The sequence below is a fragment of the Populus trichocarpa genome, chromosome 16, assembly GCF_000002775.5.
Source record: "Populus trichocarpa isolate Nisqually-1 chromosome 16, P.trichocarpa_v4.1, whole genome shotgun sequence".
Lineage (NCBI taxonomy): Eukaryota > Viridiplantae > Streptophyta > Magnoliopsida > Malpighiales > Salicaceae > Populus > Populus trichocarpa.
This window is the reverse complement of record NC_037300.2, coordinates 5076928-5129552: the sequence shown is the minus strand read 5'-3', so window position 1 is coordinate 5129552 and position 52625 is coordinate 5076928. Positions and strand designations below refer to the sequence as shown.

General features: G+C 31.6%; 3 protein-coding genes across 3 annotated transcripts; 1 reads left to right on the top strand and 2 right to left on the bottom strand.

The window, feature by feature from the left end:
* The first annotated feature begins 4463 nt into the window (after positions 1-4463).
* LOC7488093 (digalactosyldiacylglycerol synthase 1, chloroplastic) lies at positions 4464-10772 on the top strand. Its single transcript, XM_002323350.4, has 7 exons — positions 4464-5237; positions 6226-6258; positions 7217-7304; positions 8252-8733; positions 8823-9089; positions 9249-9598; positions 9972-10772. The coding sequence occupies exons 1-7, from the start codon at positions 4608-4610 to the stop codon at positions 10501-10503; spliced, it is 2382 nt and encodes a 793-aa protein (XP_002323386.4). The 5' UTR covers positions 4464-4607; the 3' UTR covers positions 10504-10772.
* A 4856-nt stretch (positions 10773-15628) lies between these two features.
* LOC7488092 (aluminum-activated malate transporter 8) lies at positions 15629-19756 on the bottom strand. The gene is made up of 6 exons (XM_002322750.4): positions 19220-19756; positions 18957-19097; positions 17140-17409; positions 16937-17061; positions 16672-16815; positions 15629-16278 (listed from the first exon to the last, which is right to left on the bottom strand). The coding sequence occupies exons 1-6, from the start codon at positions 19485-19487 to the stop codon at positions 15784-15786; spliced, it is 1443 nt and encodes a 480-aa protein (XP_002322786.4). The 5' UTR covers positions 19488-19756; the 3' UTR covers positions 15629-15783.
* Positions 19757-45120: 25364 nt separating this feature from the next.
* Positions 45121-47605, bottom strand: LOC7488091 (aluminum-activated malate transporter 8). Its single transcript, XM_002322749.4, has 6 exons — positions 47317-47605; positions 47081-47221; positions 46552-46824; positions 46340-46446; positions 46023-46166; positions 45121-45640 (listed from the first exon to the last, which is right to left on the bottom strand). Exons 1-6 carry the CDS (start codon positions 47603-47605, stop codon positions 45170-45172), a joined length of 1425 nt encoding a protein of 474 aa, XP_002322785.3. The 3' UTR covers positions 45121-45169.
* Positions 47606-52625: the final 5020 nt, after the last annotated feature.

Below are 52625 nucleotides of genomic sequence, written 5' to 3'. Positions count from 1 at the left end.
AGTTTTAAAACTTTTACTTTATGTTATGTTATATAATAATATAAAATTATTTTTAAAATATTACCTAATAACTTAAATTTTTAGGTTAACTGATTTTTTTTCTTTCATATAAACTCATCATTAAGTTTTTAGCTGCCACCATTGTAGTCCGGGCTTGTTTCCTAATCCTTTTGGTTATAAGTATATCCTAAAAAAACATAAAGTTTGTTGTCAAATGAGAGCTTATGAGCAATATATGATCTAATTAGAGGAGAATAAACACATTAAAAAATCTTAAGAATTATGTAATAAGATGAATGTTTAAATAATTTAATAAAATGAAACTTATTATTCAGAACTGGAGAAGACATTCTATTTATGAGATTAACTAAGGTAAGATAAACATCAACATAATATTTAGAAGAAAAGTGTAATTGAACCAACAATGTGAGAGTTGTTTCAATTATATATCAATGATTTCTTTATGAAATTCCATTTTGTTATGAAGTATATGGATATGTAAGTTTGGGTGTGTTTGGCTGAGCAATTCTACCTGCTTTTCATTAAATTTTGAAAATTATTTTTTTTAATGTTTTCGGATTGTTTTGATGTGCTAGTGTAAAAAATAATTTTTTAAAATAATTTTTTTATATATTGATTCATTTCCGAGCAAAAAGCACTTTGAAAAACAACTGCTACCACACTTTCAAACACTCATATAAAATACCTTATTTTTCAAAAAGTTTTTGAAAATTGAAAAAATATATTCTCTTTCATTATCACTTTGAAACTTTTGTATTTTACCAGAGAAAAGGTTTTCAATTAAGCATCTACATTTTATGAAAACAAAGAGAACTTCATATCTATGACAAAGATGATATAGCCAAGTAAATATAGAAAAATTATCTATAAAAATAACATAATTTACAACTACCAATGACTCAAAAAGAGATATCAAGCAAATGGAGAACTTGACATTATACTTGAGTTAGAGAAAGGAAGTTTCCTACTTTTAAAAACTTGACATGACTTATAAAGACCATGGACATTTAAGAAACCTAACACTTGAAGTAAACAATAAAATCATAAAAGCTTCTGAAGTTTAGATGTGGAAGGATGACCTAGATATGCATGCCAACACAGGGATAAGGGTTCAGACTCCAACAAGAATTGTGAATTGAGATATGAGGGCAATGATTTTTAGTTTTATTTTTTACTTGTTAAGCTGGAGTTGTTGGAGAAAAAAATGATGAAGTGCAAATAAGCTAGGTCCTTACTGTAAAAGGTTTAGTAGTAGAAGAATTATTATGAGCAACATTATGTTGTGGAGTGTGAGAAGCATATTGAGGCTTATATAGATGTTCATGTGGTGGAAATTTATTTTTCTTAAAGTGAGCCTTTGATTTGTTGGTAAGGAATACAAAATAGAGCATCTTTGATTAAGTCATTTATTGTGCTTGGAGAGGATGTTTAAAATTCAGCAACTCGGTTTGAGAGCCTTTAAACATGATGGATTAATTTGTAGTAGAAAAACTTAGTGTAGTGATAAAAGAATTATTACACTTCCAAGGTGTATGAAATGAGGAGCAAACCTGTCGGCAAGGTGAGCTCTACAGTGTTTAAGCCATAAATACTAGATAGAACATTATCGGATAGAGTAATATTTAATCATATTAGTACAAATTGATCATTTTTCTGTCATTCTAGCTAGAAATGCAGGATTTATTACTGATGTTAAATTATCATCATAAGAAAATAGATATTGGGGAGGACATTCTAAGTTCCATTAACTATTCCTAAAAGATCACGACTCTTCAATATTAGGGTGAATTATGTAATCCAATTTTAATATTTGATGGAGTAAATGCAGAAATATTATTTAAAGGAAAAAAAATTGGCCATGGATTATCATTGTGTATACCGTGTAGCTCTAATACTAAGTTAAAACTAAGAAATGGATGAGTTGGTTCGAGTAAAACTTAATAATATTGTATTGATACATCCATACATATATACATATCCCATAATCCTTGTTAAATTCAAACTCCATAGTATGTATATAACAATTACATGGAGTTTGAATTTAACATTATCTTTATGATCTTTAGGATTGTGGGATATTCTAGCATGATCTTCAATATTATGATTGTGAGATATTCTAGTATGATTTGTTTGATTTTTAGGATTACAAAATATCATAACATGATATTCATGATTAACTTGCCTAATAAATTTGTTTTTTTATATGATATTAGAGTATTGATGATAAAACGATAATGGATTTGAATCTCTCTACTCTTATTCTAATTAAATAAATCAATAAAATTAAACACTAAAATAATCGCAGGCTTCTGAAGTTTTAAGTGTAAAAGCTTTCACTTGAAACGCTACGTTAAATAGTAATATAAAACTATTTTTAAAATATTACTTATAACTTAAACTTTAAAGTTAAATGATTTTTTTCTTTCATATAAACTCATCATTAAGAGAATGACTTAGAAAAAATCACTAAGAAAAAATACTAAGTACTAGTAGCACTAAAACAACAGAGAAATAACTATGCATGGATGGAGGGCCAGTAAACAACACCTTTTTGGGTAGAATTCCATTGGCTCGATCGCTACTCGGCTAGGAGGTGACCTCTCTTTGAACAAAATCAAAATGTCTGTAGTGATCTTGATCTAACAGTAGAATCCTGAAGCATCCAGGATCTTGATTCTTGACATGGGCGGCGAAGAACAGAAGGAACAAAAGAATGATGGGATCGAGTTTTAATTTAGCCCACAAACACAAATGGGATATTGCAAGCCACTCATGTCTGTGTCAACTCGAACAAACTTGATTAAGGGCTCGCCAGTCTTCAATTTTGTCTTTATCGTAGCCTCTACACTTTCAAGATGTGATTGGAACCCTAGAAAAACCTCTTTGGAAATGCATTTGGCTGGCCGACAATCGAACATCTTTTGCCTTCGAAGACTCTAAGCTAAGCATCCAGGAACATTGTTTTTTTTTTTTTTTTTAATATGTTAGTGATTAATTCTAAAATTAAACACAAATACTAAAATCACCCTATAACCAAAGTTATTAAGATTTAGTTTTTTTTTTTTAAAAAGCTGACCCAATAGGATCCAATAAAAAATATAGATTGAATTTTTTTTAAAAAATTAATATTATCTTATTTTTTTAATTTTATTTTAAATTAGCTTGAATATACTTGCTTAATCCTTAGGACCTGTTTATTTTTGTGTTTTAAAAGCGATTTAAAAAAATAATTTTTTTTGTTTTAAATTAATAATTTTTAATATTTTTAGTTTATGTTGATGTAATAATATCAAAAATAAAATTAAAAAAATAAAAAATATTATTTTAAATAAAAAACATTTTAAAAATTTCAAACACCTTCTTAATCCCAGCGTGGAACTGAGTCGAGCTCCCACTCAGGTTTAACTATTAAAGCAACCGTATATAATGCAAACTATATATAATGGAAATGAAGCTAATTTGAACGGTGGAAATCCATCAACCTTCCATGCACCCTCACCATGCACACTCCTTGGCAGCATATCCTTTAAGCCAGAATATTCGTATGAGCTAACAGATAATTCGCGAAAGAATCTACCCTGCCCAATCTCTTCCTGCCACCTCACTATCCCATGTGACGAGCCCACGTCATCACCCGCCGAAATCTCCCCTCCCTCTGAGATCCTACATGTCCAACCACGTGTTTCACTTCCAGAACCTTATAGAAAATAAAAAAGGACAATTACAAATCAGTATCCCAGCTGTGTCTAATGTTTTCGTTTGAGTATCCGTCTTCCAAAATCGAACAATTTTTACCCTTTCATTAGGAAATATATATATATATATATATATAATTTACCCTCCTTTTGTTCTCCTCACATTTATACATACTCGTCAAAGCCAATTAACAAAAATAATTAATTATATGTTTCTTTCTACACATGCCAACATTAGTTCCAAAATTACATTAAATCAAATCCTTATTATAAGTGGCAAAAATAAAATATATACACCAAAAAAATATTGATTTATTTTGTTTGATGATAAAAAAACATTAAATAGGTATAATTCCATTTGTTTGCAAATTGCATTTTTCTCTCAATGTATTAGTAAGATTTTTTAAAATAATAAAATATGTTTGAACAACATTTTACACTCCAAGACATTGTTGTTTTTCTTTTTATTAAATATTATGTTAATTATCGAGATTTTTAAAGAAATAAGATGAGGTGAGGAGAATAATATATGAAATAAAATAAATTGAATTTCATCTCTTCTAAATATATAAATTCAACTTATTTATTAATTAAATTCAAATTATACACTATAATTACATTCAATTACAGTAAAGAATTGGTTTAAATAACCTGAGTTTAATTGAAATAATATATTTAATTGTGAGACTGAAATGTATTCTTACCAAATTAAAAACATCCCCAACTCTTAGCCGTTGAGAACCTTTAAAAAAACAGAAAGAAAGCCTCTCCTTCCTCGTTTCTCTGCAGATTTACGTCTCTTCAGTGTTTCCCTTCCTCGAAAAACTCTCTGAAAAAAAACAAAATCCAAAATTTAAGAAATTAGGAAACCCTAATTGTACAAACTGAACAATGGAAGCAACTTCAACATCAACAAGAACCAATAGCAACAACACGGCTTTCTCTTTAATCTCACGAGGATGGAAAGAGGTCCGTGACTCGGCTGACGCGGATCTCCAACTAATGAGAGCACGAGCCAACTCATTCAAGAACTTAGCCAACTCATTCGATCGCGAAATCGAAAACTTCTTCAATTCAGCTTCAATTGCATCGTTCTCTGTACCTTCACCGCTCAAACCCTCTACTTCGCCCACAGAAATCGATTTTGTGAAGAAGTTGCAGCCAAAAATTTCCGAAATTCGGAGAGTTTATTCCGCGCCGGAGATAAGTAAGAAAGTTTTAGAGAAGTGGGGACCTACAGCGAAGTTAGGGATTGATTTGTCGGCGATAAAGAATGCAATTGTGGCGGAGGGGGAGGATGATTTTAGGGGTGGGATTGTGGGATTTGATAGGAGGAGGAAATTGGGGTTTAGGGAGTTCTGGGGGGAGGGGAAGGAGGAAGGGGGAGGGCAATTCGGGGAATGGGAACCAATACGTGTTCTGAAAAGGAGGTTTAGGGAATTGGAGAAGAAAAGTGAGTTTGGTGAGATATTTGGCGGGTTTAAGAATAGTGAGTTTGTGGAGAAACTGAAGTCTAGCTTGGTATGTTTTCTGTTATTACTGCTATTTTTTTTAAATTGTGGTTTGGTTTATTCAACTGTTTGGATGAGAAATTCAGGAATTTTGAGTTTTAAAACTTTCGTGAGACTTTGGAAATTAGGGATTTAGTTTGGAGTGTCTGATAGAGTTTTTATTTTGGATGAAGGGTTTTATTGGTCTCTTTATTGGTTTTTGTTAGATCGATAAATCTAAACGACTATATATGATACCACTCAAAAGTTTATTGGATGTTTATTTTGATCACTCTATGGTTAAACAACAAATTTGAAGGTCTTTTAATGAAACATTAGCTCAAGTAGAAATTTTTGCTACAACATTTGAAGCAGGCGAGGGGGGCTGTAAAGGCCTTGTGTAAAAGCAGAAACTTTCTTGGAATGACTGATCTTTAATTAATGTTAAAAGGCCTGATGATGTTGCGTTCTTAATATCTTTGTTTATTAGGAAGGTTAACCATTAACCATAGGATCCTAATTTCATCATGTAAACTTTTAAGTTCATGTTCAGTGCTGCTGTCAGTTCTATGAAATGCTATGTTAACATGCGTGCTGCTATCTAGTTTGTTGTACCTGGTCAAGTTCAGAGTTCGTCTTCAGGAGATTTTCTCTTAGTGTGGAGTGTGCAGTTCCCAGTTAGGAGGAATTCATGTAAACATGTCTGACATTAATAAGGTAGTCAAGGTCTGGGTGACATGGATGCAGGGTTTGCTTTCAAATCTCAAGGAAATGTGTTAATCCCTCATGGAGACATTCCTTCCACTGAATGCAATTAGATTGACATTTGAGTGCAAATAAACACCAAAACATTCTCCCTTGGCTTGACGTTTGATACTTAAGCTTGGTAAAATCTTGCAGTTACTGTATAATATCATGGTTTGGAATCATCATTGCATATTTTGCTTTCTTTGATATTCATTTGATGATCATAAGCTGTTTTCATTCTCTTAACCAGCTATCCATCTCTGTTTTTTCAGAAAGCAATTCGCAAGGAGCCTCAGGAGTCAAAGGTTAGATGCCTACCTGTATAGTCTATCACATTAAATCTAATTGCTGACATGTTTTCCAGAAAGTGAGACGTTCAAGTTTTGCATTCATTAGACTAAAGCTCAAGTCGTGATGAATTGGGCAAGTCCAATCGCATCTTAAAATCAGTTTCCTACCTGAAGTTTGTGTCCTTGGGCTTGGAAGCAATTGATGACACTGGATGCTGAGACCACTTAAACCCATCGTAAAATGACTCGGACAGCTTAGAATCAAATTATCCATTTAAGAAAATAAACAGAGTAAAAGACAGTTTTAGTGGTAGCTCTAATGTCACTCCAACCAGGAGGAATGAACTTAGTATCTATGCTGCTAAGACATTCTTGTGGAAAATTATCTATAATATGCTTACACCTTTTGAAATTCATTTTTTTTAATCTGTCATTTAATATTTGTAAATATAAAAAATATTGCAGGTTGATATGCTCTTGCCTTAGTAAATGATTTTGAAGTTTCTGTGCTATTAGCTGGAGGGTGCTGCACTTAGTCTTCCTTTTCTCTTTTCTGATAAATAAAAGCAAATATATACAAAGGCACCAAAGGATTGCTGCTCATGGTGATCTCTTGATTTGAAATTGTAAGAGCATACTAAGTCTCTTGATCAGGCTTATCCATTTTGTTTTGTAGACCATAGACTCCCCAGGCTCCACTTTGAGCCTGTTTGGAAAGCTAGAACCTTGCTAAGCTTGGCTACTTCTTAACTTAGGACTGATAAGACGTTTTCGAGTCAAGAAACACCCCAATCTTGAACCATCATACAAAGCAGACTCCATTATTTACAGTGTACACAAGCTGTTTGGCCTCTGAATGTTCACGTGGGAAAAATTAAATATAATTACTTACTGTTATTATTACTATCTTTTGAGATGTTTTCTTGAATAATAAGTAATATGCCAAATGTTTGCTTGTGTATGCCTGATGCAGGAAGTACCACCACTGGATGTACCTGAGCTTTTGGCATATTTGGTCAGGCAATCTGAGCCATTCTTGGATCAGCTTGGTGTTAGAAAAGGTAAGCAACTTGAGGGTTTATTTATTTATTTATTTTTTATTTTAGTCTGAACTTCCACTTTGGGTGCAAAGGCATTATTGCATGCATGCTTACTCTCTTGTGAATGTAATATTTTTGCCAATACTGCTTCATTAGCTGGACTATTCTTGAATGTCGTTCTATTGTGTACCTGAAGAGATCTTTATATTCTGGTAGTAGGAATGACCTTAATTCATTTCATGCTCTTATGTTCATGCTCTTATGTGTGGAAAATTTATGAGTAGTTCCAATTTTCTAATGGCAATGAAAATTAAAAGAATGCTGTTAATTGGATAATCATCATCAGATCAATTAATCCTCATTTGATTAAGATTTTTCATACCAATGTTACTGATTCGATTGCATTGTGGATGCTAAATTATAATTCTTAATGCTTAAAAAAGTTAAGAATGTTGTCTTGCGAGAAAAAAATGGAGTAATACGTTTTGGGTCTATCTTTTTGTAGGAGGGTAGAATTTCTGGGAGGAGGGTAGTGAATATATGAGGTGGATTGTGTTCCCTCTGAAGTTTTTCTTAAAAATACACCAGGCCAGGTTGTGATTTTCGTACTTATGTTGGAGTTTTCACAACTATGGGAAAATTGAACCCCTGCCTCATGCCCTCTCATAATTTTTTCTATGATGTTGGTATTCACTACTGGGAGCACCAGATATGGAAGATTACATCATCCATTTGCATCTCTTGAAGAAAAAATGCATCTAAATCCATTTGTAAATGGTCACTGCTGAAAACAACTACTTTTATAATTGTTGATATTCTCTTCCTTTGGGAAACTGATATAGTATCATATCTTTCAAATAATTGTTTATGTGATACTGATACCTTTCATCTTTCTGGAAAACATGCTTATTGTATATTAGTTGAGCTGTATACAGTTTGAGTTTTGTAGTGTTCTCATTGTGATTCAGATGTTTGCGACAAGATAGTGGAGGGCTTGTGCAGAAAACGCAAGAACCAATTTTTGTTGCCCTCACTGTCTTCAGGAAAATCGACCCTCCTTGATGAGAATGCAAATGATGAACTGGATTTAAGAATAGCGAGTGTTCTTCAAAGCACAGGGCATTGTTATGATGGAGGCTTTTGGACTGACTCATCAAAGCATCACCCATCTGACGGGAAGAGACATGTTGCCATTGTCACAACTGCTAGCCTTCCATGGATGACTGGAACAGCTGTTAATCCACTTTTTCGAGCAGCATATTTAGCAAAGTCTGAAAAGCAAAATGTTACTCTGCTGGTTCCATGGCTTTGTAAGTCAGATCAAGAACTAGTTTATCCCAATAATCTCACTTTTACTTCACCAGAAGAGCAGGAGAATTATATACGTAACTGGCTTGAGGAAAGGGTTGGCTTTAAAGCAGATTTTAAGATCTCCTTTTATCCAGGAAAGGTAGCTGATTGATAATCAAAATACGCACCATCTTGTTCATAGTATCGAAGTAGAAAACAAGTGACATTTTTGTTCTCGTTGTTCTGTAGTTCTCAAAAGAAAGGAGAAGCATAATATCTGCCGGGGATACTTCCAAGTTTGTTCCGTCAAAGGATGCTGACATTGCCATCCTGGAAGAACCAGAACACCTGAATTGGTATCACCATGGAAAGCGCTGGACTGATAAGTTCAATCATGTTGTTGGAGTTGTCCACACAAATTATCTAGAATACATCAAGAGGGAGAAGAATGGGGCTCTCCAAGCTTTCCTTGTCAAACACATAAACAACTTGGTCACACGAGCATACTGCCACAAGGTAAATTGACTACTTTCTTGGATTTTCTGATCATTGGATATTGAAGGTGGCTTCACAATTTTTTGTTGTTGCTATTGGAGTGTTAACCATACAATGAGCAGATTTTTGGAATGTTCATCCTATTACTTGGATTAAATTGTTTCATGTTCACATTTTCAGGTTCTTCGCCTCTCTGCTGCCACCCAGGATTTACCGAAGTCTGTCATTTGCAATGTTCATGGTGTGAATCCAAAATTTTTGAAAATTGGGGAAAAAGTTGCAGCTGAAAGGGAACTTGGGCAGCAAGCCTTCTCAAAAGGAGCATATTTCTTAGGCAAGATGGTATGGGCCAAGGGATACAAGGAGTTGATTGATTTGCTGGCAAAACACAAGAATGAGCTGGATGGCTTCAAATTAGATGTATTCGGAAATGGAGAGGATGCAAATGAAGTTCAGAGTACAGCGAAAAGATTGGATTTGAATCTCAACTTTCTTAAAGGAAGAGACCATGCTGATGATTCTCTTCATGGGTAAGGATTTGATAGAAGCTTTCTTCTGTTTTTTATCATATAATGCAAACCGTGAATTGGAACTAAGGAGAGCATCTAGATGATCTCTTCAATTTTAATGAATAACTCAAGAAATATAACTCCAAAAAAAAAAAAAAAACCTTGTGTGATGATCCGGTAGAGCTTCTTTTTTGAGCTAGCCTGCTGAAAACTTTCTTGCTGTGCGATCAGTAATGACTCCATCAGAGAATGAAGCATGTCTTTGTCCCTACTTAAACTATTTGTGTTTTTTGTGGAACATTCCTCTTTTCTTGAAGAGACTAAGTTTTCATAAATCTTTGTGGCTGTGTTTTCACCATCTGTAGTCTTTTAACATTTCCTTCTCTGCTTGAAGGTACAAAGTTTTCATAAATCCCAGTATCAGTGATGTGCTCTGCACAGCCACTGCTGAGGCTCTTGCAATGGGAAAATTTGTTGTATGTGCCGACCACCCATCCAATGAATACTTCAGGTCATTTCCCAATTGTCTGACTTACAAGACATCTGAGGACTTTGTTGCAAGAGTTAAGGAAGCATTAGCAAATGAACCTCAGCCTCTTACACCCGAGCAAAGATACAACCTCTCATGGGAGGCTGCCACCCAGAGATTTATGCAGTATTCGGAGCTTGATAGAGTCTTGGATTCTGAAAAAGATGTAAAATTGAGCAAAACTAATGGAAAGAGCATCACAAAAGCAGTTTCAATGCCTAATCTGTCTGAGATGATTGATGGAGGGTTGGCGTTTGCCCACTACTGCCTCACGGGGAATGAGTTTCTTAGGCTGTGTACTGGAGCGATACCTGGGACACGGGACTATGACAAGCAGCATTGTAAAGACCTCCATCTCTTGCCTCCGCAAGTAGAGAATCCCATCTATGGATGGTAAGTAGATAATACTGTTGGTATCACAAATCTCCTGTATAATAATCACACAATGTATGTAGGAGCCGTTAAACTTGCTAGTAGAAAGGAATTTTTCTTTCATTATTGATGTATTTATATCCGAAGCATAAGTTCCACAGCCATCTCCAAATTTTGTATTTAGTTGTCAATAGATACAAGCAGATGCTAAAAACTATTGTAATTCACAGTGCAAGTAAACTGCGCTTTTATGTAAGAAGGTATCAATGACAAATCTCACTCAAGTTGGAAGTACATTCGTGGGCTATTCTGCTGTTTGATTTCTGACGTTCTCTTTTGGTTTTGCTTATTTTGACAATCCTCTTTTTAATTCATGTCCCTATTATAGGAATGAGCTACTTTTCCTATTGGATATTTTTTTAAAGATCAGCTAGCAAAACTATTTTGTAACCATTATCTAGGCACTGTTTGTTTGGTTTGAATGTTGCGGCAGAAACTTTTTAGCTGTTGCGAGGTTTGTTGATGTTTATTGCTCATCTCAGAAGTAAGGTTGCATCATGGGTAGCTAGGGCGATCTTAAACTTTCCATGAGATCTGACATTGATGATGTGGTTTTCTGAAAATGGTTGAATGGTTGAGAAAATATGCTGATGAAAATTCACTTTATTCATTAAGCTGAAGGGAGAGTTAGCTAATGATTAATTGAACTTTTCAGGATATTTTTGCTGAAAAAGAAAACAGAAGTTACCTTCATAGTCACGAATTAAACTTTCAATTGGTCATTTTCGCCTTTTGAATCGAGCCAAAGTGTTAACTACCTCCGCGTCATCAAAAGCATTAACACCTTTTCCTATTATCATCCACTACTTCATCAACTTTCAAATAAAACTCATATAAGCTCATAAAAGTATCTTTTATCTTCTTTGTTAGCAATTATGCTTTGTTATAATCATACAAGTCACCAAAATAAAATTTATATATTTCAACTTAAAATGTGGATTTAAGACATTAGCTACATACAACAAAAAATTCTAATTTCCATCATAACCTTAATACTTCTCAAACTTTAACATCATTTTCATCATCATTCCATTTAAGAGATTATCTCTACTTTTATACAATTGCAACAAGTTTATGTGCATGTAAATTAATTCATTGAAGAAAGAATTTGATGTGATATTTAATGAGCCAAAAAATCTTAATGTAACCATGTAAAAAATCTTTAAGAACTTCACCAAAGTTCTATCATTTTTCCAATCCTCCAAACTAGGTGACCCTATATTTTTTTTATTCTTCTTTTAATCAACCTCTAAAAAGTAACTCATATACCTAGGTTGACTTTCACCTAACCTTACAAATACCTTTTCAAATTTTTCAGCAGCTTTTAACATAAGATAAGTTGAATTCTATCGAGTGACAACATCCAAACATAACGATTTCTTACACTCTATATGCAAATTTTCCACACACTTCTTAAATACAAATTGCCTAGAAGGTGAAGATCTCACAAACCTAATTACATTTTGAATCTTAACAATTGTAATATTAATCTATTTCAAGCCATCACACACAATGAGGTTAATAATGTATGTATAACATCTAACATATAAATGCTCATTTGACAATATATTAGTTGGCCAATCTTTCATCACATTCTTTAAATATGAAATAGTCACATTGTTAGAACTTGTATTTTCTGCTGTAATAGTCAAAAGTTTATCAATCCCCCACCCTAACAAACAATTCGCAATACCTTAACAAATTGTCTCACTCATATGATTAGAAACTTAACAAAATTAAGAATTTGTTTATGCAAATTACACTCGTTATCAATCCAATGAGTTGTTAAGAACATATAGTTAATATTTTAGATTGATGTCCATGTATATGTTGTTAAGCACATTCGTTGACCCATAAGAGCTGTCCTTAATATTTCATTCTCTTCAATATAAGGTTTTAAACAATCTCTCATAACAGTGAAACAAGAAGGAATGTCAAATCTAGGTTGTATGGTCCTAGAAAATAATTTAAATTCCTGACCCTCCATAAAATTAAAAGGCACTCATCAATTATAACAATCAATACTAGTGTTTGTTTGCATTCATCATAATTATGACGTATTGCCTTGAGAGTTCCCACATTTTGATCTATTTGCATTCATTATAATTATGACGTATTGCCTTGAGAGTTCCCACATTTTGATCTCCTAATTCACATTTCTCTTTCTCAGGTTCTAATACCAAAACTTTTTGCTTCCTATCAACCACAAAGGGAACTTTTTACATACTTTTAAATGACTTAATATATTACTTGTGCAATTAATAATAGTATGATATGCATAATCATTTCCATAATAATTACATTAAGCTCTAAGGGCTTTAGGATCACCATCAAGTTTTGTAAAATGATCCTAAATTTGTGATTTTTTTTCTATCATCAATATTTTTTTTCTTTGATGTAAGGACTTCAGGCTGTTTACCTTTATTATCCGTAACAGATCCTGCAGTGATTGATGCTAGTGTAGTGTTTGAAGTTAGGGCAATGATTGTTTTTAGGGTAGTGCCAGTTGATGAAGCACTTTGAATTTGAAGGTTTTCTATTTGTAATTACAAAATGAAAACATGTTAACAACATCTGTTTGATAACATAACATAAAGTCATTAACTTAATTTCATCTTGCAACCCAATCAATTCAATTCACAATTCTTATGATAATCTCTCATCGAGAAATACAATTTGATAACCCAGGTAGAGCAAGGAATGTAAATTGATAAGACATCCTATTAACATCATGAATTAGAAACTAAAAGAAAAAAGCCAGCACAATATCAAATTGACTACTAGGCATAAAGAAAAATTGACCATACAATTACCTACAATTCAATTCAACATTGAAATACCCATCATATTACAAGATTGACAAGAATCAAATTTTCCAGAATTTTCTTATTAAAACATTTTGAAAACGATAGAAAGGCTTTTTTCCTTCTAAAATTTTAAAAAGTTTTATTCTATGTATCAAAATACAAAAAAATAAAAATAAAAATACAATGATAAACCAACCTTTGATGTGGGTGTTATTGTCTACTAAGACAAGATAGTTGGAGCAACTTCCTGCTAGTATTCTGTCAATGTCTATTGTTGACCAGAGAAGTGGAGATTGGAGAGGAAGATAGTGTGAGGAAGAGAGCAAAAGAGTGAGTGGTGACGGATGGAGTAGTTGGTGAAACCTAAATTTTCAACATATAATTTGGTACAAATTGTATTTTTTTTTTTCAAATTCTAAGGTTTTTTTATGTAGATTGGATAGAGTTTCAGGTTGGGAAATGCAATATTCATACCCTACCTAAACTTGACCTTTTGACTTCGGGTATCACCCGAACCTGACCCGAACCTAAACGAGCAAAAACAATTTCTACCTATTCAGGTCGATTTAGGTGAAATTATCATCCTTAAGCATGTATATGAGTTTAAGTCTAAAGCCTACTTTGCCTAGAACCTCTCCCATCTAAAAACTTAGGCGCACTTTGGGTATAATTTTAACTTTTCAACTACCAATTTTATAAACACCAAGAATTTTTTTTTTCTTTCCTACATTAGATAAAGTTTTTTGTTAAAGGGTTTTGAGTTTCACCAAAATAGGTAAACCAAAGATTTTTTGAGATTAAGTTTTTATTCACTTATAATTTATTTAAAACATGTTAATATTTCATGTTAAAGAACTTATGTTAGAGATTAAGTACCAGCAAAGTTTTAACCTAAAAAGTGAGTGGACTCCACTTTTAATTTGGCTTCAAATATGTCCATTAATCATATTTTAAAAAAATTCAACAAGTCCATCGGGAATTATGATGTCGATGGATGTCAAATATAAACACCAACGAAATATTTAGTTGGCATTTTGCAATTTTCTAGTATTGTTTTCTTTTTTATTTTATTTTAATACATAAATTATAAGATATTTTGATGTAATTCTTTTCTATTAATTAGTTCCGGCTGGTATTAGTTAGCGACGAGTTTATCACCAAATAAAATGTTGATGTAAGTTTATTATGACAAATTAGAAACTGAATGATCACCAGATTAGAATATTTTAAGATTTGAAAAATTTAAATTGAAAAACTAAAAATCAAAATCAAAATTTTAATTTTATTTCTCATTTGAGTTTAAAAATAAGTTTTTATATTAAAAAGTTGTTTAATTGATTGAATTGAGTACTTTAGTATTTTAACATAAGGACATTATCATTCAAACACACCATAGCTCATACATTTAAGAAGACATGGTCGCTAATCTTGAGAGATGTAGCTCAACTGATTAGACTCTAGGTTTGCTCTTTAGAGGTCACTAGTTCGAGTCCCACAAACTTCAGGGTCACATGAGCCCAGTTGGACCAGGCCGTCCAAGCCCACTTTGGAAATCATGAGAAGGGCGAACGAAGCCCTTAATAAAATGTGGATAATTCATGAGATTTTGTATAGTAAAGCCTATAGAAAACTGGTAGTGCTCTTAGCCCAGCAAAGCAAGGGGTGATTAACGAAGGAAGAAATATCTATTAAGTTTGACTCAGGCTCTTGTTATCCAAAAAAAAAACAAACAATTTATTTTTATATTTTAAAAATATTTTTTAAAATTTTTAGATTTTAAAATGCTGGCGTTAAAAATAAACTTTAAAAAATAAATTTTTTTAATATATTTCAAAATTAAAAGTACTTTAAAAAATATCTACTACCTCAGCTCTAAACTAAAGGGGTTTTATGAACCAAAACATGTCCCAACTTTGTGCTTATGTGCAGCATTAGCATGATTTATTTAAACATCTGTATGTAGAAGATAATTTGTTATGACTGGATCGATGGATTTGGATGTAGATGGTCTATTTACTACTCAATGTCAACGGGTAGTTTCAATATTTGAAAAATTTAGGCTGTAAGAAACTCTTCTTGTTAAAAAAAAGCAGAAGAAGAAAGTACTCTAAATAGAACTGAGAATAGCCGAGTATAAAGAATAAGTTAAATTATATAATTTTATCCTAAGCTTTGAGTCAGACTAAAACAAGTCTCTAAACATTTTTTTAATTTAATTATTATTAACACTTGTTTTTGATAAAAAAACAATCCTATTTATTCAAAGCTCAGGATAGAATTGGATAATTTCGCGAAAAAGTATACTGTTTTATTAATTTCCACAATTTCGATTTCATTTTCAGACGTTTTACAAAGGAGGAGTTAATATAATAGGAGAATTTTGTTAAATAATATTGACTTCCGTCGCAATAGATTGCATGTTTGTCAGTGTAAAATATTTACACCTCCAGACGCTGACCAGGCATTGGACCTTGAGTATTCTCACTTTCTGGTGAATCCGCAGACTTCCCGTCTATTGCAATAATAACACGGTCAGCATCACCTTCTAAAACAGGTTTTATGCTTCCCCGGTGAAGAAACTGCGGTTTCTCTAGGGACACAGTCGGTTCCACACTCTTGAAGTGTGCTAGATTAGAGAGCTCGTGCACTGATTCAGATAAATTTTCCACGCATTTAACAATCTCAATTATTATTGAAGCAACTGTTGCAGCTGGTACAATTGCTAGAAGGTCTTGATCCTGGTCCAATGAGACAGTTTCAATAGCAATTTTGAGATCCTTGATGGCATTTTTCGAGTTCTCCACATGGACATTTGCTGAAGATGGAAGAGTCATTGTTTTGATAGCTGAGGCCAATGATTCCAGCGCCATGCTGCATTCTATACTCATCCTTGTACACGGTCCTCGGATTTTGCATCGGAATTTCAGTGGTGCCTGAAAAGAGTAGCATAATATGTTTCAGCTTTTGACATTAACCATTTGTCAGATAGAAAAAATGTCTTAAAAGCAGCTTTGTCGGGTGATTTAATCAAAACACTTTGGATGGTGTGCATACTCATAAATTCAACTATTAATACAATTGGAATATTAATATTGAAAAGAGGAAAGCATATTTGGTGGACTTAGCGTGATGGAATCATGACATGTTGATATCTAATTTAAAATTGTTCTTCTAGTTAAAAAATGGCTCAATCTAAATGTGGTAGGAAAAAGCTTCAAAAAGAATTGGCAGAAAGTATGGAATGTTTCAGGTGAGAATTGTACTTTTATTTCCTACACATGGGCAACATTAGCATGTAGACGGAGTACTATGCCGTGGTATATTACTTGGTTATGAGAGTTGATGTAGGCATCAAGAGCTTCAATCTGGTAAGCACATTGACGTGAGAGGGATCCAATCTTCAGGTATTGTTTCCATGGATGCCGGAAACCAAAACGGCCATGTCTAGGTTCCCATCTTGCTAGATTTGCCTGCATTAAGTGTACTAAGCTATTAGCATAGCCAATAGATGATAAAATGAATCGAAGATAGTGGCACTCACGCAAAGACAAAAATGCATGTTAGTGGAATTTAAGTGGAAAGAGTCTGTACCATGGATTCTTCAGTGGATTTTGAGTTTAGGACATTTTTATATCCTCGAAGAAATGATTTATCAGTGTTGGAGACCTTAACATTCCTTCCATCCTCTAAAGGCTGGAAAAATTCACCTCCAAAACCTGCAATACTCTAACTAACCAAGTTTTTATTTATTTATTTACGGAAACTAACAAAGTTCATAAGTGAGTAATTAATACCTTCTAGGTATTTTGCAAGCTTTTCTACATTGGAAGCGACCAACTTATGAAGATCCTCACCGGCCCAAACTGGAAAAATGAACGATAAAAGTATGCAAATCGCTCCACCTATGAGTATTGTTGACAGCCTTTGATGTGCCAGGACTAAGAGTTTTTCAACTCGATACCCCGAAACAGATACTAAACTGAATGTTAGTATAAATATCACGACTCCATAGTCATATCTTGCCTTGATTCGTGGGAAGAACCGTGTGAATGTAGACGCTGCCGCTGCATAAACACAACTTAAACTTGCGTTATCATGCTATAATTAAAGAGTGTCAATAAACATTTTAGCATAGGTTTGCTTATGTTAGCCTATATCAAGGGTGTTCAAAACCGGTTCGGTCTAAAATTTCCAATCAGACTGGATATTTTAATTTTTTTTATAAAATTTAATTTAAACTAAGCTAAAAATCAGTTCAAATCAGATTCGGTCCGGTTCGATCCGAGTAGGTTGTTTTTGCTTTAAAAACTGAAAAACTAGAATATATATATGTGTGGGTTAAAAAATTATTTGAATAATTTGGTTGAATCTCCTCCCACTAATTGCAAACACCTGCTACAAGGATACAATTCCTCTTTTCTACAACACAAGAAAGCAAAGTTGAGATTCTATTCCCAAACAAATCTAATTCTCTTTGAAAAAGTCACAATAAAAAAGTCCTCTAAAGTCATGAACGCAATGATACCCATAACTCCGATATGTCCCAACTGTCAACAAATAGCCATCCATCCTCATCTAGCTCTAAGCTGCATCTAAAGCATAAGGAATATTTAGATTATCCCTATCATTACATCATCTTCATGGATTATAAGATAACAAGGAAGGAAAAAAACAGTCCCATTCAAGGTACAGATGAATGTGACAAGAAATATTACATCTCATTCTTCTTGGAACACAAAACTTTGGAATCTCTACCATGCCATATCTTCAAGCAATGGTGTTGTTGGTGATGGCGGCTGCTTTGTGGTTGATGGTGGTTGGAAGTGTCATTGGCGATGGTGGTCGGCAGTGGAGAAGATGAATAACTAGTGGGGGAAAAATGAGAGACTGGGGGTTGATTGGTTTTGTTACTGTGAGAAAACAGGGGGCAAACGGTTTGTGTGGATGTTTATGTGTTTTTTGCGGCTGTTTAGTGATTTAGCGTCAGGTGAAAATTCTTTATTTATAATTTTTTTAGTTGGTTAAATTTTGATTGAACCGGTTCATTTGGTTTCAATTTTTGAAAATTAAAACTTAACCAAACCAAATGATTTTTCTTGTTTTTAAATTAGTTTGTTCAGTTTTTTTGTTTAATTTATTCAATTATTTTTTATTTATTTTTCATCGACTTTTTTAAAACTCTATTATATATTCTATTGACCCTAGATTCATGTATAGATTCAAATTACTTCTAGTGTAAGAAATAATCATAGTTTTAAAATTCAGCTTGGCCTGACAGGTTAACTCGGGACTCAACTTATCTAAGGCTAGAATTGGACCGGGTTAAAAAATAAGAGAAGTAAAACACCAGAGTAACCTGGCTAGCTGAGCCAGTGACCCGACAAAACCTGATTAAAAACTTGGTTTTAACCTATTGACTATTTTTTAATCAAAACAATATTTTTTTGATTTATAAAAAAATTAAGATTAACCGAAGTAATTTGGTCAAAAATCAGTAACCTGGGTAAAATTCGTGATCTAATAATCTTGAATACCGGACTGGATTTAAAAACTCTTAAAATAAAACTCAGCAAGTCACTATTATATTGCTTTAAGTTCTATATAAGCATACCTAATAGGAAGACAAGGATCCCAAGGACAATGGGCTGTGCTTTCCTTCCAAAAAGACTGGCCAAGTTCGAAGCTCCGAACCCTAGAGCACAGGCAAGGAATGTTGCCAAGCCTCTGTACAAACCCTTGCTCAAAGTTCCACCTGCATAGCCAACAAATACATGCATTATCAAATATTGCGTCACTATTTCAATCTGGTTGACATGTAGATTTTACTGAAGTTAATTAAATAGGAAATTCCTTGAAGTATAACTAATCACGTACCTACTGTAAACTCAAAGATTACAACCACAGTTAACACAGCCCACATCCCTGACTGCCCAAAACCATCATAGAGAGGTCTAGAATAATAGAAGAAGGACACGAATGTGAGAGCTAATCCCACTTTTAGGGAGTGAATGACTCTTCTTGGGTCATCTTCTCCAAGTTTTTTGGTACTTTTTGCAACTTTTATAGCCTTGGCCTTGAACCAGCTCCATGCACGTGTAAAATGCCCGGCTTTCTGTTGAATTGTTGGCTGATCAATCTCCATGGCTAAAGATTGTGGACGGTGGCGACTTTACCTGAACTAAGGATAGGAGTGATAATTAACTAGCTAAGAGAGCTCAACTCAAGGATTAAAACAAAACCTTTCGAAGTGGTTTTCTTTTCTTCTAAAATTATTTTAGAGAGAACTGCTTGAGAACGAACAGCTTTTGGAGAGCATATCCCTCGCCGGCCATCCTACATTTATAAGAACAAGAAGTAGCTAGTGGGCTCTGTTGGAAAATTTTCTTTTGCTGAGATTATTGATTGCGACTACTTCAGTTTTTCGAAGCTAGACCAATGACTTTAGTCCTATACATGATCAGTTCATTGCATGTTGCTCCACTTGTTCAACACAATCTCTTTTATTACACCCTTTATATTAAATACTGTGGAGACGACTCTTTGATGGAAGAATTCTCTAGGGTGCGTGTGCCTCACACACACATTCTCGACTTCATTGTTGTTGTCAGATCCTCTCAACTTTCATTAACATAATAATATCTCATGCAGTTAGTTAAATCCTATCCTTGAATTTGAATCAATGTTTTTGTAAAATAATTTTTTATCTCTTACTTTTAGAGTGTGTTTGGTATTGCGGTAGCTGTTGTGGTTGTGGTTTGAAAAAAATTATTTTATAAAAAGTACTTTTAGTTGAGGTTAGTTTGAAAAAATAGGTGTTTGGTTAAAACTGTGGTTGAAATTGAGGTTGAAGAAAAAGTAGTTTAACGTGTTTGGTTAAAAAAATGCTTTTCAAATTGAGGTTATAAAATAATTAAAAATATATATATTAATATTAATGATTTTTAATTTAAATATTATAGATTTAACTACTGTTATTACATCATGAAATAAATAATATTGATATCAAATATTTTTTATTATTCCATTAAACTATATGCAATGTCATCACATACGAAATCTATCCAACAATGACTATATTTTTCATGGTTTCTTAAGCGCGCAACAACAAAAACTAAATTTTTTGTTACGTCATCAAGCGATCTCCTTCTAATTTTTTGAATAGAACACAATAAAAATAAAAATAAAAATAAAAACTGAATTTTTTTTAACTGGGCCGGACCCGGCAAGAACATAATTGGAATTGCGATCAAATTTCACAAATGCTACGTCATAATGCGATATCCTTCTAATTTATGTAGTGTTATTAAATAATATTAAATACTAATTTTTCAAGTAAAACATAATTTTTTTTAAAAAAATCAACAATTTCATTACGTACAAAATTCATTCGGCAATAACTACAGTTTCCATGATTTATCCCGCGTGCAATAAAATTAGGTAAAATATTATCATGAATAAAATTAAGATTACAGTATGAGTAAATTTAATTCACCTTAAACTAATTTTTTAAAAAAACAAAAAAAAAATATTGTTCACGTTCACGTTCACGTGAACAATGCGAGTACAATTAATTAACTGTACTAGTTTTTCGAAAAAAAAAATTTGAGTGCTGGGTTTTTTTTTTTTTTAAAAACTGTTCACTTAGTGAACATTGCGCAGTGGAGCATGGCTCCACTGTTCACTGAACAGTGGAGCCATGCTCCACTGTTGAAGTTCCTTTCCCACCACGAGAAGCAACAAAATGCTGCTTCTCAAAACCTGCGGTCCAATCTCTGATTTTAGTGGGTCCTACCAGCAAGACGCATTTTATTTTCCTTAACCAAACGCTGTCATGTGTGGCTGCGGGTGAACCTCACCCGCAGCCACACTCCCAAACGGCCACTTATTCCTTTTCTTCTTTGAGTTCAATATTTCATAACAAGATCTTGATGAATAGTTGTAATAAACCGAACTGCTCGTGAGTTGTCGAATAGTGAATCATTCCTCAAGGTTAATGGCCTAGTTGAAGTCTTTTTTATAACTCACTTTGTAAATGAGTTGAGGTGGATTTAACTTAATTCAGCTTGCTTAAGCACATGAGCTGCTAAAATCATTGCTAAAATTCTTTCTTCCAGATTGAAGTCAGTATGCATGATCTCATTAGCATCAATCAATCAGCTTTCATAACAGACCACCAGATTGTAGATGGATTCATTGTTGCTAATGAATTGGTTTGTGATTTGAAGATAAGGAGAGGTACAAGTTTGATTTTCAAGGTTGATTTCCATAAGGTGTCATTATAAGATTTAATAGTTTTACCGACGGAATTTTTCTGTCGGCGTAAGACACATATTCTATCGGTGATTAATTTACCAACGAAATCACCGACGAAAATGCTCCGTCGGTAAATCTTTCGTCAGTAATTTTTTGTCTGTCGGTAAATCCGTTGGTAATAAAAAATAAAATTACCCGCTTTATTTCATCGGTATATCCCTCGGTAATAATTTTTTATTACCAACGGATTTACCGACGGACAAAAAATTACCGACGAAAGATTTACCGACGGAGCATTTTCGTCGGTAATTATTTAAAAACATTTTTTTAAAAAATTATTTTATAAAATTATAAAATAATTAAATTAACATAAATCAACACTGTATAATATATACTCAAAATGCTTGGAAAAAAAATAAAAAAATCAACTCAAACAAATTTGCAACAAATAAATAAAATGAAAAAAATAAATTCAACAAAAAAAATTCATATGAAAAAAATGAAGTTGCAATTGCTAAAAATTTAAAAATCCTATAAATAAATCAACTAAAAATTGGTCTCATATTAAAAAAAATCTCACAACAACATTTATACAATTATTAAGAACAAAAACAATTAAAAATAAAATAAAAAACAAATATAGTGAAAAAAATCATGAAAAAAGAAGAAAAAAGAAAAATCTTACCTTAATGTAGTTGCAAGTGAAGCTAAGGAGAGAAAAAAATAATTTCGTAAAGCATATTAATTAAAAAAAACTAAGAGGATAAAAGAAGAAAGAAGAAGAAGACATACCCGAGCATGGAGGAAAAGAGAAGGAGATGAGGAGAGAAAAGAAGAGAAAGAAATAGATATTGATGTTTTATACATATAGTGAAGAAGAAGAAGAAGTAGAAGAAAAAGAATTATAAGAAATGAGCCTATCTCTTGTGAAATAAGGGCATTCAAGTTTTTTATTGGGGCGTGTTAGCGACGGATTTACCGAAAAATAATTGAATATTAATATTTTTTAATTATTCCGTCGGTAATATTTAATTTAAATTTTCAATTTCATAAAAAGTTTTCAGAAACCGCCAACAATTACCCATTATTTTTCAATCCGTCGGTGATTCCGTCTGTAATATTTAAATGAAAATTTTAAATTAATTGAATTTTTTCAGAAAACCGCCAAATAACATCGACGACTTTTCAATCCGTCGGCGATTTTGTCCGTAAAGAACAACAATTAACAGTGCAATTGGAAGGTGAACAGTTCTGGAGCTCTCTGGAAAATACCGACGGAAAATTCCATCGGTGATTCTCTTTGTTATTGACATGATGAACAATGTTCATAGTTTACCAACGGATTTACCAACGAAAAAAATTATGTCGGTAATTCCGTTGGTAAAAATGACACGTTATCATTTTTTTTTTGCTTTGTTTTAATTTTTTTCCCACGGTAATTCCCCCGGTATATACCGAGGGAATATTTCCGTCGGTAAAATCCCTCTGAAATTTTCCGACGGAAACATTCCCTCGGTATTTTCGTTTGTATTTATCGATTTTCCGGTAGTGTGTTCAACACAGTCTCATGGGATTATTTGGATAAGATCATAGGCTATATGGGGTTTGGAAGGAAATGGAGAGATATGATTTATGAATGTTTATCTTCTTCAAAACTTTCAAATCTTATTAACAGTTCTCCATCAAAGGAATTCTCAGTTCAGCGAGGTATTAGTCAAAGGGGTCCTCATTCTTATTTGATTTAGCTATTGAAGGTCTTTTGGTTCTTTTCCATAGGGCATCAATGAGAAATATTTTCAGAGGTTTACAATTGAAAGTAAGAGCTTTCCTCAATCATTTGTAATATGCAAATGACACCTTAGTCTTCATCCTTGCAAAGATTGATCAATTACTTTAAGTCAAAAGAATTCTGAGGTGGTTCACTTTAAGTTAAGGTCTTCACATTAACTTCCATAAGAACTCTATTATCAGAGTCAATATGAAAGATCGTTTTTGTATGAGCCTGGCTTCAACTATTTTTTACAAGATCGATTATCTTCCATGCACTTATCTTGGTATGCCATTGGGTGCAAATCCAAATCGCATCTCTAAGTGGAAGCCAATTATAGACAAATTTTATCGAAAACTAAGTTAGTGGCAAGGTAAGCTTTTAAGCATGGCTGGGTGTCTGAGCCTAATTAAGAGTGTTCTCAATTATCTGTCAATCTATTACATATCAGTTTTCTTGATGCCTCTATTCAACGACGTTTCTTTTGGTGTGGTTGTACTAAGTAGAGCTATTTTTGTAAGGTTCACTGGAGATTGGTAATGCATGCTAAAAAGCAAGGAGGTCTTGGTATAGGCTCTCTTATGTAAAAAAATAGAGCCTTGTCATTTAAATGGATATGAAGACTTTCTTTTCCAGGCTCTGGTTTATGAAAATCTATTATTATTAACTTGTACAAACCAGCTTTTGAGAATGGGATCCCAACTTTCAGTAAGCATTTCTCTAAAATTTAGAGGGATATTATGTCCACTATTCAGATAGGTGACCATCACGCTTTCACACAACACTGTAAGTTTCTTGTGGGCAATGGTAGGTTATCATCCTTTTGGTTGGATAGTTGGATTAGAGATATTCCTTTAAAATAGCCTTCCCCGAGTTATTTTTTTGTCTTCTTCTCAATTTTCTTTGGTTACTAATATGAGAAACTGGATTAACAGTAATTCGATATGGTCTTTACAATGGTGTTGCTCTATGTTTCAATTTGAGCTTGAGCAACTATTTCCCTTGTTATCCTTATTGGAAACAAAGATCATGCACTGTTTTAGGTCGGATAGGAATATCTGGACTCTTAATACAAATGGTCTTTATACAGTACAATCTAGTTCCTATCTCTTGGATCAATTGCTTTATGGTGGTGTCCAACCTTTTCAGTCTTCAATATGGTTAAAAGACGCCCCCTAAAAGCTCAATTATTTCTTTGGCTACTTGTCCAAGATAAAGTCTTCACTCGTGATTTCTTGTTTCAGCATGATTTATTTTCCCTTCAGCAAGCTAAATGCATGTTTCGTAAAAGAAGTCTTGAAACTTCAAGCCATCTCTTCATTCAATATGTTTTTTCCTAGAAGTTATGGATAAAATTCCTATCTTGTCACCGGTTTGGATTGAAGGATCAGCTCTAATGGGATCTTTTCAGGGATAATAGAAGCTGATTTTCTAGTTTTTATCCATTATCTGGTCCCTGTTTTCTTCTTCCTATTGTAGATATCGTGCTTCTATATCTTCTTTACTTTCTCTTCCCTGTTATTGCCCTTTTTATTGTTTCATAGGCTATACTCTTTTTAGCTAAAATTTTAATAAAATCTTAATTATTATTTAAAAAACAAAGCACATGAGTTGCTTATGAGAAAAATCACTTTAAATTTCACAAATAAACTTTAGGTGTGTGTGTGAAAGACATAAAAAGTTAGTGTAGAATTTAATAAAACAAATTAATGTTACATTTCATTAATAATTTTTTTCATAAATTAAATTTTTTTGATAATTTAGTATATATGCATGAAGGAAATACTGGTGGAAAAATATAAGTAAATCCTTTTAAGCGATAAAGGAATAAGAAATTGTGTTTCAATAAAATATAAGAATAATTGTTTTATAGAGTTTTTCTAAGGAATTTTGCATTCAAGAATTAAGAAAGCAAAAGACTCTTCCACACTCTTAAAAGGATTGAACACTATAATTCAGATACATTTAGGTTATGAATACTAAGTATGATTCATGTTTAACTAACATGTGACCATGCTTAAGCTAGTGATACAAGTTCCATAAGATATTTTACATGAAATGGATTTTGATCTATATATTAGTTTTTTCAACATTGGTGGTAAAGCTATCTTACTTGTTTACTAAGAGAATGTTTGACACAACTTTTGCTTTTATTTTTATGTGCTTTTGGATTGAAAAGGCATTAAACTGATGCTTTTTTACTACTTTCTAATCGTTCTAACTTGTGACAATAACACCGGTACCAACTACACAACAACCTTCCAAAGTTCCTCCACGTAGACCTAACCTCTAGTAACACCTATTGGGAGCAACTCCATCATATCCCCTGTACCAGTAATGGCAGCTCCAACCTCCATTGAAAAAATTCCCTTTTGTCTCATTTCTTGGTCGAAATCAACTCTTCTAACCAAGCAACGACTATCACTGCAACACTTACAGCAGCTCCAAACAGTATAACACAATGACCATCAGCCTCCCCTCCACCATGACAACCACTCCAACTCATAAAGCATTAATCTCTCCTCCTCTAACCATATCCAACCGACGCTGCCCCCTTCCATGTTCAACCTCTTTCCCGCAACCACACGACCCTTAATATTTTTTTCTTTTTAACCAAACCAAATCACCCAAACTCTAAGCCAACAAGTCACAAACTCGACATTATTGTTAACCCCACTAACCTCTTCCACTAATCCACAACCTATACTATACCTTTTCTCCACCGATTGATTGTTGAAGTAACCAAGAAAGGAAAAAAAATAAAAAAATTAATTATACTAAGAGAAGAAAATAATTGAATCGACCAGTTTATGTGTTTTTTCCTTTTACAGGTAACAATGCTCTTTACCACCAGCACATGAAGAAGGAAAAGAAGAAATCAGTCAAGATCTACCTTTTTTTTTTGCTTCACTAAAGATGAAGTGTGAACTTACACGCTGCCAGTGGCGGTGACATGTGGAGATCACACGCCACCACTGTTTCCTCATCATTAGTGCACTCTAGTAGCTCCCTAGACCACCTAGAACTCATTTAGTCGCTCTCGTAGTTACAATACTTTGATTTAAAACATATGTTTGTGCTTTGCCAAACATGGTTTTAGTTTAATTTTGATAAATTTTTAAAGTTCTAGAAAAAACTATTTTTGCAATTAATTTTGAGTTCCCTATATTTTTTTACCCTCATGTTTAATATTTTGAATTATGATTTATACATGAGGTGTTTTTTCAGTATTCAATAAATCCATTTCCTTCCATGAAAAAAACAACAACAAAATTCTCTTTAAAAAGTACAGCTTTATTTTAATATTGCATATGACCAAGTCTTTTAAAAATAAAAAAAAATCATAGTTTTATAAGTAATAAAAAAAATACATGGCATGATTTAGCTTTTTTATATATCAAAATTAAAGAAAAATAGTCTTGTTGATATTTTTGCATGCATTTTTAGGTTGAATAACCAATTTATGAAATCTATGAGAATTCTACTTTTTAAAAATACAAAAAAATTATTTTATTTGTTCTAATATCAAGGATTACAAACTTATATGTAAGATGTATTCTTGGTATTAAAAGAAAAATATATAAAAACATATGTTTTGACTCTAGAATGGCTAGGTTTGACCTTAAAGCTAAGGTCCACTATATCGCGATGAACTGACTTTAACCATTAGACAGCCCAATTGTTAGAAAACACAACAAGATCTTAGTTTATATTAGATAGATAAATAATGCAGCTTACCTTAGATAAGATGTACTAGGGGTGATACGTCATCTCTATACACAACCGGTTCTCTTATCCAGACTCCGAGACTAGTTAGGGTTTTTAGTGATCAAAATACTAGGTAGACTCCATCCTTCTTCTTTTTTATTGATAAAGAAGAAGAATTCCACTCACATCCCGATGATCCCGGTCCAAGAGGACGTTCCCCGCACCATTGTACACGTGCAGCATCATCAATGATGGGTTAATATAGACTATGATCCTATGTAATAAAAGAGTAGGAAGGGAAGTTATCTTGGGGGATAACTTCCCCTCATATAAAAGTAAAACAAAATTGAACATTAAAAGAGTTTTAGAAGAAGAAAGGTATTTTGAGAGTTTTGTAACCAAGAACAAAAAGGATTCGTAGAGTTTTTATAAAAAACTTGGCATTGAAAAAGAAGGAAAGCCTGAAACCCTTTCATACTCTTATAGGGATTAAACACTTCAATTCTAGTACATTTAGGTTGTGAATAATGAGTATTGTTCATGTTCAAATAACATGTGATCATAATTAGATTAGTGATACAAGTTCAATGAAACTTTTTACATGAAAAAGGATTTTAATCCATATATTAGTTTTTTCAATCGTAATTGTAGTCAATTATTTTTTAATTCGAAGGATTAACTCTTTAACCAATGATGAGATGATTGGTTTAATTGCTAAGGGGGATATATTCCTTTTACTTATTAGTCTTCAAATCTCAAATAATATCAAAGAACCAATTCAATCTAAAAGGTTAAGTTGTTAGGTGAGATCTTAAGATATGATTTATATTATTCTTTAACACCCCCTTAAGTGAAAGCCATTTGGGCTTGAAACTTGCACAGACCCACACTATCTTGTGCTTAATTTTTATCAAATAAATGAGGATAGTGAGATTCAAATTCGTAATCGTTTGGTCATCAAAATTCTGATATCATATCAAAGAACCAATTTTAACGCAAAAGCTTAAGCTGTTAGGTGAAGTCTCAAGAAATGATTTATATTATTCTCTAATAAATAACATTAATAAAAATAAAATTCTCATTAATCTTCAAATCATAACATTGCTACAATATTCATTTGATTGTTCCGAAGATATAGATTTACAAAATTTAATTCAACTAAGGTTGTGTTTATTTTGCACCTGCTTTTGTGTTTGCGGTGCAAAAAACATAGTAAGGTGTTTGGTAACTGTAAAAACTGTGTTTTGTACTACGGGACCCACTAAAAAATTGAGTTTGAAATGCAGTTTTCGTGAAGCAATTTTTACATGTTTTTTTAACTGAGTTTTGTAAAACACTGTTTGCTTTTGCGTTTCAAAAGCGCTTTTGAAAAAAATTTTAAAATTTGATATTTTTTTCTTTGTTTCAAATTAATATGTTTTGGTGTTTTTAGATCATTTTGATACGCTGATATCAAAAATAATTTTTTAAAAATAAAAATATATTATTTTAATGCATTTTCAAGTAAAAAGCACTTTGAAAAGCAACCACAATCATACAACTACCAAACATTTTATACATGTTTTTTGCTTCACATAAACTTCAACCATAATTTTTACCAAACATATATCTAAATCCAACTAACTTCAGCCATCCACACTTTTTTTAAAACTTAGTTTTTGAAAACTACAAACCACAAAAGCTACATAAAAAACAAACACACTCTAGATATGAATTTCAAGCCTAAACTCATCATGAATTCAACCGAGTTGAGCCTTGTATAAATTAGGAAAGCTGAGTTCAATCACATAAAAATTAGTCTTTGTTCGATCCCTTTGCAGCCTATATATATCTGTGATTTTGTAAAACTATTTTTCTGAAGTTATAAATAGCAGTTGCTACAGCACTTTGTCACCTTTTTCTCCGCCGGTAATTAAAATATATATGCCCAGCAATAAACTGAATTATTTCAGTAATAAATGAAATGAATAAAATCTATGAAGTTTATGATCCTTTCCATTGCATCAAAGTATGACCCTAATTTCTCGAAAAAAAGATATAATACCCTTTTTTTTTGTTTTTAGTAACGCCCCGCCCCACCCCGCCCCGGTTGTGACATCTCCATAAGCATACATCATCTAGATAATTTTGCGTATCTCACCTTCTTATTCTGTTTTTTTTTTTTTTTCCTTTCTTTCCATTATAGTGTAGTTAGTGTAAGATTAAGGAGATAAAAGCATGACAGATACTGCATTCCAAATTAACCAAGAAGTCTTCGATTTTGATGCATGTGCATGCTTGAAATGAAGCCAGTCTATTACATTAAGCTCCAACTCGCTGACTAGAGTATATTTATTCACTTTGAATGCATAGGTGGGAATGTTAAGCCAGTCTATCACATAAAACTCCAGCTCGCTCGCTGACTAGAGTATTTATTCCTTTTGAATGAAATAGGTGGGGATGTCATAAGATTTCGGTTTATTGTACCGTAGGAAATTAAATCACTTCATTTGAAAATAAAATTCAACTCGGAGAAGGAAACCGTACAAAAAAAAGGAAAAAAAGTTTAAACAGTTTCGTAGAAGGGTTGAGCTCAATCAAGGAAAGCAGTGCTAATTAAAATTTACTACCTTAATTCAAGACTTGCAATGTTTAAGGTATGTATTATGTTGAAGTTTTGTCTTTGATCTCTTTTTTTTTTTTTAATTTTTTTTAGTTTAACGTTGGTGTCCGGGTCAGCTTTCGCGCACCTCGACTAATCCCACGGATCCTGAAGTAACGACCATATAAGCCTCCAGTGGCTATCATATGAGCAACCACAGGGCTCGAATCTGAAACCATAAAGGAAACAAACTTCTTAATTCAAAACTCTTATTACTGTTATATCACCTAAATGATTTGTCTTTTATCTTTGATATCTTGATTCGCCCGCTATTGTGGATGATCACTTATGACCAAGGGTTTGGTTTCATTACTACCATTTTTTTTCTCCGATTTTGTTGATGATCAGATTGCTTCGGTCAAAGGTTACTACATATCATACTGTGTAGATGGCAATAATAATGCTACCTGTTCTGTCCCTACGTACCCTGTTGTCCAAAAAGAACACCGTTGATTATATGTGCCTAAAATAGTATCAGGTCTAATCGTGATACGTACGTTCCCGTTGCTTATGATCTTCATGTGATCATGTGGATTGATTTAAGAGTATTTTTGATATTGAGGTTGGTGTTGTGGTTATAATTTTAAAAAAATTATTTTATAAAAAGTACCGTACATGATCAAGGGTTGCCTGTTTTGACCGCTAAACTCTGCCTAATTAATCCCGTTAGTTTTTTTATTTTTAATTAATATGAATATCCTAACTAGATTACACCCATTTTAATTAAAATTAAATATTTTAACGGCTAAACTCTACCTAATTGATCCTATTAGTTTTGATGATATTGATTATTGACTTCAACTATTTTTATAAGCTTATTAAGATATTTTCATATAAAATTAATTAAATAGTTCATGTATTAAAAAATATTCAACCTACTCTTGAGCTACTTATGAAAAATATAAACATTTGTTACATTTAAATACCTTTAAACTCGATTATATAACAAAATGAACAATATCATGTTTTTACAGCATTGTCTTCTCTGGAGAGACCAATATTTTTTAGCTTAAATATTCTGTAGAAGAATAAACAATGGTGGAGAAGAATGCTATAACATTCTTAGATATATGAATAAGTTATAATAAAGAATATTCTTAGATATAACATTTTATTATTATTATTTTGAGAATGCTAATCGTACGTAGTTACATTTATTTTATCATAGAATGAATAAAATATATATCTCTGGACAGAATTTATGTTTTTATATATAGTTATTAATTAAAGTATGAATAAGTTACAAAGTCGAATGCAAGGAAAACAAATAGGTGATACAAGATCACATAGATTAAATCTATAGATACGGAAAAAAAAAGTTAATTTAAAATTATGAAAAAAGAAAATATATAGAAAGACTAATCGACGACAACTACTTTATAGAATACTAAGTTTTAAAGAAAGGGAGGATGCGTAATTAAATAATAAAATATTTAACAGTGGAGTTATTTTTGGAAAATAAAGTGGATTCATTATTTATCTTCTGAATTCATTTTATTAGAGAATAATATAAATTATATTTTAAAAACTCGCCTAACAATTTAAGTTATTATGTTGGGATAATTCTTTAATATGATATCAGAACCTTAAAGACCAAGTGGTTATAAGTTCGAATTTCACCACCCCTATTTATTTGATAAAAATCAAGCACAAGATAATATTGGTCTGTGCAAGTTTCAAGCCTGAAGGGCTTTCACTTGAGGGGTTGTATTAGAGAATAATATAAATCATATCTTGGAACCTCATCTAACAACTTAAGTTATTGGGTTGAGATGGTTCTTTGACATGATATCAGAGCCTTGATGACCAAGTGGTCACAAATTTGAATCTCACCATCCCTATTTATTTGATAAAAATTAAGTACAAGGTAAAATAAATCTGTACAGGTTTCAAGCCCAAAAGACTTTCACTTGAAGGGATGTATTAGAGAATAATATAAATTATATCTTGAAACCTCAACTAATAGTTTAAATTATTAGGGTAAGATGATTTTTTGATAATAATTACCTATTATATTCTTGAAATTTGATTACACGCGCAAGAATATTAAATTTGTTTATTTATCTTTCTAGCTGATCAGAGATAAATAAAATTTCCTGGACTAGCTTACATATCAATCAAAACTAAATTTCTTCCTCCCCACATCAGCATAGTGTATTAAAAAGAATTTACTAAAATTCTTCGAGTACTAGCCCGATAGTTTGAACCTAGAAAGTAAAACAAAAACAAAAGCGAGAGTATTTATTCTTAATCTTCAAGTAAACTCTATAAGGTTATGAATATTAAATTTATACATGTATTTATACTGATGTCTTTTGGAGGATAATAGAAAAATATTTTCTTTAAAAAATAATCCTTCAAAATGTGGCAGATCCCTATTCCCTTTTTTAGAATTAAGAAAAAAAACTTTAAAAAATTTAAAAATTAATAATTGGCCTAAGTGTTTTACGGTTCATTCACTATCTTTTTTTTTTGTTATTTGATTTTTTTTTCATTCTTTAGTTTTTTTATATTTATTTTTTATTTAATTCTTTTAAATTGAGTTAATTTAAAATTAAAATTGATATTTTGATTCGATTAGCTTAACTCTGCTTATAATAATGTCAAAACAATATTTGATATTAGATTATTGTTTAATTTTACAAAATCAAAATTCACTTTATTGTTTAAGAATAATTAAAAACAGAGGAACTTGAATTGAAATAAAAAAAAAATCCTTTATTGTTTCAAGCACAATTTATTCATTTTTTTCCCATGTCACTTAGTTTTTTTTTTAATTTAATAATTTCACATATAGAAATTGAGTTGAGAATGGTCTTGATAATTTAATTTGATTAACTTACTATTAAATTTCAAACGTGTAAACTTGATGATGTTTTGAATTTATACCTGTTTTTTATTTTAAATAATTTCAACTCACAAGAATATTACTGAAACTTCAAATCCGTAATCACAGCAAAATGTGTGCAACAGAACTAGTCTACGTTATCTAAGGAATTAATCTTTTGATACGCGCACTGGTGCCCTCGATCCATTGTATCATGGATTTTAGAAATTTAGGCCACACTACACGGTAATAGCATCTAGCTAGGACTTTCAGAAGCAAGCAAATAGTTGTATTATATATATATATATATATATATATATATATATATATATATATATATATATATATATATATATATTTTAGTTTAACGTGGATGTCCGACCAGCTTGCGTGCATCTCGACTAATTCTATGGGCCCTGAAGTTAACGACCATGTAAGTCTCCAGTGGCCATCATATGAGCAACCATAGGGCTCGAACCTAAGACCACAGAAAGAGCAAACCTCTTGGTCCCAAACTCTTACCACTGGACCACCACCTAGATGATTAGTTATATTATATTTTAGAGATGAGCGTTTGAGTTCTTGAGATAGATAGATTATTTTGCTGCTATCTTCTTATCAGTTATCACACACAACATTGAAAAAACAAACTCAAAAGGTATCTATAAAGTATTTAGTTATAGATACATTTTACTGTTAGCTGAAATAGTTAAATTATACTTTTACTCTCGAAGATGAAATTAATGAAACTTGCAATAGGAGGTAGAATTGTTTTTTTCATAAATTATATTGGTCATTGCAAAATTAATTGGGGACATATTAGTAGGGACACCTTTTTTATTACATTAAAATAACTATTTTATCTTTAAAAGCCAAAAAAATATTAAGCTTTCGGTGAGGGGCTCTTTAGTCTTTTTAAATATAATTGTACAATTAAGTTACGATTATACCTTTAGGAGAAAAAAAAATGAGTATGCATGTAGGAGCTTCTTCTTTTTTATTTTTTAAAAAAGTTAAATGGAGTAATTACTCTTGGAATTTAAAAAAAAAAAGAGAGGTTGAATTCAAGGATGTTTTAGTCTTTTTATTCAGTTTTTTTTTTGTTATTTTTAGATTTGGTTAGACAATGTTCGTTAATTTTCAGAAATTATATATTATTAAGTCACCTCCACGCCATTCAAGTGGCACATGCGGGGCCGTTCGATTACCAAAATCCTCCATCCACGACAGCGTGTCATTCTCTTTTTGGTGGTGTGGCGCGTGCTCACAGAAAAGGTTTGATTGAGCTGCGATGAATTTTTTTTCTTTTTTCTCTTTTCCTCTCTCGTGCCCTTGAAATTCACGCAAACCCTTCCAACAAATAATTATGTCCTCAAGTTTGTAATTTTATCGATCTTGATCCTCCTTTTTTTATTACTATTTATTTCATCATTGTAATTTTTCTATTTGATTTTTTTTTATTCAAATTGATCCATTTACTTTTGATTGCTCTATTTCTATGTTTTATACTTTTCTTAATTATTATATTATTTTTAATTTCACCCTTATCATTTTATTTCATTTATTATTTTAATCTAATTTTGGTCCTCATTATTTTAATTGTTATATTCTTATTCTTTTTCTTGATTTTTCTTGTTTTTTTTTAATTTTGTCCCTTAACATTTAATTTCATTTGATTTTTTTTCTAGTTTTAGTCCTCATTCTTTCGATTTTTTTTTTTATCTTTCTTAGTTTGTTTTGTTTTTAAATTTAAGCCCTAATTATTATTTTGTTTTTGTACGATTTTTTGTATGCATTGTTTACATCAATAGTTGAAACTTGTTTTCAGCTAGGGTAGGCTTGGAGTCAGAAGTTCTCTCTTTCCCATGTTTAAAATTGTTTTACGGTTGGATATTTAAATTTATTATTTTTTCATGATTGCCTTCCAACAAGGCATTCCTAGCCTCATGACCAGGCCGAATTTAAGTTTAACATTTTTTTGGGGTCCTTTATTAAATTTTTGTTTTCAAATTCATCATTTAATATTTTCTTATTAGGCCTTTAACTTCATTATTTGTTCCACTTTTCTTTTTGTTGAGTTATCCTGATCTCATAATTTGGGTAACAAGTTTGTCAAGTTAACTATGATTTTTTTTTAATGTTTTGTTTTTTACAATTTCATCATTTGACATTAAATTATTGGTCCTTGAGTAATGTGATTTTTTTTGCTTTTATTTATAATGGGTTATCTTAAGTACAAGTTAGTTAAGTTAGCCTGGGTTAACTTGCATTTTCTTTCTTAATGGTTTTTTTTTATTTAACTTCGATCTATTTTACTAGGTCCTTCTTTTGAAAGTCTAATTTTTTTTTTATCTTGATCTCATGTCACGAGTGGCTGGTTAGTCGAGTAATCCCGAGTTGACACAAAAACTTTTTTCCTAGGTTTTTATATGATTTTTTTTTTCCAATTACATCATTTTACATTAAATTACTTGTCTTTGAACTTTTTTATTCTTTCACTTTTCTTTTTGTTTGGTTATTTTAAGGGTGGGTTGATTAAGTTAAATGAGTTAACTTGCATTTTCTTTTTCATTTTTTCTTATTTAACTTCGTTTTTTTTTGCTAGGTCCTTATTTTAGAAGTCTATTTTTTTTTATCCGGATCTCATGTCATGAGTGGCAGGTTAGTTAAGTTAATCCGGGTTGAATAAAAAATAATTCCTTGATTTTTTTTTACTTTTATTTTTTTTCAATATTTTCATCATTTTACATTAAATTATATTTCCTTGAGCTTTGCTAGTTTTTTCACTTTTCTTTCTATTTGGTTATTCTGAGGGCGGGTTAGTAATGTTAACTTGGGTTAGCTTGAGTTTTTTTATTTATTGAACTTTGATATTTTTTACTAGGTTCTTCTTTATAAATTATATTTTTTTTATCTCGATCTCATATCATGGGTAATGAGTTCGTCAAGTTAGCCTGAGTTGACTTGAGTTTTCTTTTTCGATGTTATATTTTTTTGAATTTTTTTGTTTTAATCTTTGATATTAAGTTATTAGACCTCAAGTTTTATATTTTTTTTTTTATATAATTTGTTTTGGTCTTATATCCTGGATTGTAATTTAGTAAATTTAACTTGAATTATCTTATATTATTATCATTTAAATATTTTTTTTAGCATTAAAAAAATTTGGCATGGCGAGCTGGTCCACCTAGTTATGAAACTAAGTGGTGATAGCTGTCTGTGGCTAGCTAGGAAATGACACTGTAGAGCTTATAATTAGAGATATGCACTATACGTTGAGCGTTCTTTAGAAATTAAGTTCCTCACTGAGTTTTATTTTGTTTTCACACCATGAGGGGTTCCATTAATCTCTCTTGAGGAATACAAATGAGCGAAATTTTATTATCTTCTTTTTTTTAGAATGAGGAAAATTTATTATAATCAATTGTTCACGAAGAAAAGAAAATAAATATGAAAGGAAATATTTATGTTAAATCTTACTTGTAACAACTTTTTCTTTTTTTAATTTTTAGGAACAACTTTTGTAATATTTTTTGAACTCAAAACCCTATAACAAAACCCGTGTGTCACGACCCATCATTTCATAGACAAAAAGGATGGGTCGTGACACACGAGTAGCAATATCAACATTACATTTCATTCATAGACAAAAAAAGCATAATTATTTCATTTCTCCTTACTTACGTAGATACCATCCTTAATAATTCGTCAATTACCGAGGCTAATTACAATACTCAAACCCGGTCATCGATCTTGAATACCGTTAACCGAACTAACATTATTCTCTGTTTAAAGCATAACAATCGTAGTTCTTTCATATACTTGATATATATAAAACATAGTACACATAAATGCATCAATTCTTGAAACTAACTCATAACTCTCAAATCCGGCTATCTTTTTAGGACACCATTAGCTGAAGTCAATTGTTCATTCATCCCGGTCATCCACTTAGGATGTCATTAGTCGAAGCTAATCATTTGTTCATACAGGTCATCCCCTTAGGATGCCATTAGCCGAAACTAATCATTTATACACCTCGATCATCCTCTTAAGATGCCATTAGCCCAAGCTAATCATTTATTCACCTCGGTCATCATTTGTTCATCCCAGTCATCCACTTAGGATGCCATTAGCCGAAGTTAATCATTAACCAATCAAACATTCCATAGACGGTTTATGAAATCACTATAACATGATAATATATACTTTGTAATGCTCATTCAAATGATTCATAACAATTTAACATTCACTATAACATACTAGTAGACCTTTCATAATACTTGTACAGATGTTCCATAATAGTTTAGCGTTCAATATAACATAACAATAAATCACTTGTAATACTCAAACAAACATTTCGTAACAATTTAGCATTTTGTATAACACAACATTAAATCCTTCGCAATACTTATACAAACATTCGTGACAATTAACATTCAATATAATACAACGATAGATCCTTCATAATACTTATACAACTATTCATGATAGTTAATGTTCAGTACAATACAACAATAGATCCTTCGTAATACACATACAAATATTCGTAACAATTTAACATTTTGTATAACACAACAATAAATCCTTTGCAATATTCATATAAACATTCATGACAATTAACATTCAGTATAATACAATGATAGATCTTTTGTAATACTCATACAACTATTCGTGATAGTTAATGTTCAGTACAATACATCAATAGATCCTTTGTAATACTCATACAAACATTCGTGACAATTTACATTCATTATAATACAACGATAGATCCTTTGAAGTACTCATACAACTATTTATGATAGTTAATGTTCAGTACAATACAATAATAGATCATTCATAATACTCATACGATCATTCGTGACAATTTAGCATTCTATATAGCACAATAATAGATCCTTCATAATAAATTCACTTTAGAAACTCATGTTATGTTAAAAGGGGGTGGAAGTCACCTACCTATTCCTCCCGTAGGGTATCCTTGCTTGGTCGAAGGTCCGATCCTGGTTGCACCACCTAACACATCAATGGTCACAAGTCAGCACATTTGTATTCTGAAATCACATGACTCATCACCGCACCTATTTCAAGAATCCATGTGTTCACATTCAAGTGTTCCATATTTTACACAATCATACAATGAAATCATTACAAGCATTTAAGTCATTTCTGTCATGGGAGTCTATCGTAGAAAATCAGCAGGGAAAACTGATTCGTTAGTGATTCAGAATTTAATAGTGAAGACTTATTCGCTGGCGACACGTAATTCGGCAGTGAAAAATAATTTGCTATAGACATTAAAATTCAACAGCGAAAACTGATTTGCTGTAGATAATACAATTCAGCTGCGAAAACTGATTTGCTGCAAACATCACAATTCAGTAGTGAAAACTGATTTGCTGCAGACACCATTATTCGGTAGCTTTCGGCAGCGAAAACTAATTTGCTGCAGACACCACGATTCAACAGTGAAATTTGATTCGCTACAGATACCATTATTCAGCAACTTTCGACAATGAAAACTGATTCATTGCAGGCACCACGATTCGGTAGTAAAAACTGATTCGCTGCTGACACCCAATTCGACATAAATCGCCAGCGCATATAGGCTTCAGCTGAATCAGAAACTGTTGATGAAAACTGAGTCATTGCTTACTCAGAAATCATAAATGCAACACATTTCTAAGACTGATGTTGAAAACATCAGCGAGTATAGCCTACTAGTGGCTAAAAAATCATTGATGAAAACTGAGTTGCTGTTAACCCAGAAATCATCAAAGAGACATATTTCTATACTTGACGTTGAAATCATCAGTGAAATCCATACCGCTGCCAATTCAGAAATCGGTAGCGATGATTAAGTCATTTCTGGTCTTACACTTAGCTACTCTTGTAAATCATCATATTTCTCACAAGTGCAATCACAATCACAATTCATAATCCAATCTCTTGCTTCACAATCACACATGTTCGTTCATCAACGAACAATACCGAAGCATTATATGGTGTAATTCCTGTTTTAGCTGCAGCATGCTTCCAAGGTTTATTAATAACATAATTTGCACTTAACATCATTCCAACACCTTTCCATATAATGTCATCAATCAAACATGCAGAACTTACATCATTAACACAGGTATGATTTTGTTTTTGATTCAAATATGTCCTTAGAAGTCTCACAAGATCGTTATCCATATATTTAGTTACTCTAATTCATATTCTATCCAGCCCTTGCTATGACCGGCCATTCCCTAGGTTCATGCTTTCAAAATCATCCATGTTTCTTGGGTAAGGGTCCGTACATGTGTTTATTTATCCTTTGCTCTACTCAGGTCTATCCATTTAGTCAAGATTCCTTGAGTTAAGTGCAAGAACACTACCCCTTCTATTTTCGAGTTTTCTTCCCTTCCCTTTTGTCTGAAATATGGGGTAACAACCAGCCAAGGGAAGGATATTAGTCTTACCTCCCGTTCTTTAGACAACTTTTGAGCTGGTCTTGGTGGTATGGTTATTCCCTCAAATCTCGATTTTCTGCTCTTCTTCCTCTACTAACTGGTTCCAGTCGGCCCTAGGCTCCCTTTTCTTTCATGGTTTTAGTCGCCACCCTTTTCCTTAACTCTCATTCACTCAAGTACTCAAAGAAGACAATATACAACTAGGTTTGGTGATTGGTTCTTTGAAAGAGAGAGAGGCTATTTTAGCAGAGCTGCAACCAGTTTTAGGGGAGAGATCTTAGCTCTTTCTTCTCTCCTAACTCTCTACTCACTCTACACTCATGAGGCTTGGCGTGTAGGCTGTCTGGTTCAATTATCTTCTTGGGAGGGGTGGCTGCTGTAGCTGCTGCAGCTGCAATGACAGCTGTCATTTTTGGGGAGAGCAAATGTCATTCTCTCTCCTTTGCTGCATTTATATCCCCTTTAAATATGGAGGGGTGTTTGGAAGGTTGGTTACCCTTGTTCTTATCCCTATTTGACTCATCCTAGGGTTGGTTATGTCCTTCATAGTTCCCATTTAGAATAGGCCGGTTCTGCTCCCTCACACTTCCCCTTAGAGCAAGCCGATCCATACTCCTTAATTTTTCCTAACATGGGTCGGCGCAATAATAAATTTTCGTCAGGGTTTTACAAAACGCGTGAATTTATCAGTGCACAAGCCGCTGCCGATTCAGAAATCGGCAACAATATTTGTGTCGCTGCCAATTCAGAAATCGACAGCGATGGCGGGGTCGTTTTACTTTTACCCCTTTTTTTGTCAAGTGTTTACAAAAAGACTTATACTCCATAAAAGGAACATGCTTATTTTTTTTATGAGAATATAAAATATTTATCAATGCTAATATGCAAATTCAACCGTATTTCAAATTAAGAAAGATACTAAAACAATAGTACAATTTCTAAAAAATATATTAACCCCGTTTTCATTACATATCTATTAATGTATGACACATAACATTCAATATATAATATAAAATAAGTTTCTCAAATCACTCATAACCCATATTAATCAATATAGTATCATATTTCTCTTTACTTTGAATATTGAAATACTACAAATATTTGAAAATAGGCCAAAAATGCTATTACATAAAACCTCAAAATTAAATAATAAAATTACATCAAAATATATTAATTTAATAAATCAAAACCATAGTTTTTTATTTATAAAATGATTTTGAATTAAACGTATCATATTTTTACTTTTTTCTTAAAAAAAAAGACAAGACAAGACAAGACAAGATTTCTTTAATTAAAAAAATTATTTATATGAATTGAACGAAAAAATATCTCTTTTGAGCTATCTGTTTTTCTTGAAATAAAGTAATGAAACCTTTTTATAATAGCATGATATTAAGAATTTATTTTATTTGACCTTGGTGACAAATCAAGGATAACTCTTAATGACTATATTAAGAAAATTATACTAATTTCTTAAAGTGTTTTTTAGGAGTTATAATAAATATGTATGGGGTCTTACTTTCTAACTATTAATATATGACAAATCAATGTAAAATTAGTAAACTATATTAAATATATATTTAAATAATATATGAGCAAATCCCGTGATCAGTAAATTAGTCAAATATGAAAACTATAGAAAAATATGGAGAATTTCCAATTTTTTGAAAAATAATTCGAGTAATAGAAAACGTGTTACCATTTAAAACTTATTTTCTTAAGAATATATTTTCTTATTTCTCAAAAAATATAAGAAACTAGAAAACAACAAAAAGTTTTCTTTCAAAGTTTCCACTATTAAAAAATAAGGACCTTATTTGGTTTATCTAATTTTTTATAACTATTTCTTTATTATTTTAAATATAAGCACCTGCGTTTTATATTTTACAAAATTTGTGTACAGCAAAGAATAACTAAGAATACTAAAAATTAAAACTACAAAACTATTTTCTAAAATTAAACACAAACTAAATTTCTTGTAAGAGAAAATTAAAAAAAAAATTGTACTTATTAATATTTTTAAAAACATGATCGAACGTTTAGCTCCATAACATTTTTTTTTAAGTATATAGAATGGATCTGGAAGGCTCATCACACGCCTTTCATATCTTCAAGAGTTTAGTGGTCTTTCATATCATAAAAATGTTCTATGTTTTTTTTTTAAAAAAATTCTTTTTCTAATTGACTAATTGCTTCATTAATTGGTATTAATTGATGTACAACTAGCTAACTTGACCATCACTTGGAGTTTCACTCCTTGACTAATTAAATTACCTATTCTATTTCACATTAGTCAATTAATTAATCTAGCAACTGCATGAAGTATTATTCCTTTACTAATTAAATTACCTAGTCTATTTCACATTAGTCAGAAGATTCCCTATTAATAGTTACCTTGAGGGAAAAAATTCGTTATGGATTGATAAACTAGTACTAACTAACTAAAGCTATAGAGGATTTCAAAGAAATAAATCTCCATAAACAAAATGACACCCCACGAGTATGATTTGGTCCACCTTTATCTAAATAATATTTATATATCTCTATGTCTCTATATAATAATTTCCCAAAAACATTATGATATTTTCTCCTCAAGATTCTCCACTTACACAAGAGTTTCTCTCCTTCGACTGAGGACAACACCTAGCCCCAACATAGTAGGGTCACCAAGATATGCACTTCCATCTATGCTAGCATAATATGTACAAAACAATCTCCATTCAAGCTTAAATGTCAAAACTCTCCATGCGAGCTCTCTTTAGCTATACTTTATAAAGAAATTTTATCTGATTTGGACAACAATCATGCTCACTACTCATCTCAAAACAACGCATCTGAAAAGTTTATTATCTTCTTCCACTCCTCTTTTAGGACAACTCACCTAAACACTATGCTGTCTTTTTCCACTCGTGCAAACCGAAGACAATTGACATTGGACACTCTTGGTTCGTTCTCTCATAATTTATCATAGTCTCCACCTTCCATTTGAATCAAAATGTGCCCCCATAAGTAAAAAGTAGAGTCTTCAAAATCTCATATAATTTCAAAGACGGGAGGGGAAAACTTACAGGGAAAGATAAATAAGCTCAATCATGGGCCAATAAGAGAGGAGAGAAGAAGAAAAAAAGAAAAGAGAAGAGAAGAGAATAGAGAGAAAAAGAGCCCTTGTCTAAATAGGCCTATCCAGGCTTGAAGCCCAACTCAAAAAAATTCAATCACATTAAATAGTCATGAAAAAACCCATATTCATTTGAAGTTTTTTTAGACTACTATGAATTTTCTACTATGTAACTGTTAAGGTGCTGCCTGTAAGTTGTTTAAAGCTTCTTGTAGTTAGCTTGTGAAAATACATAAACCCAGTGTTTTGGTAATTGTAAAACCCCGAGTCAGTGGATAAAGGGCATCTAGAATTATCAAGCAATTGAGGTTTCCAAGATCACACCTTATCGAGGCATCATGATTCTCATGAGGGGTTTGGCTATTACGGAGAGAGGATATTATTCATGTGGACATTTTAGTTAATCATGCCTAGTTCATGCATCCTAGAGTTGAATTCAGGGATAAGAAATTTCTGCTTACAAGCTGTATGTGCTCATCCTCGTGCACGTGTTCTTAATATTCTATTGAAGGAATTAGCTCAATTGTCAGAAGGAATTTTAGAGCCGTGGGTTTTAAGAGGAGATTTTAGTGCCATATTGCTTTTCTAAGTGTATGGATGACTGTATTAGGATAATAGCTTTGAGGGGCCCAAATTCACTCGGAAAAGGGGATGTTTTAGAGCGACTGAATCAGGTAATTTGCATTCTGTAATGGAGGCTGTGTTATTAAAGAGTAGTGGTTAGTCATCTTCCTATTGTACTTCATCTTAATGTTGACCACGGATTAAAAAGGAATTCTCCTTTTCGGTTTCAAGCAGCCTGGTTAATAAGAGAGGATTTTCCTGAGTTTGTGAAGCAAGCATGATTTGGAGATCAATTAAGACAATACAATTTACTTGAATCAATTCTATTTGAATTCAATTCATAAATAAGTTGGACTTACATGTTCAGAAAAAATAAAATTTAATTTATATTTTTTTCCCATATTATCCTTATCATCTTCATTTTATTTCTTCAAATGTCTCTAAAAAAAAGATGAATAGATGGGTATTTTGAAAAAATAAGTTTTAACATTAAATTTTTTATCTTTGGAATTGAACTCTAATTTACTTTTATACACTTTTTAGATATTGAATTTCATTTGATATTCAATTTTTGACACTCAAAATAATTAGAAACATGATATTTCATTAAAAGCTTTGAATTAAATTCAATTTAGAGGGTATAAAATATACTATAAATTCAATAAATTATTGATCATGTGTGTTCAAGAAGAAAAACTTATGTTTTCTTTGACTAAATAAAAATTTAGTTGCACAGTATCATCATGAAAACTCCAAGGAAAAGAAGGAAGAGAGAAGGGAGAAGAGGAAGTGGAAGAAAGAAGAGAGAGGCTAAAAGTCTGATCTGATCTCCTCTTTATTTCCTTTATATGTTTTTTTCCTCTTTAAAAACTTATAAAATCTTCTAAAAATACTCTCAATATTATCCTCCAATAATAACCAATAAATCTGAATATTTAATAAAATTATTAAATAAAAAAATAGTCTTTATATAACAAGGAAAATGATGTCTTCAGTTGGAATTCATGCACCGAGTCTAGAAGCTTCTAAAAATAAATCACATCGTAATAAATTTGCGTGCCCAATGACATTCCAGCACATTGACAATATAGGTGTAATGGCTCTATGCTCAATTTCAACCTCTATTCAGTCAATATCTCTCTAACTCAAAACATGAAAGTTATAGAACTGTTTCTTAGGGCTACATAGCATTTTGAATCATCTCAATTGGAGTTTGGATGAAAGAGTTATATCTAGATTATGAAGTTGTGTCGAAATTGTCCATAATTGTCTAATTAGCTTTGTTTTATTCTTAACACCTATATTTGCATCCTAAATCAAAATATAAAAATAATGAGTACATTTAGGTATCAAATAAATATAAAAAACTAAACATTAAGCAATAAAAATATGACATCTTGCATTCTTATCGGTTGTATACCTTCAAGAATATGACTTTGATGTTAGACCTAAAAATGATCCAAATTTATTTTCACAAGCCATGAATGGAGAAAACTATGCTCTGTGGTATAATTTCATTAAGAAAAAATGAAGTCTATGTCTAAAAATCAAGTTAAGGACCTCATCAAATTACAAGAAGGATCTAAATCCAATGACTGTTAATGGGTTTATAAAACCTAAAGAGATGATTCTAGTAATATCAAATGATATAAAGCTAGACTTGTAGCTAAGTGTTATATTAAAAAAGAAGGGATAAACTTGGAAAGAGGTATGTATTCCATTAATTTTTCATTGTGTTTATATGTTTGGCATATTAAAATTATCTTACATAAAGTTTATACAAGTTTAAATTTATAAGCATGCAAAAATAATAACTCATGAAAAACTTGTTATCAATTAACACAAATATAATACTAGCATGCATACTAAACATATATCCAAACATATAATTGATACTAATTCAAAGTTCAAGCATGCATGCTAATAATAAAAATACATATTCTTAAATTAAAGTGAAGAAGGGTACTTGTGTGTTGAAGAACTTTAAATTAATGAGATTTTTGTTATTGTGAATGATAAATATTTTGTTATTAAAACTTTATTATCTATCACTTGTGCAATTAGGATGTTTACTATACGTAAGATTCTAACATCACCACCTTGATTTAAATGCACTTTTAAATAAGTTTTTTGAACTAAAAAATATGAAACTCAACTATCACTCAACAAGATGAACTTAAGCTCTATAATTTAAAGAAAAACCAAAGCATAAAAAAAAAACACTAAAAATAAGATGAGAGTATGGAAAAATCTAGAAAAAAAAATTGCTTAAAAGCTCTTTATTCACCTCTTTTTTATAGTGAATTTTAGAAATAAAAAGACTGAAAAATTAATAAGAATTAATTATTACTATTATTAATTATTAATTAGCCACTATAAATTAAAAATTAAATATAGAAAAATAAAAAGTTCTATTTGAGATTAATTTCTCTTACCCTTATAATTTATTTATTTAAAATAAATTTCCAACCATATTTACACTCCTACTCGTTAGCCAAGCTTTGGTGCCTTAGGAGTCTCATTTCCTGGAGAATCTGGAGATGTTCCATGTATTGTAATAACAGCATGATCACTGTCACCCTCTGAAACAGGTTTTATGCTTCCTCTGTGCGGTTTCTCTGGTGACACAGTAAGTTCAACACTCTTAAAGTGTGCTAGGTTAGAGAGCCCGTGTACTGATTCGGATATTTTCTCCACGCATATAACGATTTCAACTAGTATTGATGCAACTGTTGCAGCTGGCAGAATTTGTAAAAGGTCTTGATCGTGCTCAAGTGAGACAGCTTTGAGAGCAATTTTGAGGTCCTGGACTGCAGTTTTGGAGTTCTCAACGTTGACATTTTCTGAGGATGGAACAGTCGTGGTTTTGATAGCCGAAGCCAGCGATTTCAGTGCTTTGCCGCATTCTGCACTAATCAGTGTACATGGTTCTTGGATTTTACATCGGAATTCTAGTGGTGCCTGGAAAATGTATCATAATATGTTTCTGTTTTTTACATTAATCATTAATTTTATAAGCTATGGACTAAAGAAAAAAAATAATCCTTGTTCTTGTTTTCTTTTGTTTCTTTGTAGAAAGGAAGCTACCTATGTAAAGTCCTTTTAAAGCAGCTTTGTAGGGTGATTTCATCAAAACACTATGGATGGTGTGCATATGCATGAATTTTGTTGGTATTTAAATGGAGGAAAGTAGATAGACCCATTTTAGTCCAATGGAACCAGAGGGTCGATTTTGGGTTTTAATTTGGTATATTCTAGTTAAGAAATGGTTCAATCTAAAGGTGGTAGATCGTAATTTTTATCTTAAATGAAAACAGTCACAGAAAGAGTTATGATAGATTACATGGATGTCAGAGTTGATGTAGCCATTAAGAGTTTCAATATGGTAAGCACATTGACGTGTGAGCTCTCCAATCTTCAAGTATTGTTTCCATGGATGCCGGGAACGAAAGCGGCCGTGTCTAGGTTCCCATCTAGCAAGATTTGCCTGCAATATAGGTCAGGAGCGCTAATTTATTAGTACTTTAGCACAGCCAGCTGAAAGTGTACAGCAAGCTGGCAACTATCGGTATAAAGAGAGTTCAGCGAGCCCAACAAAAGCGTAGAAGGTAGTGGCATTCATGCAAGACAAAAGTGCAAGTTAGTGGAAACTGTCCTTACCATGGCTTCTTCAGTGGATTTTGAATTGAGGACATTTTTATATCCTTGAAGAAATGATTTGTCGCTATTGGAACGCTCACAGGACTGAAAATATTCACCACCAAAACCTGTGAATTTATTTATTTTTAATTTTTTTAGTGACCTTTCAGGTTAAAATATTATATCTAGATGAAATGAAAAAACAAAAGGAATTAAGTTAATGATTTTGAAACCTTCTAGGTAGCTTGCAAGCTTTTCTATATTGGCAGCAACCGAGTTATGAAGAGTTTCACCTGCCCAAACAGGACAGATACAGATGGATACCACTATGCATGTTGCTCCACCGACTATTATTGTTGATAGCCTTTGATGTGCCATTTCTAAGAGTTCTTCAACTCGACACCCCGAAAGAGCTATCAAACTGAATGTTAATATGAATATCAAGACTCCATAATCATATCTAGCTTTGATTTGAGGGAAGAATCGCATGAAAGTAGATACTGCAGCTGCATGCAACCAAAGTGACTTGGATTAATAAGCTGTGTGCGTGCGTGCGTGCATGCGTGTGTGTGTATGTAGAGAGAGAGAGAGAGATTGCCTAAACAGTAGTGCTTATGTCAGTATGGTCATTGGTTAAAAGGATTTAATTGCCCGTTGAATCATTTTTAATTTTTGAAATTACTTCTTTTGCTGAATCAGACAAGTAGCAAATGACTGATTGACTGATTGTATGCTGCTTTTGTCTGTATATAAGCAATATACCTAACAAGAAGACAAGGATTCCAAGGACAATGGGATCCCCTTTGTCGCCAAAGAGACTGGCCAATTGCTGAGCTCCAAGCCCTAGAGCACCAGCTACTAATGTTGCAAAACCTCTATTCAAACTCTTGCTCAAGGTTCCACCTGAACAATAAACAGATGTAAATAAGTTATATGAGAACTTTTGGAATCCTTTTGAGCTAATATAAGCAATACTCCAGCCTTACCAATCAACTTACCGACGGTGAATTCGAAAACTACCACCACAGTTAGCACAGCCCAGATTCCTGCAGTCCCAAAGCCATCATAGAGGGGCCTCAAGTAATATATTAAGGACGACAGTGTGAGAGCTAGTCCCACTTTTAGGGAGTGGATGATTCTTCTTGGGTCATCCTTTCCAAGTTTTTTTATGCTCTTTGCAACCCTTAAAATCTCGGCCTCGGCCTTACCAGGCAAAACCTTGAGCAAGCCCCATGCACGCGTTAAAGGTCCAGCCTTCTCTTGAATTGTTGACTGATCAATCTCCATGCCTTAAGGTATATTTTGTAGGGTGGCAACTACATGCACTAATGATAGAAATGGATATTACGAAGGGCCAAGGGACCAAGGCTTGAGCCTCCAGAAATTGGTTCTTTTTTTCTTCGAAGCAATATTTAGTTGCTCGAGAAAAAATTGGTTAGGAGAACGTCACTCTCTGGCCTGTTTTTATAAGAACGGAAAGTAGGCTCAAGAATATTAAATTGATACAAGTGTTTGTGTCCTTTGTAGGATGAGATAACACTTTTCTTTTGTTTATTAAAAAAAACGCATTCCCCCCAAAGTTGTTGATGGGTTTAGGCGGTGTTTCGCATGTCTTTTTTTATTTATTTTTATGTATTTTTTAAAAATATTTTTAACTTTTAAAATTATTAAATTAATTTATTTTTTTAATATAATTTCAACTAAAAAGTTATTTTGATGCATCACAATTTCAAAGTCCACCCATTATTTTGAATAAGAAAATACATTTAAAAACTTGGATCTAAGGTACCTTTAAGAAAAAAGATACAGCAGCCCATAAGTTAGCTGTCATTGATCTTTCGGAGTTCAGTCCACTCCCCACTCCCCACTCCACACAGAACAAAAATAAAAAATAAAAGTTTAGCCCACTACTGATTTAAGACCCATTAGGATTTTAAGGGTAATTTCCATCAAATAACTCATCTCTTTCAGAATTTAATTAGTTATTTACGGAGAGTAGTTTTCAAATTTTATTTCTATTTCAATTTTTATAATTAAAATAAATATTTGTATGAAAGATTATGATTTAAATGTTTATATATATATATATATAATTTGTATTCAGGCATTTTTTTATCAAAATAGTTTTTTTATTAGTAGAATGTTTTCTTTAATTAATAGTAAATAATATTAAAATAAGTTTTTATTTAAATAATTTTAAATAAGCAAAAAAATGTATCTCTTTGATCTAAACTATATTTTCTTATTAATATATTTCATATTTTTAATGAAAACATGTTTTTTTTATCATATGTATTGTTTATAAATTAAAAAACTTACCATGATCTGAAAAGTAATGTTTTTTTAAATAAAAATAAAAATCATGTCTTAGTATTTTCTATGGAATTGAATAAAAAATTAATTAAATTAAGAAAAAGTTATTAAAAATTATTAAAAAAATAACATTATAAATTTTATTTTTTTTGAATAGTCATGATCACGAACTTAAAAAACTTTAGCATATTAGTTTCACATATAATAATTAATGCGCAAATTTCTAATATTATCAAAACAAATACAATAATTTTATTTGTAAACAAAGGTAAAGGCAAAATCGAATGGTATTTAGTGAAATAATATATTTAATATAAATTTTATTATTATATTTATAACAACTTTTAAGAAAAAAATTCAAAAACAAAACAAATATCCTTGTAAAAAGAGATTGGTCATTTAGGCTTGAAAGGGTAGGCCTCACGTTTAACCTAATAAATAAAGACCAAACACATATTGACTCGCAAAGCTAGGTTTGCTCACCTATAATTCTTGCTTTTTTTTTTTAGTAGGATAGATAATGTGTTGTCATATTTTTAAAATAAGCATATAACATACCAATTGTAACGATAGGTATTGTGTCTTTTACTTATAAGAATCCAGTTATTGAAGATGACTGAAAGTAACTGTTCGATTTTTTGGATTTTAAAAATTCAATTTTCAACATTTTTTAACCTGAAAAACACCTAAGAAACACCCTAAACACTTAAATAACTCCATTTTGATCTCAAAACACCTTTAAATTGGTTCAAGAAAACAAATCCAAATCGGTAAAAAAAACCTTTTCCGAGCATAATCTATTTTTCAAGAAAAAAAAAATAAAAATAGCTTAATGGTACTCATCTTATCAATAGGAACTTAATAACATCAAGATCGATTTTTTGGTGCTCAAATATGCCAACCAACTACTTTTTCTCTCCTTTTTATTTTTCATTGGCTTTCTCTCTCATCTCTAAACATTTAGGGACTAAAACATAAAACATATGGTACTCATCTTGTCAAGAGAAACCTAATAATACCAAGATCGATTTTTTTGTGTTGGAATATGGTCAGCTAATCATTTTTTCTCTTCTTATTTTGAGTGAATTTTCTCTCATTTCTCAAAATTTAAGGACTAAAATATAAAAAAATATAGGGATAAAAAATGATTAAATGGAAAAGATTTTTCTTGAATATGAAAAAAGCCCTATTAATTTTTTTTATTTGTGATATTTATTCTTCTTCTTTTAATTTTTCTTAACACTGCAAATTTAAATCTTATTTCATGAAAATGGCTTCTAAATCAATTTTAAAATCTTGCCGAACACATTGAATTCTTAAGAAAATACCATGAAAAAAATATCAACACATAAAATATCACAAACATCATATAAGAGGATATAGTTAAAAAAAAAACAATGATCAAAATAAAATAAAAAATTATTCAATTAACAAGGAGTGAAATGAGAAAATGCACAATGCATAGTAAAGTACAAAAACATACTAAACGTTTTTAGTGTAATAGTATTATATATATATATATATATAATATCCGAGGCTTAGTGTTTTCATGTTGATTAAGACTTCTTGCACTATAAATTGTTATAGTGTAATGATATTTTTTTCCTATACAATACAAGCAAATGAAGTGTAAATTGATGGGAAAATGGTCATTTCATGATATTCAATTGGCATTGCTAAATTGATCGGGCTGAAATTGGTGTTTTCACTTTTTTAGCACTGTAAGAAGATTTAATTACTCTTTTAAAAAAATTTAGCTTGACATCTAGGGGCTTCTTGGCCTTTTCATTTTTTCTAATTAGCAAAATGACTAAATTACATATAAAATAAAAAATTACTACGTGTTTTTATGTCTTTTTATTATGGCTTTTTTTGTTATAAATAAGTGGATTGAGGGGTGCTTTGGTAATTTACTAAATATAAATATTATTAGAAAAAAAAAGGCAGTTGACATGTTCATTGTTGACTTTTAGGGCATCTTTGGAATCTCTTCGGAAACCCTTGCATGATTGGATAATATGTGTTGTCACACCCGACATCATGATGACCTTTAAAAATTAGGCAAAAAAAATATATATCTGACATCTTGTTCTTATAGGGAAAGATGTTGTTTAAGAAGTCGTCATCTAATATTATGGTCACTAAGAAAATTAACTAGTCAAGAGAGATTCTATGGTCCAGGACTGGTTACGTTAAAGGAAATATATTATCACTCCTAAAACATCCTATCTGAGACAAACAGTATTGTTAGTTTTGTCTTAAATTGTTAAAGGTTTGTTGTGTTATGCTATTAATGGTCTGCCTATAATATTTTTGACTCTAGTGTAGTAAATATTGGGGTTGATATTTGTAACTCTGATTTCAATAAATATCAGAGTTGATGTTTTTGACTCTGACCTTAGTACATACCAGGATTAATACTCATTGTGAATCCACTTACCTCAAAAACTTCTGGATTGAGTTTTAAAATAGGCATTGGACCCCCAAAAATAACAGAAGTGGGCTTTGAATCCTTTCAAAGAAATCAGTTTTTTTGTATTTTTTATATAGGCCTAATAGGCCATTATATTTGAGCTAAGCTTTTAATAGGCTTGATAAACTTATTATCAATCCCAAAAAATACATGAAAAAACAATGCATTTTTTAATGCTAAAAACACAAAATGATTTCTTTGTTTTGTTTTTTGTTTTTTTTAATGCAAATCATGGTATTTGTTTATTCTAAATTATGCAAAAAGGAATTTTTTTAGCTTGGCCATGTACAATTTTTAAGAAAATGAATTTTATGGTATTTTTATTTGTTCTTTTTTTATGTTATTTGTTTTAACAAATGCAAAAAATTAAAAATCATGCAACACACACATATTTCACTAATTCACACACACACAACAATTACACATATTTACAATTTACATTATAAACATAAAATTATCCAAAACTTGCATAACACCTCCTATACAAGGTCTAAATAGTTAGAGAAGCTATCGGAATGTATTGGATGTTCAGAAATAGTAGCGGCATAGGGTTCCATGCACCACCGTCACTGCTAGCGCGTTAACCCACGCGCTGCTGCCAATCAAAAGCAAAAATCACAAAATTGAGTTTATTGGTTCACATATTAATATCTTTCTTAGTTTATTGGTTCATATTTTATTTCAATTTGTTTTATTAATTTTAAATAACATGTTTGCATTTGCCAATTGAAAAAACCATGGCCTTTGAAAATGCATTTTTAACATTAACATATTATCTTGTTATTTTTCAATTCAGCTTGCAATTCTACCTGCAACGTAGCATAGTGATACGACTAGTACTATTTACTATTAGCTAATATAAAAGTAAAAATATAGTAAACAAAACTGAGTTTCCTAACCCCGATATCATAATCTCTATTGGCATTCCAACTAGGGGTACAACTAGATTTCTTTGGTTAATTTATCCATGTCTATAATACTTGGGAGAGGATTTTGCAAAGAAAGACTTGCTAACCTTACAGAGCTTTGTTCGTCAAGTTCTAGCAAAACTCAAAACTAACACTTACAAAATAACTTGAAACTTCGCCAAGTGTAGATTTAGGGTCACAAAATGTCTCCAAAACACCTTTATATTGACTAAAAAAAAAAGGTTTCATCATACTTTTATGGTGGATTCAAGATTGTTTTGAGGTTTTCACGATGGTAAAGACCCATCATAATCGTTGAAGAAAAAAAAAGAAATTAAAACTGTTAAATTTCACTAAAAGTGAGAATGAAGGTTCATTATTAGCCTTAGATTTGAGGCCTTATTAATGATGTTCGATTGTCTCTAGGTATGTGTTCCACTAAATGAACACGTGGTAGCCCTCAATTATCAATTTAAGTTCCAAAAGGTGTAACTTTTTGCCCCCCACTCACGAACCCATGCATCAACCCTTAGATTTCTCCATATGCTCTGCTATAATGAAATTAATAAGGAAACTGTTGGAAGAGGGATAGGTGTGGCAAAAGATCAAAAAC

Bases quoted from the DNA above. Each gene is read 5' to 3' on its own strand.
- LOC7488092 (XM_002322750.4), bottom strand. From the start codon at position 19,487: ATGGAGATTGATCAGCCAACAATTCAACAGAAAGCCGGGCATTTTACA. The intron at 17,062-17,139 runs GTATTAATTACT...AGAGTATTGCAG, and splicing joins GCTTGCAAAATACCTAGAAG to GTTTTGGAGGTGAATTTTTC. The intron at 16,279-16,671 runs GTAATATACCAC...TACTCTTTTCAG, and splicing joins ACATCAACTCTCATAACCAA to GCACCACTGAAATTCCGATG.
- LOC7488091 (XM_002322749.4), bottom strand. From the start codon at position 47,605: ATGGAGATTGATCAGTCAACAATTCAAGAGAAGGCTGGACCTTTAACG. The intron at 47,222-47,316 runs GTAAGTTGATTG...TTTATTGTTCAG, and splicing joins AGTTTTCGAATTCACCGTCG to GTGGAACCTTGAGCAAGAGT. The intron at 46,447-46,551 runs GTTTCAAAATCA...ATAAATTCACAG, and splicing joins GCTTGCAAGCTACCTAGAAG to GTTTTGGTGGTGAATATTTT.
- LOC7488093 (XM_002323350.4), top strand. From the start codon at position 4,608: ATGGAAGCAACTTCAACATCAACAAGAACCAATAGCAACAACACGGCT. The intron at 5,238-6,225 runs GTATGTTTTCTG...CTGTTTTTTCAG, and splicing joins AGAAACTGAAGTCTAGCTTG to AAAGCAATTCGCAAGGAGCC. The intron at 6,259-7,216 runs GTTAGATGCCTA...TGCCTGATGCAG, and splicing joins AGGAGCCTCAGGAGTCAAAG to GAAGTACCACCACTGGATGT.